Source organism: Oncorhynchus gorbuscha, linkage group LG25 (genome assembly GCF_021184085.1).
Source record: "Oncorhynchus gorbuscha isolate QuinsamMale2020 ecotype Even-year linkage group LG25, OgorEven_v1.0, whole genome shotgun sequence".
In the NCBI taxonomy this organism is placed as follows: domain Eukaryota; kingdom Metazoa; phylum Chordata; class Actinopteri; order Salmoniformes; family Salmonidae; genus Oncorhynchus; species Oncorhynchus gorbuscha.
Window position 1 is genome coordinate 19,671,710 of NC_060197.1, and position 60,948 is coordinate 19,732,657.

Sequence of the window (60,948 nt, forward strand, 5' to 3'; positions counted from 1 at the left end):
CTAAATGGCATATATTATGTCAGGTCTTGGGGTGGTGGTTGCGGAGGAAGGAAACACAAGTTGCCGGCCAATTTCAGCTAGCATTTTCCAGTCGCGGGCCAAGCGCAGCTGGTCTCGCTCTAATGGTGTAGAGCCGCTCTTCGGTGGTTTAGCCCCTTCGCGGACAAAGGTCGTCCGTAAGGGGTGTGATGCTGCTGGGCGTGGTAGGGAGTTGGTGGCAGCTCGCTTGTCCAGGGTGGACGCAAGGTTTTTAAGGACTTGGTTGTGAGGCCAAGTGTAGCTTCCTTGGGTGAGGCTCGTTTTACACCCGGTGAGAATGTGCCTGAGATTGGCTGGCATGGAACAGAGGGCAAAGTCCGGATCTTCACCATACCATTGGTGAAGATTAACTGGTGTTGGAAGGACGTCATATGTTGCTCTGATAGAAAAGCTCAACCGCCTCGCGTCCATGGCCCACAGATCCTTCCAGCTGATCTTCCTCTTCTCCACACTGTCCCATCGAGTCCACTGTCCCTGTTTGGCAAGAGAGACTGCCTTGGCCCACCTTGCAGCCTCCTCCTGATGGCGTACTTCCTGCACTATCATCTTCTGCCGCTCTGGTGCCAGTGGCCTTACTCCAAGTAGCATGGCTAGTTAGCACAAGGCCTCCTCTCCCTTGCTGAACATGACCCACAATGTCACCATGTCTGAGGGCTGCTGTTGCCTCCTGGACTGTTTTTCCTGGCCTCCATTTGCGCCCAGTTGCTCAAAACTGGGTCTCGAGATTCATTCAGTGTCATCTGGAGCCTGGTTTTTGCACACTTGAATTCCTCTGTTAGACTGGTGAGGGGCAGCTTGAGGACACCATCTCCAGGACGCCTATGGTGGTAAGGCATCGTGGAACTCCGAGCCACTTCTTTAAGTAGCCTGTGACTCCTCTTTCCATCTTCTCCACTGTTGAGATTGGAACCTCATACACTGCTAGGGGCCACAACACCCGGGGTCGGAGACCAAACTGCAGACACCAGGCCTTTAACTTTCCAGGTAGCTGGGTGTTGTCGATGGACTGTAGGCTACTACTGATGTCTTTGCGCAGCTGTTGCACCTGGTCTTTGTCCTTCAGGCTTGCATCATACCACCTTCCAAGGCTTTTTACTGGCTGCTCAGACACTGTTGGGATTTGGTCATCTCCGATGAAGAATTTCAGGTCAGACAGTACTCCCTTCACAATCGAGAGTCTGCGTGACTTGGATGGTTTAATTTTAATACGAGCCCAGCTGATATTCTCCTTGAGTTTTCTGAGCAGTCTCCTGGTGCATGGGACAGTGGTGGTCAATGTTGTAATGACCAGAGTCGACTCGCTTTCCACCAGCAAACCATTTTGAGGATCCGATGATAACCTCCATTGCCATTATGAATGCCAACGGAGAAATGGTACATCCCACCATTATACCTACATTCAGGCACAGCCATGAGGTGGCGAAGCAGAACTGCAGATCCTGAAAGTACGACTTCACCAGGGTTGTGATGGTGTCTGTTATGTGGAAAAATCTGAAGGCAGACCACAGGAGTTCATGGGACACAGAGCCAAATGAATTGGCGAGGTCGAGGAAGACTACATGGAGGTCCCTTTTCTCCACTTTGGCCATTTGGATCTGGTGCCAGATCATGCTGGACTGTTCCAAACAGCCAGAGAACCCTGATATTTCTGCCTTCTGTACAGATTTTTCGACGTACGCATTCCTTTGCAGGTACTCGGCCATCCTCTGGGCAATGACACTAAAGAAGATTTTACCCTCGACATTCAGCAAGGAGATTGGGCGGAATTGGCTGATGTTCACTGCATCCTTCTCCTTAGGGATCAGGACTCCGCCTGCAATACGCCACACTTTGGGTATTATCTTCTTTTGCCAAGCTGTTCTCATAAACCTCCATAGGAACCTCAGGACATCTGGTGCATTCTTATACACTTTGTACGGGACTCCATTTGGCCCCAGGGCTGATGCTGTTCTTGCCCGTCAAACTGTGTTTTCCACCTCTTTCCATGTCAGAGGGCTGGTCTCAATATGATGTTCCGGGGGTTCAATGGGTGGGATATCTGATGGGATGGCCAGATGTTCATGTCGATTTGAGTCAAAGTTTGTTGTTCTCAGGTGCTCCTCTAGGTCTTTCTTTGTTGTTTTTATAGCTCCACTTTTTTCCATCGTGAAGAGACTTTTAAGGAACTTGAAGGGATCTTTATAGAATCGAGTTCTAGTTTGTTCTTTCTTCCTTCTGCGTTTCCGTAGGTTCTCTGCTCTACGGAGGGATGCCAACCGGGTTTTGATGTCAGCCTGAAGTGCCTCTATGCCCTCCTTTTCCACTTCCGAGGCCTTCTTCCACTGTTTCTTAAGCTGTCTCCTTTCTTGAACGAGGCGCTTGATTTCTTGTTGCCTCCTGGAAACTGGTGGGGTTCCAAAACCTTTCTCCCGCCTTTTGCCTCTTACACTTCAAAGCTTTCTGCCCCGTACTCATAGGTGATGTCCCCCATCCTCTCCAACTTCTTCTCCACTGTGCCTCAAAGTTTCTCGAGGATCAAGGTAAGGTCAGTATTCACTGTTTCCCACAACTTCTTGTCACTGGCGCCAGGCCACTTCACGGTCTGTGCCATGGTAGTCTCCTCTCGACTGCAGGTCTGGGAGGCTGGGTGAGTTCCACTCCTGTTGTTGGTTCCACCTCAGTTGTTACTTCGGTGCTTGAGTTTACGTCCTCCATGACAGTGGTACTGCTGCACTGCAAACTATGGTTTGCGTCCAGTTGCTGTGCTTCATTCGACTGATTTGATCGCTTTTGCAGAAAGTAATCAATGCGAGGCCTCTGTCTCTCTTTACCCAAACACCCCTTCTTCCCCTGGTGGATCCTCAACCCATGGTGTGATGTAACTTTCCTCCAACCACAGACACATACCTGCATCTGTTTGTGGCCCGCTGTTGCAGCGGAACTTGTGACAGTTGCTATGCTGTTCTCTTGTGCTGTGCTCTCATTACTCGTAGTCGTTTCCGGTCCAGTCGTTACCATGTTGTCAGCCGATGAGTCATCTTCCGCCCCCGCTCTCGCAGACTCTAGGGGTATTCTCGTATGTTGACATTCTGTAGCTATTGACTTTCTGTAGACATTGTGGAGCCAAGAGATAATTGGTTCCCCCACAGTCATCCCTTCACATGGTTTAAAATATATGTTTACACATGACACATTCACAGATAAGACTAACCAGACCTCTCCCCTCTCTGGGCCCAAGTAACTTTCCCACATAAGCATGCTATAAAATTAATAAAACATCTTATTTATAAATGTTACCTAAAGAATTCTGATTCTGCCACAACAGGCCTGAATGGTGGAGTGCTGCAGAGATGGATGTCCTTCTGGAATGTTCTCCTATCTCCATCAAGGAACTCTAGAGCTCTGTTAGTGACCATTGGGTTCTTGGTCACCTCCGTGACCAAGGCCCTTCTCCCCCGATTGCTCAGTTTGGACCAGAGCGGCCAGCTCTTGGAAAAGTCTTGGTGGTTCCAAAGGTCTTCCATTTAAGAATGATGGAGACCACTGTCGTCTTGGGGGCCTTCAATGCTGCAGAAATGTTTTGATGTAATAAAGTTCTATTACGAATTGGCCTTCCACAAGCATTGTGAAAGCCCTACTCCTCCAGACACCACACCAGGAGAGACAAACCCCTATTGCATAAGCAGAATCAGAGAAAAGTGTAACCCTTTCCCTTCTCCCATTTTACAGGCAGTGGTTAGTTCCAAATCTTCATTCAGTCGAGCTGAGAAAGTCTCTGGTAATGGTTGATGTATTGTGAGTGGTTCTATCAATTGTCACAATTACCAAACCCTGCATGTTTCTTCCCTGTAGTTTGATCTATATATGCAGAACTGTCAACAAAAGGCTCCAATTCAGCATCAGTCAGGGCAGTGTCAGAGAGGTCAGGCCTAGCCTTAGAGTCTGTTTTTCACATTCATGTGGTATACCCACTGCCCGTTCTGCCAGGAGGGAAGCAGGATTAACAGTGGAACACCTCTCAATAGCATTATTGGGTTGTGTCAGTAGGGTCTCATAGCCACAAAGCCTTGCAGCAGTAAGGCAGGAATTACACACTGTGAGACACATAACAGAGGGTGGCTTTATGCATTAACACGAGAGTAGAAATCTTTTCAAATCGCATATGCTTTTGCAGCAAGACTTCTATTACATGGATGCATAACCTACATTATCCAATCTGGTAGAGTAGTAAGCACAGGGTTTATACTGTCCACTTGATTTCTGTGTAACAACAACTGAGGCAAACTCCACTTTTTCAGCTACAAATATGATTTTTTTTGTTATAGTCAGGCAACCCAAGGGCTGGAGCACTTTCTTCAAATCTTCAAATGCCTTTATTTGATCCGTGTTCCAGGTCAGGAATTCAGACGGCCGTCCACTGCACATCTCTCTCAGTGGTCTTGCAATCAATGAGTAGCCGCAGATCCAGTTTCTACAATAACCACAGCATCCCAGGAATGACATCAATCCTTTGATGTTTTTAGGCCTTGGGATGGTGAGTAGTGTTTCAATCCTTTCTTTAGATAGACCCTTCTGGTGTTGAGAGATCTGAAGTACAATGAACAGGACAGTTTCTTTCCATAGTCTTTTGAGACCTTGTGGCCCTTCAGAGCAAGAACATACCATATCAGTCTGACAGGTTTCCAACGAGGGGGAGCATACCAGCAGATCATCCACATACTATACCAGAGTGCTGCTTCCAGGAAAAGCCAGATCCTTAGGTCTTCCACAAAATCCCTGGGGGAGAAGATTGTAAGAAAATTGTCTCCCCATATAGGAAAAGTAGAATAAGTTCTTACAGTCATCATGGAGGGGCACTGGGAAAAATGCTCCACAGAGATGCACAACAGAGAACACAGTCGCTTCAGGTGGAACGTTAGAGAGAATCCCTGAGGGGTCTGGCCACAAGCGGGTGTTCAGACTCCACTACCTGGTTGAGTTGTCCGAAGTCTTGCACCATATGGTACTTCCTAGAATGTTTCTTCACTGGTAAGATTGGTGTGTTAAATGGACTGAAAGTAGGGAAAATTACAGTTCTATACTCCAATTCAGAGATTATTTCTCCATTTCCTTCTTCTCCCTCAGGTGACATTGGATACTGTTTCTGTCTTGGACCGTCACAGCCAGGTTTAAGTTTCACCTTTACCAGGCTTGCTGATTTGATCAGACCAAATTGTCCAGACCCCCAGCATTGCATAGGTGGCATTCTGAATGATGGTGGGCCCAATAGTTGTGGGTTCCAATAGATCTGAGAGGGAAATTGTACAAAAGGCACTATGGGCTGTGGTTGCGGCACATGTCCACTTGGGGGCGCTGTAGGCGCAGGAGTGTTCATCATCACCATGTCAGGCTCACCTCCTTTATTACTCTTCTCCAATTGGGCCTTTTTTACTGCACCGTCAAGCCCCTGTTTTCTTGATTTCTCTGCTTTTTTATCACGAAGCCATTTCTGGAAGTGGTGTCTCATATAATCCTTGTTCCCCACCCGCCTTTCTATCCCAGCCATCGACATCTCTCAGTTGTGTCTCTATTTTGTCTGGGAGGTTGCGGCAGGCTCTGTCATTAAACATGTCCTTCTGTAGCTCAGTTGGTAGAGCATGGCGCTTGTAACGCCAGGGTAGTGGGTTCGATCCCCGGGACCACCCATACGTAGAATGTATGCACACATGACTGTAAGTCGCTTTGGATAAAAGCGTCTGCTAAATGGCATATATTATTATTATTATTATTATTATTATTATGTTCTTAGTGGTTTCAGAATGGTCATGGCGCTCTCTTAATTCCTCAATCAATTTCTGTTTCAGGTTATCTATTCAATCTCCAAAATCTACTCATGTTTCGCATGGTAGGGAACATATCTCTCAAGCAGTCCCATAAGTGTTGTCTGCACTGGTTTACCTCCAGCTCAGTGGGTTGAGCCATTAACCCACAATGTATCATTACATTAGTGAACTGTCCATGTGTGAGTGCACGGGATAAAATTGACTTCATATATCCAAGGCTTAGGGTCTGGTGGCCGTACCTTGTTTCAAATTCTCTTATCCAGACTTCGGCTCCTTTTGACATTATTGGGAGGGATTAAGCAGCAATTGCAATATCTTCAAAACTCCAGGGCTTGTATTCAGCATACATTTGCCCACCCGGGCCTTGTTTGTACACTAGAGGGAACACGCACTTTGGGTCATCATCCAAACTTCTTGCTTTAGTCCAGGTCTGAGAGGACTAAAGCAAAACCAATGCCTTCCCTCAGTAAGGACACCATGTGCATATAACACTTTCAATCACTTGTCACCCAGTACCTCAGTACTGACTTGGTTCAGTACTTTTTTCCATAATTGAGCTTTGCAAGCATACAATGGTCATCACATATATACAGTAATCATTGCATTGCTGTAGCCCCACCCGACCCCCAGGGTAACCCCCAACACAACCTATTTTTAAAAGAGCACAGCATGCAAAAAACTGTAATTAGTCTAAAAAAATAAATAAACCTAGAGTAGTTACTAGTTTATGCCGCGACCCTTTGTGGTAGAGATGGAGGCATTCTGTCATTGCACCACACTATCACATGGGGGAGTTCGAACGCTGATGTATTGGTAGTCTAAACTGTGGCAATTAATGGAGACGTTTTTAGTCAGAGTTTCTCCTCTGGCACTGTAGTCCTGCATCAGGCAACAACAACAAAAACTGTTGGTGGTCCTGGAGTTAAGAGAGAACTTGGGTAAATACAATGGGGGAATTTCACTTGACATGTGGACTGACAATTTTTTTTTTTTAAATAGGCACGGTGGGCTTTTGGTTTCTCTCCCTCTAAAAACAGAAATAAATATTTCTAAATAACAAACTGGCTTTATTTACAAATTAGTAAGAATGCCTCAACCCCACATTCAAGAATGGCCTTTTCCCCTTTATTCAGATTACAATTGCTCACTTTCAGTTATTTGAAACGACAATCTCCAAAATATTGTTAGTATTATTATTATTAACCCTGCATTATAATTAGATAAAAGCCCCTTAGATATTCTCACAGATCAGATTTTCCCTAAAAAAATTCCCCTTAATTTAGAATCCTCCAATCCTATAAATGTAATTATTGGTGGAGAGTCACATCACTGGAGGAGAGTCAGGCGGCATTGGCGGAGTTTAAGAGGGCGAGGGACGAGATGGAGTCACAATCCATGGCAGGCAAACATGCAGATGATTATTTCAACTACATTTTAGATGCAACAAGTTCGATCGGTTTTAAATCAGGAGACCTACAGTGCCATGAAAAAGTATTCATCCCCCGTCGCATTATTCTTATTTTGTTGCATTACAACCTGTAATTTAAATAGATTTTCATTTAGTTTTCATGTAAGGGACATACACAAAATAGTTAAAATTGGTGTAGTTATATATATATATAAAAAAACTTGTTTTAAACAATTATAAAAAGTATATTAAAAAATGAAAAAGTGGTGAGTGCATACATACAGTTGAAGTCAGAAGTTTACATACACCTTAGCCAAATACATTTAAACTCAGTTTTTCACAATTCTTGACATTTAATCCTTGTAAAATTTCCCTGTCTTAGGTCAGTTAGGATCACCACTTTATTTTAAGAATGTGAAATGTCAGAATAATAGTAGAGAGGATTTATTTTAGCTTTTATTTCTTTCATCACATTCCCAGAAGTCAGAAGTTTACATACAATCAATTAGTCTTTGGTAGCATTGCCTTTTAATTATTTAACTTGGGTCAAAAGTTTCAGGTAGCCTTCCACACGCTTCTTACAATAAGTTGGGTGAATTTTGGCCCATTCCTCCTGACAGAGCTGGTGTAAATGAGTCAGGTTTGTAGGCCTCCTTGCTCGGGGCTTTGTGATGGCCACTCCAATAACTTGACTTTGTTGTTCTTAAGTCATTGTGCCGCAACTTTGGAAGTATGCTTGGGATCACTGTTCATTTGGAAGACCCATTTGCGACCATGCTTAAACTTCCTGACTGATATCTTGAGATGTTGCTTCAATATATCCACGTAATTTTCCCCCCTCATGATGCCATCTATTTTGTGAAGTGCACTAGTCCCTCCTGCAGCAAAGCACCCCCACAACATGATGCTGCCACCCTCGTGCTTCACGGTTGGGATGGTGTTCTTTGGCTTGCAAGCCTCCCCCTTTTTCCTCAAAACATAAAGATGGTCCTTATGGCCAAACAGCTCTATTTTTGTTTCATCAGACCAGAGGATCATAACATAATGTATTAAGGCACCTGGCAACCTTGGTTACACTGCACCCGGCCCGCCACAGGAGTTGCTTGTTTAACTCTTCAAGGTTCACCTTCCAGCAGGACATTGACCCTGAGCATACTGCTAAAGCAACACCCGAGTGGTTTAAGGGGAAACATTTAAATGTCTTGGAATGGCCTAGTCAAAGCCCAGATCTCAATCCAATTGAGAATCTGTGGTATGATTTCAAATCGAATCAAATTTTATTTGTCACATACACATGGTTAGCAGATGTTAGTGCGAGTGTAGCGAAATGCTTGTGCTTCTAGTTCCGACAATGCAGTAATAACCAACAAGTAATCTAGCTAACAATTCCAAAACTACTACCTTATAGACACAAGTGTAAGGGGATAAAGAATATGTACATAAAGATATATGAATGAGTGATGGTACAGAGCGGCATAGGCAAGATACAGTAGATGGTATTGAGTGCAGTATATACATATGAGATGAGTATGTAAATAAAGTGGCATAGTTAAAGTGGCTAGTGATATATGTATTACATACGGATGCAGTAGATGATATAGAGTACAGTATATACGTATACATATGAGATGAATAATGTATGGTATGTAAACATTATATTAGGTAGCATTGTTTAAAGTGGCTAGTGATATATTTTACATCATTTCCCATCAATTCCCATTATTAAAGTGGCTGGAGTTGAGTCAGTGTGTTGGCAGCAGCCACTCAATGTTAGTGGTGGCTGTTTAACAGTCTGATGGCCTTGAGATAGAAGCTGTTTTTCAGTCTCTCGGTCCCAGCTTTGATGCACCTGTACTGACCTCGCCTTCTGGATGATAGCGGGGTGAACAGGCAGTGGCTCGGGTGGTTGTTGTCCTTGATGATCTTTATGGCCTTCCTGTGACATTGGGTGGTGTAGGTGTCCTGGAGGGCAGGTAGTTTGCCCCCGGTGATGCGTTGTGCAGACCTCACTACCCTCTGGAGAGCCTTACGGTTGTGGGCGGAGCAGCTGCCGTACCAGGCGGTGATACAGCCCGACAGGATGCTCTCGATTGTGCATCTGTAGAAGTTTGAGTGCTTTTGGTGACAAGCCAAATTTCTTCAGCCTCCTAAGGTTGAAGAGGCGCTGCTGCGCCTTCTTCACGATGCTGTCTGTGTGGTGGACCAATTCAGTTTGTCTGTGATGTGTATGCCGAGGAACTTAAAACTTACTACCCTCTCCACTACTGTTCAATCGATGTGGATAGGGGGGTGTTCCCTCTGCTGTTTCCTGAAGTCCACAATCATCTCCTTAGTTTTGTTGACGTTGAGTGTGAGGTTATTTTCCTGACACCACACTCCGAGGGCCCTCATCTCCTCCCTGTAGGCAGTCTCGTCGTTGTTGGTAATCAAGCCTACCACTGTTGTGTCGTCCACAAACTTGATGATTGAGTTGGAGGCGTGCGTGGCCACGCAGCCGTGGGTGAACAGGGAGTATAGGAGAGGGCTCAGAACGCACCCTTGTGGGGCCCCAGTGTTGAGGATCAGCGGGGTGGAGATGTTGTTGCCTACCCTCACCACCTGGGGGCGGCCCATCAGGAAGTCCAGTACCCAGTTGCACGGGGCGGGGTCGAGACCCAGGGTCTCGATCTTGATGACGAGCTTGGAGGGCACTATGGTGTTAAATGCCGAGCTGTAGTCGATGAACAGCATTCTCACATAGGTATTCCTCTTGTCCAGATGGGTTAGGGCAGTGTGCAGTGTGGTTGAGATTGCATCGTCTGTGGACCTATTTGGGCGGTAAGCAAATTGGAGTGGGTCTAGGGTGTCAGGTAGGGTGGAGGTGATATGGTCCTTGACTAGTCTCTCAAAGCACTTCATCATGATGACGGAAGTGAGTGCTACGGGGCGGTAGTCGTTTAGCTCAGTTACCTTAGCTTTCTTGGGAACAGGCACAATGGTGGCCCTCTTGAAGCATGTGGGAACAACAGACTGGGATAGGGATTGATTGAATATGTCCGTAAACACACCAGCAAGCTGGTCTGCGCATGCTCTGAGGGCGCGGCTGGGGATGCCGTCTGGGCCTGCAGCCTTGCGAGGGTTGACACGTTTAAACGTTTTCCTCACGTCGGCTGCAGTGAAGGAGAGTCCGCATGTTTTAGTTGCGGGCCATGTCAGTGGCACTGTATTGTCCTCAAAGCGGGCAAAAAAAGTGATTTAGTCTGCCTGGGAGCAAGACATCCTGGTCCGTGACGGGGCTGGTTTTCTTTTTGTAATCCGTGATTGACTGTAGACCCTGCCACATACCTCTTGTGTCTGAGCCGTTGAATTGAGATTCTACTTTATCTCTATACTGACGCTTAGCTTGTTTGATTGCCTTGCGGAGGGAATAGTTACACTGTTTGTATTCGGTCATGTTTCCAGTCACCTTGCCCTGATTAAAAGCAGTGGTTCGCGCTTTCAGTTTCACGCGAATGCTGCCATCAATCCACGGTTTCTGGTTTGGGAATATTTTAATCGTTGCTATGGGAACGACATCTTCAATGCACGTTCTAATGAACTCGCTCACCGAATCAGCGTATTCGTCAATGTTGTTGTCTGATGCAATACGGAACATATCTCAGTCCACGTGATGGAAGCAGTCTTGGAGTGTGCAATCAGATTGGTCGGACCAGCGTTGAACAGACCTCAGCACGGGAGCTTCTTGTTTTAGTTTCTGTCTGTAGGCAGGGATCAACAAAATGGAGTCGTGGTCAGCTTTTCCGAAAGGAGAGCGGGGCAGGGCCTTATATGCGTCGTGGAAGTTGGAATAGCAATGATCCAAGGTTTTTCCAGCCCTGGTTGCGCAATCGATATGCTGATAAAATTTAGGGAGTCTTGTTTTCAGATTAGCCTTGTTAAAATCCCCAGCTACAATGAATGCAGCCTCCGGATATATGGATTCCAGTTTGCAAAGAGTCAAATAAAGTTTGTTCAGAGCCATCAACGTGTCTGCTTGGGGGGGAATATATACGGTTGGGTGAAAGGCAGAACACAGGATCCGCTTCGCGAAAGTATTATTCTTGGTCGTACTGATGGGGAGTTGACGCTGCTCTTATATTCAGTAGTTCTTCTCGACTGTATGTAATGAGACCTAAGATGACCTGGGGTACCAATGTAAGAAATAACACATTAAAAAAACAAAAACTGCATAGTTTCCTAGGAACGCGAAGCGAGGTGGCCATCTCTGTCAGCACCGGAAGTATTGTCAAAGATTGCTGTATACCAGCGGAACCGATCCAACTTGAAGGAGCTGGAGAAGTTTTGCCTTAAAGAATGGGCAAAAATCCCAGTGGCTAGATTTGCCAAGCTTATAGAGACATACCCAAAGAGACTTGCAGCTGAAATTGCTGCAAAAAGGTGGCTCTACAAAGTATTGACCTTGGGGGGTGAATAGTTATGCACGCTCAAGTTCTGTTTTTCTTCTCTTATTTCTTGTTTGTTTCACAATAAAAAATATTTTGCATCTTTAAAGTGGTAGGCATGTTGTGTAAATTAAATGATACCAACCCCCCAAAAATCTATTTTCATTCCAGGTTGTAAGGCAACAAAATAGAATGCCAAGGGGGTGAATACCTTCGAAAGCCACTGTACATGTAGAGATTTAAAAAATATTTGTAGATTTACTGTAGGCCTACCATAGGCGACATGAGTCTCACTAGTGTTGAGTAATGTGCTGTTAAGTGTTGGTTTTATTTAACATTTATTTTACTACATAAAGGTCTACTAACTCTGCTTGTCCCAGTTTATACCCTCATTTGCAATGCAAACCATAACAACTTACAATGGGAATAAATGGATGAGGCAAGTGGGCATGCCCACATGTTCAAGCACTGTTACCAGACTGGTAATAAGAGTTGCCGATATAAGTTACTAATTTTTAATGGGGTAGAAACTTAATTTTAATTTATTAGGGATCCCAATTAGCTGCTGTTGAATTGAAAGTAAGGCCCTTAAATCACACAAACAAAAGATAAAACAGTAATCACATAACATTTTTACATCCCTACATATCTACAATAGAAAATGTATTATACCACCATACAACAATGACGTGCACCAAGAAACCTGAAAGAAAGCATAGTGAAACATTAAACAAAGTGAAACAGGTTCAGTCAGATGTAGCTGTGATGGGATCAGCACCTTTTGACAATTCTGCTGAGGTCAATGCTGACTGGTCATATTGGGTGTTGCCTCTTTCTCGCCCTTATTTGGTCAAACATATACTGAATATCGACTCCTGACAGTACAAACATTATTTACTTAACTATTTGGAGGTTTCTATGAAGCATCACAGTCAAAGGTCATTTGCGATTTGCGAAGTTACCAGTTAGGTGACACTGATTATCCTTGTACAAAATACATCATACACCTCTGCCAAGAGTTAATTGGGAATGAGGTTAAACCTGAGTGAGATCGCACATTGGATGTGAGTTGTTCATGCTTAAGTACTTGCGCTCAAAATACAGACCTTTTCGATGGGCATATCATCAAAGAGGCGGAGAACATCTTTGTGTGTTGTTTACATATTTACATTTACATTTAAGTCATTTAGCAGACGTATTTTCTTCTGTGATAAGAAAAGAAAGTGGTAAATGTAACTCCAACTGACGTTTTTTATTACTACACATTGCGTTTGTTCACAGAATTGACTGGCTGACAAAATTTTGGGTAGGGTAAACCGTTTCTATTAGTGACAACTTCTAAACAGATCTGTTGCTGGTCCTGTGCGCTGCTCTCAATTTGAGCGGTGAGAGGGAAAGAGCACTACTTTTTGGACATCCAGCCAAAGTTAATCTTCTCTATATACTTACTTCAACATTCACTGCTACCCTGTGATCCAAACATAATTCAGGCTGTTTCACTAGGATGAATTCAGTTTGAATTTAATACTACCACAAATTGTATCATCTTTGGTAATAATTTATAAAATAATCAAATAACCATCTGTTGCATTGATGTGAATGGTTGCATTATGGATGTTTTTAAACCTCTGAACAGAAAGATGCTGATACAAATTAAGATGCATTTTACCACAATGCTGGATGCTCATTTCTGCAAAAGAAAAACAATAACAAATGCACCTGGGGGCAGTCAGTGTCGCCGTTATGCCAATTGCAGATCTTAGCTTTAAATGATTGCTATTGATATCATTGCCAAAATATCAATTTTGGCCTATTTATGTGAGCTGTAGTTTGTCTGTCTTTCTATATGCCACTTAATCTGTACACTAGAGGGCACATCACGGAGCTGTGTGTTGAGTTATTTTGAGGGGACAGCTAATTTACACTGTTATACAAGCTGTACACTCACTACTTTACATTGTAGCAAAGTGTCATTTCTTCAGTGTTGTCACATGAAAAGATATACTCATATTTACAAAAATGTGAGGGGTGTACTCACTTGTGATATACTGTAAATAAAAGGAAAAATAAAAATTGGCTTCATCAATAAGTGCATCGATGACATCGTCCCCACAGTGACCGTACGTACATACCCCAACCAGAAGCCATGGATTACAGGCCACAACCTCACTGAGCTAAAGGCTAGAGCTGCTGCTTTCAATAGCTATGCTATTGGTCTATTAACTCAGTGTTTCCCAAACTCTGTCCCGGGTGCACGTTTTGGTTTTTGCCCTAGCACTAATCAGCTGATGCAAATGACTTCCTGATCATCAAACTTTGATTATTTGAATCAGCTGTGCAGTGCGAAAGCAAAACACTAAATGTGTACCTGGGGGGGCCCCAAGACCGAGTTTGGGAAAGCTTGTATTATCATACCGCCTGGTAATGTCACCAGGCAGGCAAAAACTCAATCCCACCAATTATCATTTTCACATTATATTTATTTATTATTAAAACCTCGGGAAATATATAAAACACAGGAAATCTCATTTTTGACAGCACTGGCCTTTAATACATCACTCAAACATGGTAAAAGACGTATTGCTCGGGAAGGATGTTACTGTCAATTCTAAATTTGCAATTTAAATTTGTGTTGAATGTTTAGGCTGGCTTAAATCAATTGAAGCATTATTACATAATCAGTGATTGTGCAAATTATACATGTCTTTGCACTTCTTTCTTCATCTTTGGAATATGTTGTGTCCATCTTTAACCCATTAGGTACCCACTGCAGGGAAATATAAAAGGAAAGGTAGAGACAGATTAGAGTAGGCTTTCAACACGTGCGGTCAAAATGAACAAACAGAAGGATCCTCAATGACAAAACTTTAAATATTTGGCAGCAGTTCAGGTAAATAACTGATTGATATACACACTATATATACAAAAGTATGTTGACACCCCTTCAGCCATACCTGTTGCTGACAGGTGTATAAAATTGAGCACACAGCCAAGCAATCTTCAGACAAACTTTGGTAAGAGAATGGCCTTACTGAAGAGCTCAGTGACTTAACGTGGTACCGTCATAGTCAGTTCTTCAGATTTCTGCCTTGATAGAGCTTTAAGTGCTGTTATTGTGAAGTGGCTGAGCAGCAGCACACAAGCCTAAGATCACCATTGAGTGATGAATCGTGGAGGGCGCTTAATCAACGTGGAAGTGGCGGGCGCTTAACCAACGTGAGTTGAAAAGGGGAAATGCTCACTCACCATTAAACACAAATTTTATTTGAACAACGAGTAAAAGCTTAATGTTTCAGCATTTATCAATGGCCTTAATAAGAACATTGATTAAGCTGGCCAAATTCACAGGTCATAAGGGGTTTGAACCAGATGAAAAACACCTCCTGGGTTTGAGCCAGGTGTCCAGTTCAAAGCTGAAAGCGAAGTCGGCTCAAAACAAAGTGATGCATGTCAAGCATGTGGAGTAATGACTTAGGATTCCCAGTTCACATGCAAAAGTGTTTGATCTTATTATAAAACGCATATGTGCTTTATCTGCCTTCAAGGACATTTCTTTTGGAACAAATACTTCATGGAAAATATGTGTTCCTGAACAATGCAATGATTTTACATCTTCACTATCTTTTGCAGTTGTAATTTGATTGCATAGCATTTTCCATTGCATTATTGTTTTCTAGTCTGTATTTTGCTTTTGACCACAGTACCTCTTACCCTGCGGACCTACTTGAATTGACTGCCACACCTCTCATTGGCACTGCCAGCTGAATAGAGTTCTCCCTAATTGTCTCCCCCCCATCCCTACATGTACTTGTCTATTCCCTCTGTCATTGTTCTGATGAAGGCTGAAATGTCAAGCTTTTAATAGTTGTTTAAATAAAATAATGAGTTTGATGGTGAGCGAGAATTGTGCCTTTTCCATTCCAATTATATCACATAATTTGAAATATGAGCATCACATTCTGCTAATGCAACAGCTCTAATTTTGATGACAACACTACTGTGCCTTGACAAGGGATGTTCCACTCAAAATACAGGTTTTTAGATATCCCACTGGGCACACACAAAATTACGTTGAACCAACGTGGAATGGATGTTGACTTGACGTCGGTGCCCAATGGGATAGGCCTATATTTAGTTTCCTTCGATATTTGATAGTCTTAGGTTTTGTACACCCTATTGGGGCGTAAGGTTTCCTAGTGGTTAGAGCGTTGGGCCAGTAACCGAAAGGTTGCTAGATCAAATCCCTGAGCTGACAAGGTAAAAATCTGTCGTTCCGCCCCTGAACAAGGCAGTTAACCCAGTGTTCCTAGGCCGTCATTGTAAATAAGAATTTGTTCTTAACGGACTTGCCTAGTTATATAAAGGATAAATTAAAACATTTAAAAAACATCCATATATAGTGCACTAGTTTTACCAGGAAAGTATGGGCCCCGGTTAATAGTAGTGTACTATATAGGGAACAGGGTGCCATTTGGAGATACATCCATAGTGTTTTGCCAACATTATCATAGAGTCAAAAACAGTGGGTGTTACTCTATATGCATACTACTGTGCTCCACACTCATGCGCCGAGTGCATTCCCCGAAGACGTTCTAGCGAGGACGAGTGTTGAGAACGCATACAACATTACATTTGAGAATCACTTGCACTCCCCCTACTGTATTCTTACTCTGCACCTCCCAATTCACTAAATCTTCTTCCAGCCAAGACAATGGCAATAGAGAAAAAACAAGAAGTAAAATTATTGCTTTGTGTATAACTATCAGTCCGTTTGTCACATTTTGTTACAGCCTTATTCTAAACTGGATTAAATTGTTTAAAAAAATATATATAAAAAAATATACCTACCGTAATTGCTGGACTATTAAGCGTACCTGAATATAAACCGCACCCACTGAATTATTAAAAAAAAGATGTATTTTGTACATAAATAAGCCGCACATGTCTATAAGCCGCAGGTGCCTACCGGTACATTGAAACAAATGAACTTTACACAGCCTTTAAACGAAACACGGCTTGTAACAAAAATTAAACAGTGGCCTACCAAGAAAGTCATTGGTCACTTATCTTCCTCCTCCTGTGCACTGAAACCATCTCCTTCTGTGTCGGAGTTGAATAGCCTCAGAATTGCTTCATCCGATGTTGGATCGTTTTCATTGTCGTTCTCGTCACTTTCATCCGGAGGCAAATACCCCGCTGAGCTCATGCTGCCCCTTCAACACGCAGCAGTCCAGCCTTTCGAAACCATTTGATGATAGTGGATTTTTCGACAATGCTCCACGCTGTCAGGACCCACTGGCAGACCTGACCATAAGTTGCTCTTCGCATGCGGCCCGTTTTAGTGAAGGATTTCTCCCCACTTGTCATCCATGTCTCCCATTGAACAAGGAGCACCACCTTAAATGCACGACTTCCACTGATGTCGAGTGGCTGCAAATACTTTGGGCCATCTGCTTTTCTTCCCTCTGAAAGCGGTTGTCTTTTTTCACTGAGTCAGTTCCTCACGCTGCTTTCCAACGTCTTATCATCGACTCATTAAGGCCAAGCTCCCGTGCAGCAGCTCTATTTCCTTTTCCAACAGCCAGATCGATCGCCTTCAACTTGAAAGCTGCATCATATGCATTTCTCCGTGTCTTTGCTATGATGAGGGTGACAAAATTACTACCGTAATCAGAATGATGGGAAGTTTGACCATGTGATGGTGCACAGCTTTTTGGCGGCATGAATCCTGTGAAAGCGGGAAAAATCCATAAATTAGCCGCGTCATTGTATAAACTGCGAGGTTCAAAGCGTGGGAATAAAGTAGCGGCTTATAGTCCGGAAATTACGGTATACACAATACCCCAAACAGAAATGCCTTATTTACGTAAGTATTCAGACCCTTTGCAATAAGACTCCAAATTTAGCTCAGGTTCATCTCGTTTCAACTGATCATCCTTGTTTCTACAACTTCATTAGAGTCCACCTTTGGTAAATTCAATTGATTAGACATGATTTGGAAAGGCACACACCTATCAATATAAGGTCCCACAGTTTTTAGTGCATGTCAGAGCAAAAACCAAGCAATGAGGTCGAAGGAATTGTCCGTAGAGCTCCGAGACAGGAACGTGTCGAGGCACAGATCTGGGGAAGGTTACCAAAACATTTCCTCAGCATTGAAGGTCCTCAAGAACACAGTGGCCTCCATTCTTAAATCAAAGAAGTTTGGAACCACCGAGACTCTTCCTAGAGCTGACCGCCCAGCCAAACTAAGCAATTCGGGGAGAAGGGCCTTGGTCAGGGAGGTGACCAAACGAAGCGGTCTTCTGGTCAGGCTCCGGAGACGGGCACCACTCCCTAGCATACTACCCGCCAATGTCCAGTCTCTTGACAACAAGGTTGATGAAAGCCGAGCAAGGGTAGCACTCCAGAGAGACATCAGAGACTAACGTTCTTTGCTTCACGCAAACATGGCTCACTCGAGAGACGCTATCGGAGTCGGTGCAGCCAGCTGGTTTCTTCACGCATCGCGCCGACAGAAACAAGCATCTTTCTGGTAAGAAGAAGGGCGGGGGGGGGGGGGTATGCCTTGTGATTAACGAGACGTGATGTGATCATAACAACATACAGGAACTCAAGTCCTTCTGTTCACCTGACTTAGAATTACTCATAATCAAATGTTGACCACATTATCCACCAAGGGAATTCTCTCCGATTATAATCACAGCCGTATATATTCCCCCCCAAGCAGACACAGATGGCCCTGAACTAACTTTGACTCTATGTAAACTGGAAACCACATATCCTGAGGCTGCATTCATTGTAGCTGGGGATTTTAACCAAGCTAATCTGTAAACAAGACTCCCTAAATTCTATCAGCATATCGATTGTGCAACCAGGGCTGGTAAAACCCTGGATCATTGCTATTCTAACTTCCGCGGTGCATATAAGGCCCTCCCCCGCCCTCCTTTCGGAAAAGCTGACCACGACTCAATTTTGTTGCTTCCAGCCTACAGACAGAAACTAAAACAAGAAGCTCCCGGGCTCAGGCCTGTTCAACGTTGGTCCGACCAATCTGATTCCAAGACTGCTTCTATCACGTGGACTGGGATATGTTCCGCATTGCGTCCAGTAATAACATTGACGAATACGCTGATTCCGTGAGCGAGTTCATTAGGAAGTGCATCGGTGATGTCGTACCCACAGCAACTATTAAAACATTCCCAAACCAGAAACCGTGGATTGATGGCAGCATTCGCGCAAAACTGAAAGCGCGAACCACTGCTTTTAACCAGGGCAAGGTGACCGGAAACATGACCGAATACAGTGTAGCTATTCCCTCCGCAAGGCAATCAAACAAGCTAAGAGTCAGTATGGCTCTCACAGACCTGTAACTTCTTCTTTTAAGAGGCTCCTCTGTCCTCCACCCGTTACCTGCATTAATGGCACCCGTTTGAACTTGTTATCAGTATAAAAGAAGCCAGTCCACAAACTCAAACAGTCACACTCCAAACTCCACTATGGCCAAGACCAAAGAGCTGTCAAAGGACACCAGAAACAAAATTGTAGACCTGCACCAGGCTGGGAAGACTGAATCTGCAATAGGTAAGCAGCTTGGTTTGAAGAAATCAACTGTGGGAGCAATTATTAGGAAATGGAAGACATACAAGACCACTGATAATCTCCCTCGATCTGGGGCTCCATGCAAGATCTCACCCCGTGGGGTCAAAATGATGACAAGAACGGTGAGCAAAAATCCCAGAACCACACGGGGGACCTAGTGAATGACCTGCAGAGAGCTGGGACCAAAGTAACAAAGCCTAGCATCAGTCACATAAATCCTGCAGTGCCAGACGTGTCCCCCTGCTTAAGCCAGTACATGTCCAGGCCCGTCTGAAGTTTGCTAGAGAGCATTTGGATGATCCAGAAGAAGATTGGGAGAATGTCATATGGTCAGATGAAACCAAAACATAACTTTTTGGTAAAAACTCAACTTGTCGTGTTTGGAGGACAAAGAATGCTTGTTGCATCCAAAGAACACCATACCTACTGTGAAGCATGGGGGTGGAAACATCATGCTTTGGGGCTGTTTTTCTGCAAAGGGACCAGGACGACTGATCCGTGTAAAGGAAAGAATGAATGGGGCCATGTATTGTGAGATTTTGAGTGAAAACCTCCTTCCATCAGCAAGGGCATTGAAGTGGCTGGGTCTTTCAGCATGACAATGATCCCAAACACACCGCCCGGGAAACGAAGGAGTGGATTCGTAAGAAGCATTTCAAGGTCCTGGAGTGGCCTAGCCAGTCTCCAGATCTCAACCCCATAGAAAATCTTTGGAGGGAGTTGAAAGTCCGTGTTGCCCAACAACAGCCCCAAAACATCACTGCTCTAGAGGAGATCTGCATGGAGGAATGGCCAAAATACCAGCAAGTGTGTGTGAAAACCTTGTGAAGACTTACAGAAAACGTTTGACCTCTGTCATTGCCAACAAAGGGTATATAACAAAAGTATTGAGATAAACTTTTGTTATTGACCAAATACTTATTTTCCACCATAATTTCATTTTGTCTTTCATAGTTGAAGTGTACCTATGATGAAAATTACAGGCCTCTCTCATCTTAAGTGGGAGAACTTGCACAATTGGTGGCTGACTAAATACTTTTTTGCCCCACTGTACATCTTTTGAGCGGTTGTGCAACACCCAAACATCCATCTCAACCATCCTATCAAGAGTGTTGCTTGCGTTGTGACGATTAGGTCATCTTCAAACTAGACAAACAAATGTTTAGAAAACGCAGCAACTTAATGGTTTTCAATGGGAGCAGTGTGTTGGGGAAGAGCCTTGGTTTGTGTTGTGCTGTCCATCAGAAAATAGCTAATTTCTCCTCACCCCACAGACATTAGTTGCATGTGTTTTGGTTTGGAGGTATCCTAATAAATCTTCACAAGACATTACTTACGGCAGTTTCATTCTCATGAACACCCTGGCCATGAAGAAGCTGAGCAGGACGCTTACAAAACCAATGAAGAGCAGGAGGAAGCGGTTGAGTTTAGGGATGTTTGGGGCATTGGAGCGATCCAGGATTATGAAGCCCAAGCCTCCCATAGTGAAGAGGAAACTGGAGGCCAACCCTTCCATGATGTACTGGCCATTCACTCTTCATGTGAAAGAGAACAAATAAAGTGTTCATGACTACCCCCTTTACATATTTGGCAATACAATGCAGATAATTATGATAAATGGGGTAAATGATGGCCCCAAGCATTGACAATGCAGGAACAGCATACACTGGCAAAGGGGCAGCGTACTTACCTGTATGCCAAAAACGCAACAGGCCGCTGGTGCCCATGTTCATCAGTCATTGAACCCACACTAGGTGGTTCCACAATGACATCGTAGATGATGCCTGCAGATGGGAGAGAGACACGATGAAAGCCCTTTGAAATATTTAGCTAAAGTAACTAGATAGAAAATCAATAGTTAGCTATGCATTGGCATGGTAAACGTGATGTGCGAGGGCAAAAGAAGGTGCAATGCTAGCCCAGACCATCTGAGCTGGCTTTCTTCAAGTAGCCTATACAAATAGCCTAATAAATGACTCAATTAGCCACAGTGTGGGGGAAGCTACTCTTAGAATATAGTTTAACATTACCTAGTGTAATTAATCAGGCTGTAATACACAATTGGTATATACAGCCTGAAATGAATTCTTGCAAAATCTTGTAAAATGTTAATTACAAGCCAGTATGTTGAATAAAATTACATTTGAAGTTAACTCCTTCAGCTGCTCAAAATGACACAAATTATCCACAGTATTGTTTACCTGACTTTTTAAGAGTGCCTGTAGTTATATAGTTAGGTATAGAGGTCAACCGGTTAATTAATCGGAATAGACGATTTAAAGTTTTCATAACAAATCGGAAATCGGTATTTCTGGACACCGATTTTACACCTTTATTTAACTAGGCAAGTCAGTTAAGAACATTCTTATTTTCAATGATGGCCTAGGAACGGTGGGTTAATTGCCTTGTTCAGGGGCAAAATGACAGATTTTTACCTTGTCAGCCCGGGGATTCAATCTTGCAACCTTACAGTTAGCTAGTCAAACTCTCTAACCACCTGATTACATTGCACTCCACGAGGAGCCTGCCTGTTACGCAAATGCAGTATGGCAAGGTAAGTTGCTAGCTAGCATTAAACTTATCTTATAAAAAACAATCATTCAATCATAATCACTAGTTAACTACACATGGTTGATGATATTACTAGTTTATCTAGCGTGTCCTGTGTTGCATATAATCGATGCGGTGCGTATTCGTGAAAAAGGACTGTCATTGCTCCAATGTGTACCTAACCATAAACATCAATGCCTTTCTTAAAATCAATACACAGAAGTATATATTTTTAAACCTGCATATTTAGCTAAATCAATCAAGAGCATCCCAAACATGTTCAATGGGCTATGGAAGAACTAGGACATTTTCTGCTTCCAGGAATTGTGTTCAGATCCTTGCGACATGGGGCCGTGCATTATCATGCTGAAACATGAGGTGATGGAGGACAAATGGCGCGAAAGTGGGCCTCGAAATCCCGTCACAGTATCTCTGTGCATTCAAATTGCCATCACTAAAATGCAATTGTGTTCGTTGTGTGTTGCTTATAACTGACCATACCATAACCCCACCGCCACCATTGGGCACTCTGTTCACAATGTTGCCATCAGCAAACCGCTCGCCCACACAACGCCATACATGTGGTCTGCGGTTGTGAGGACGATTGGACGTACTGCCAAATTCTCTAATACAGCTTTGGAGGCGGCTTATGGTAAAGAAATTAACATTAAATTCTCTGGCAACAGCTCTGGTGGACATTCCTACAGTTCGCATGCCATTTGCACACTCCCTCAACTTGAGACATCTGTAGCATTGTGTTGTGTGACTAAACTGCACATTTTAGAGTGGCCTTTTGTCCCCAGCACAAGGTGCACCTGTGTAATAATCATGCTGTTTAACTTCTTTGGGATAGGGGCCAGCATTTTCACTTTTGGATGAATAGCGTGCCCAGAGTGAACTGCCTCCTACTCAGTCCCAGATGCCAATATATGCATATTATTAGTAGTATTGGATAGAAAACACTCCAAAGTTTCTAAAACTGTTTGAATGATGTCTGAGTATAACAGAACTCATATGGCAGGCAAAAACATGAGAAAAAAATCCAAACAGGAAGTGGGAAGTCTGAGGTTTGTAGTATTTTAACTCCCCCCTATTGAATAGGCAGTGGGATATTGGTTATGTCGCACTTCCTAAGGCTTCCACTAGATGTCCGCCGTCTTTAGAACATTGTTTCAGGCTTCTCATGTGAAAGGGGGGTTCGGATGGGAGATGTTTGACTAAGGGGTCTGCCTACAGCCTCGTTCTAAGTCACGCGCTTTCACTTGAGAGTTCTCTCTCGTTCCATTTCTTTTCTACAGACAATGGAATTCTCTGGTTGGAACATTATAGAACATTTATGATAAAAACATCCTAAATATTGATTCTATACTTAGTTTGACAATTTTCTTCGACCTGTAATATAACTTTTTGAACCATTCGTCCGAATGGACCAGATCGCGCATTTGGATTTGTTTACCAAACGCCCTAAGAAAAGAAGTGTATCTATATTTCCATGTCTAACAATTATATTTTCAGCGACATTTATAATGAGTATTTCTGTGAATTCATGTGCCTCTCTGCAATATCACTGCATGTTTTGGAACTACTGAACGTAACACGCCAATGTAAAATAAGATTTTTGGATTTAAATATGAACCTTATCGAACAAAACATACATGTATTGTGTAACATGAAGTCCTATGAGTGTCATCTGATGAAGAATATCAAAGGTTAGTGATTAATTTTATCTCCATTGGTGCTTTTTGTGACTCCTCTCTTTGGCTGGAAAAATGGCTGGGTTTTTCTGTGAGTTGGTGGTGACCTACCATAATCATTTGTGGAGCTTTCGCTGTAAAGAATTTTTGAAATCAGACACTGTGGCTGGATTAACGAGATTTGTATCTTTAAAATGGTGCTTAATGCTTGTATGTTTGAGAAATTCGATTTTTGAGATTTCTGTTGATTTGTAATTGGCGCCCTGCAATTTCATTGGCTGTTGACGAGGGGTTCCTCCTAGACAGGTTAATCAGCTTCTTGATAAGCCACACCTGTCAGTTGGATGGATTGTCTTGGCAAAGGAGAAATGCTCACTAACAGGGATGCATGCAAATTTGTCCCAAATAAGTCAAGAAAATTAAGCTTTTTGTGCATATGGAAAATTTCTGGGATGTTTTATTTCGGCTCATGAAACATGGGATTAACACTGTATATGTTGCGTTTATATGTTTGCTCAGTGTAGCTATTGAACCAAGCATGCCATGGCTTTGAACATAGTATATTCTGAACGAGGGAGAACAATCCACACGTTGAGTGATTTCTTAATTTATACAACAACAAAAAACATAGCTAGGTGTGGATTGTTGTCCCTCATCTGATTCAGAATATACAATGTTCATTGTTATGGCAAAATTGAGGAGAACTGAATATCCAATATAAAACGTATTTTAACTCTGTGCTGAACCAAATCATGTACAGTGCATTCGGAAAGTAATCAGACCCCTCGATACCCGACAATGACAAAGCGAAAACATAATTTTTTATTTTATTTTTTTACCTTATGTAAATAAGTATTCAGACCCTTTACTATGAGACTCGAAATTGAGCTCAGGTGCATCCGGTTTTCAATGATCATCCTTGAGAGGTTTCTACAACTTGGAGTCCACGTGTGGTAAATTCAATTGATTGGACTTAACCTGTTACTCCTACCCCCTACTTTTTCGAACATTCTGTTCAAAAAAATCGCGCAACATTTCAGCGCCCTGCTACTCATGCCAGGAATATAGTAAAAAAAATATATATATATATAGTATATGCATATGATTAGTATGTGTGGATAGAAAACACTCAGACGTTTATAAAACTGGTTAAATAACGGCTGTGACTATAACAGAACTTGCGTTTCATCTAAAAGTGCAGGAAAATCTGATCACTGAAAATGGGAAAATATATCCATGCGCCACTTCAACCCATTGTTAAACGTGAACCACATTAAATGGGGCCGAGGTGGCAATACCTACAGCTTCCACACGATGTCAACAGTCTTGTCATTTGCCTACGATTTGTTTCTTGGTCAAACAGACACGAGGCAGCGCAGTTCTTCCGGTCTCCGACCGGATATTTTGGTTGAGATTTACCCGGACATTATTTCCAGACGTACAGCTATAGAATATACGTTGCCTCGTGATCAATTTGATCGCTTATTAACGTTTACTAATACCTAAAGTTGCATTACAAAAGTATTTCAAAGTGTTTTGTGAAAGTTTATCGTCGACTTTTTTAATTTAAAAAAATGACGTTACGTTATAAAACACTATTTTTTTGTTGATCACACAGTCTTCATAGATCGATATCTAGGCTATATATGGACCGATTTAATCGAAAAAAAGACCCAGTGCCAACAAAGAAGATGGTCAAAGGTAATTAATGTTTTATATTTTATTTGTGCGGTTTGTGTAGCGCCGACTATGCTAATTATTTTGTTTACGTCCCCTGCGGGTCTTTTGGGGTGTTACATGCTATCAGATAATAGCTTCTCATGCTTTTGCCGAAAAGCATTTTAAAAATCTGACTTGTTGCCTCGATTCACAATGATTGTAGCTTTAATTCAGTACCCTGCATGTGTATTTTAATGAACGTTTTGAGTTTTAACGAGTGCTATTAGCATTTAGCGTAGCGCATTTGCATTTCCAGATGTCTAGATGGGACGCCTGCGTGTCGGGTAGGAGCAAGAGGTTAATTTGGAAAGGCCTTTCTATACAAGGTCCCACAGTTGACAGTGCATGTCAGAGCAAAAACCGAGCCATGGGGTCGAAGGAATTGTCCGTAGAGCTCCGAGACAGTATTTTGTTGAGGCATACATGTGGGAAAGGGTACCAAAACATTTCTGCAGCATTGAAGGTCCCCAAGAACATAGTGGCATCCATCATTCTTAAAATGGAAGAAGTTTGGAACCACCAAGAGGTGGCCGCCCAGCCGAAATGAGCAATCGGGGAGAAGGGCCTTGGTCAGGGACGTGACCAAGAACCTGATGGTCACTAGCAGTTGCTCCAGAGTTTCTCTGTGGAGATTCGACAACCTTCCAGAAGGACAACCATCTCTGCAGCACTCCAGCAATCAGGCCTTTATGGTAGTGACCAGACAAATGCCACTCCAGAGTAAAAGGCACATGACCGCCGGCATGGAGTTTGCCAAAAGGTACCTAAAGAGTCTCAAACAATGAGAAACAAGATTATATGGTCTGATAAAACCCTGATTGAACTCTTTGGCCTGAATGCCAAGCGTCACATCTGGAGGAAACCTGCCACCATCCCTACGGTGAAGCACGGTGGTGGCAGCATCATGCTGTGGGGATGTTTTTCAGCGGCAGAGACTAGTCAAGATCGAGGGAAAGATGAACGGAGCAAAGTACAGAGATCCTTGATGAAAGCCTGCTCCATAGCGGTCAGGACCTTAGACTGGGGCGAAGGTTCACCATCCAACAGGACAACGAACCGAAGCACACAGCCAGGACAACGCAGGAATGCCTTCAGGACAATTCTATGAATGTCCTTGAGTGGCCCAGCCAAAGCCCAGACCTGAACCTGATCGAACATCTCTGGATAGACCTGAAAATTGCTATACAGTGACGCTCCCCATCCAACCTGAGAGCTTGAGAGGGTCTGCAGAGATAAATGGGAGAAACTCCCCAAATAAAGGTGACAAGCTTGTAGCATCATACCCAAGAGAACTCGAAGATGTAATCGCTTCCAAAAGGTGCTTCAACAAAGTACTGAGTAAAGGGCCTGAATACTTATGTATGTACGTACGTACGTACGTACAGTGGGGGAAAAAAGTACTTAGTCAGCCACCAATTGTGCAAGTTCTCCCACTTAAAAAGATGAGGCCTGTAATTTTCATCATAGGCACACTTCAACTATGACAGACAAAATTAGAAAAATCAAGAAAATCACATTGTAAGATGTTTAATGAATTTATTTGCAAATTATGGTGGAAAATAAGTATTTGGTCACCTACAAACAAGCAAGATTTCTGGCTCTCACAGACCTGTAATTTCTTCTTTAAGAGGCTCCTCTGTCCTCCACTCGTTACCTGTATTAATGGCACCTGTTTGAACTTGTTATCAGTAAAAAAGACACCTGTCCACATCCTCAAACAGTCACACTCCAAACTCCACTATGGCCAAGACCAAAGAGCTGTCAAATGACACCAGAAACAAAATTGTAGACCTGCACCAGGCTGGGAAGGCTGAATCTGCAATAGGTAAGCAACTTGGTTTGAAGAAATCAACTGTGGGAGCAATTATTAGGAAATGGAAGACATACAAGACCACTGATAATCTCCCTCGATCTGGGGCTCCATGCAAGATCTCACCCCGTGGGGTCAAAATGATCACAAGAACAGTGAGCAAAAATCCCAGAACCACACGGTGGGACCTAGTGAATGACCTGCAGAGAGCTAGGACCAAAGTAACAAAGCCTACCATCAGTAACACACTACGCCGCCAGGGACTCAAATCATGCAGTGCCAGACGTGTCCCCCTGCTTAAGCCAGTACATGTCCAGGCACGTCTGAAGTTTTGCTAGAGAGCATTTGGATGATCCAGAAGAAGATTGGGAGAATGTCATATGGTCAGATGAAACCAAAATATAACTTCTTGGTAAAAACTCAACTCGTCGTGTTTGGAGGACAAAGAACGCTGAGTTGCATCCAAAGAACACCATACCTACTGTGAAGCATGGGGGTGGAAACATCATACTTTGGGGCTGTTTTTCTGCAAAGGGACCAGGACGACTGATCCGTGTAAAGGAAAGAATGAATGGGGCCATGTAGTGAGATTTTGAGTGAAAACCTCCTTCCATCAGCAAGGGCATTGAAGATGAAACGTGGCTGGGTCTTTCAGCATGACAATGATCCCAAAAACACCGCCCGGGGAAACGAAGGAGTGGAAGCATTTCAAGGTCCTGGAGTGGCCTAGCCAGTCTCCAGATCTCAACCCCATAGAAAATCTTTGCAGGGAGTTGAAAGTCCGTGTTGCCCAGCAACAACCCCAAAACATCACTGCTCTAGAGGAGATCTGCATGGAGGAATGGGCCAAAATACCAGCAACAGTGTGTGAAAACCTTGTGAAGACTTACAGAAAACGTTTGACCTCTGTCATTGCCAACAAAGGGTATATAACAAATTATTGAGATAAGTATTTGGTCAATAACAAAAGTTTATTTTCCACCATAATTTGCAAATAATTAATAAAAAATCCATACATATACATATATATATACACACACACACATATACATACATATACACAAATACACACATAAATAAAAGGAAATATTACATTTACATTGGTTACAATTATTATTTTATGTAATGTTTGCTTTGTCTTTATGGCGTATTGTGTGTAGATTGAGGGGGGGGGGGGGAATTTAATCCATTTTAGAATAGGGCTGCAACGTAACCAAAATGTGGAAAATGTCAAAGGGTCTGAATACTTTTCGAATGCACTGTACTTATCGGCTCGCAAAAAGTTGAGTAAACAATACTTCCTTGTAGATATTGTCTCATTTCTAGCAGCTGAAGGACGAACCGCACAAATAAACAGGTATAGTATGTTAAAATGTAATTGCATTTAACATTCTAGCTTGTAAGGAACATTTACATGATTTTGCAGGTATTGGTTTTATTGTTTATACCAATTAAGTGTGTATTACTGCCTGATTAATAAGACTCGAAATTACCAAGCTACCAATTACTTAATAGACACACAGTAAAGCTACCCTTTGTTTAACTAAAGTTACTTAAAAAAAACTAGTTCGCTAGCTACATCAAAAAAAAGTTCAACATTATTGCACAAACATCGGTGTGCTTGGAAAAAGCAGATTTGGTTGATGGTTGGCACAAAACTGGTTTGTAAATGTTAATTATGTGTTCTTATGAAATCCCTTCATTTTTGCAACACCGAGTAGCCGATTGTATTGGTCTGACTGCATGTACTGGTTTTTCCTCAATGTGTATGTTAACTAAATAATTTTGCATAAATTACAAATCCTGGAGTTAAGTAGTTAAACTCAACTCCACGATTTAAGATAGAGTTTAGCAATGATTGATGTGGGCACACTGGAGCTGACATCACACATAACATATACTGGATTTCAGCACCCTAAGAATATCCCACAATTACACACATTTATACATATAAAACAACGAAATTTTGTGTGACGGGGTGCCAGTCCAGCCACACTAGTCACCACTCAACTCCATCGTAAATCGTTGAGTCGACTAAGACTAGTTGAGTATCCCAGCTATCGCTAACTGCATACAATACTTGTGATTGTTGAATATCGTTTTTAACACATAGCTAGTTAGATGGACGTAACTTGGTTTATAACGTTACAGCCAAAGCAAAGCATGTTTGGGGCTGTATTAACCATGATCTGTTACAGCTAGCAGCAGTGTTCGATAACTTACCTCCAGTAATGAGAAAGTACGATACAATAACGATCGCATAGACTGTCATAGCAGAGGGCATGTGCAACCATGACGGCTTTTTGAGTTTTATATTTGGACATTCCAACACTGCGAAAGGTATACCGTATAACCTCTCCATAATTCAAAACGAATGTACTCTTTCGGTAAACAGATCTCTGGTTTCTGTCCGTAACGTCGACGTGTCCAGGAAGTACCGAAAATCGAGTGCGTTGATAAACACTTAATAAGCCAGTGCCATTATTTGAATTAGAAAATGGATTTCATGAATCGAAAAATGTCATATCCAAAATCACTGTACCCGAATACTGACAAAGGGTGACTAAAGATCTATTTTACTTTGAAATGGGTCATTTATCTGGTAAGACCTTCGCGGTGACGTAGATGTTGTGCGACAATCAACGGTTATAGCGCAAACCCTTTTGTTCTATCTACCCCCATCAGTGTTTCCAGGTTGCAACCTCGCAGTTTACTTTCAGAACGATGTTGCGATTGAAAATATATTGGTTGCGGTTTTTTGGCCTCTCTGGGGAGCAGGTTTTTATCAATGATCTCTCTGTATTTAGCTCCGTTCATCTTTCCTTCGGCCCTGACTAGTCTCCCAGTCCCTGTGCTATTTCCAAGTTGCACCACGGCCACCATTGTATTTATCTTAAAATATATACATATATATTTTTCCCCAACCTTTTTTATTTTTTATATTTTTTAATTAACAACAAATCAATACACAAAGCACACGAGGGAACACAAGCATACATAGATGACAAAACAATGGACAATCGAGCTAGGGGGTACAATATCACATTACAATTACACAAGGACCTTAAGGGACATGCATATACTTACAATTCTAACAGCTTTTTTGTTAGTAGAGCATTTAACCGTCTTAAAATACAGTTCAATTGCAATTTGTAGGGTACGAAAATGTGGTTTTCTGTTTGTAAATTTACATTTGTGTATATGAAATTTGGCCAAAAGAATAATGAAATTAATTACGTAAAAATGTTTCAGCTTATTTCTGTTGTACATAAAGAATCCAAACAGTACATCTCTCCACAATAGTGTAAAATCTTCATAAATGTGTTCAATTATAAACCTACTGATGTCTTGCCACAGTTTTCTTACATGCATACAATGCCAAAAAAGATGCAACACTGTTTCTGGGTGGTCATTACAAAAGGAGCAATTTGAGTTGATGTTTTCCTTAAACTTCTTCATATAGTGGTTGGCAGGATAATATTTATGAATAATTTTAAAGGAAACTTCCTTAATTTTGTTCACAAGTAGGTATGTGTGTGGCAACATCCAAACTATTTTCCAACAGATATTATCAATAAATCCATTCCAATAAGGCATGACATAAGGTATAGATACAACATCCTGCTGAAACAAGGATCGTATCGCTCTGTTGTTGAATGGACCAAAAGAGAAACAAATCTCAATAGAAGGTAAGCTCTGAGGGTCAGGTCTTGACACGTCCCTGAAAAACATAGCAACACCTGAGGGAATGGCATCTAAAACAATTGCAAAATCTTTAGGTGTTACAGGGACCTTGTAAAGTGATAAGAATTCTTTATAACTGAGTAAAAGACCCTCTGCATTTACCAGTTGGCTCACCAATAGGATATTATTTCGGAACCAATATTCTAAAAACGAAGATGTATTTTTATACAATACATCCCGATTATTCCATATATAATATCTGTGTGGAGAAAACTTGTGTTTATAAATTAAGGAACATGACAAGAAAACCTGCCGAAGAAAAGCAGAAAGTTTCACTGGAACTTTGTCAATATTATAATTGCAAAACAACATAATAATAATAATAATATATGCCATTTAGCAGACGCTTTTATCCAAAGTGCATACATTCTACGTATGGGTGGTCCCGGGGATCGAACCCACTACCCTGGCGTTACAAGCGCCATGCTCTACCAACTGAGCTACAGAAGGACCACACATGAAGTTAAGGCCACCAAAAGTAAAGAAGACATGATGAGGAACAACATTCCAGATAGAAATGGGTCTTCTTAGGAATTGTTTTATCCAATTGATCTTAAAAGTATTATTTAAAGTAGTAAAGTCCACAAAATTCAGTCCACCAATCTCATAAGTGTTCATTACAACAGTTTTCCTAATGTAATGGGTACGGTTTCTCCAAAGAAAGTTGAAAATCATCTGGTCTATCTCCTTGCTTATTTTACTGTCAAGATATAATGATAGAGCACCATATGTTAGTCTAGAGATACCTTCAGCCTTGGTTATTAGGACTCTACCTTTTAAAGATAAGTCCCTCTGTAGCATTGATTTAGTTTCTTCTGTTTTTTTAATAAGAGGGTTAAAATTTAGTAAGCCTCTAGACTTCTGATCCTTTGTAATGGTTATGCCTAAATATGTAAGTTCTTCTTTTACTGGAATACCATAATATGAAGGTGTCACACAATATTTGACAGCTATGAGTTCACATTTATTAATGTTAAGATATAGACCAGATGCTTTGGAAAAGGATTGTATCACATTGATCGATATGGGAATTTGGTTAGCGTCTTTCAGAAAAAGAGTAGTGTCGTCAGCCAGCTGGCTTATAATAATTTCTTTACCAGCTATGGAAATAACTTGTACAGGACTATTATTTAAATAATTTGCAAGAAGTTGGGTGATTAATAAAAACAGGTACGGAGAGACATGACAACCTTGCCGAATTCCTCTCTTTAACTCAAATCTAGGTGAGGTGCCATATTTCAATTTGATAGAGCTGTTACCATTTGCATAGAGAGTCTTGATAGCCTTACAGAAAAAATCCCCAAAGCCAAGTCTCTCAAGGGAGTGGTAGAGAAACCAATGCTCTACTGTGTCAAATGCTTTATAAAAATCTAAAAATAATATGAAGCTATCCTCAGTTATTAGGTCTGAGTAGTCAAGTATGTCTAATACTAGTCTGACATTGTTAGAAATATGTCTGTTCCTCATGAAGCCAGACTGTGTTTCATCAATGATTGCATCCAGGACTTCTTTAATTCTTTTTGCAAGTAGTAAGGCTAATATCTTATAGTTATTATTAAGAAGACAAATTGGACGGCAGTTATCGATGAGCAGCACTTCTTTTTTAGGCTTAGGTATCAGTGTTATTAACCCGTGACTCATTGTAGGAGGGAGAACATTGTTTTTAATACTCTTTAAAAATACTTCAATTAGGAAGGGAGCTACTTGTTCAGAAAATAATTTGTAAAGTTCTGATGTAATTCCATCAACACCTGGTGATTTATTGTTCTTTAGATGTTTGATACACTCTATAATCTCTTCAACTTTGATGGGTTCATCACACTGTTTAGATTCTATATCACTGATAGAGTGAACATTATTCAGTGAGTTAAAAAACATATCTGTGGATTCCTGACAGTACGTAGAGCTATACAATTTTCTGTAAAAATTTCTACAGTATTTAGCGATACATTTTTGGTCATCTGTAATAACACCATCAATGTTTAACTTATAGATAGTGTTATTTTTAGAGTGAAATTTCTCAAGTCTAAAGAAATAGGATGAATTCTGTTCTCCCTCCTCAATCCATTTTTTCCTAGATCTAATAAAGGCTCCTTCTGCTTTTAATTTATATACACTGCTCAAAAAAAATTAAGGGAACACTAAAATAACACATCCTAGATCTGAATGAGTGGAATATTCTTATTAAGTACTTTTTTCTTTACATAGTTGAATGTGCTGACAACAAAATCACACAAAAATTATCAATGGAAATCAAATTTATCAACCCATGGAGGTCTGGATTTGCAGTCACACTCAAAATTAAAGTGGAAAACCACACTACAGGCTGATCCAACTTTGATGTAATGTCCTTAAAACAAGTCAAAATGAGGCTCAGTCGTGTGTGTGGCCTCCACGTGCCTGTATGACCTCCCTACAACACCTGGGCATGCTCCTGATGAGGTGGCGGATGGTCTCCTGAGGAATCTCCTCCCAGACCTGGACTAAAGCATCCGCCAACTCCTGGACAGTCTGTGGTGCAACATGGCGTTGGTGGATGGAGCGAGACATGATGTCCCAGATGTGCTCAATTGGATTCAGGTCTGGGGAACGGGCGGGCCAGTCCATAGCATCAATGCCTTCCTCTTGCAGGAACTGCTGACACACTCCAGCCACATGAGGTCTAGCATTGTCTTGCATTAGGAGGAACCCAGGGCCAACCGCACCAGCATATGGTCTCACAAGGGGTCTGAGGATCTCATCTCAGTACCTAATGGCAGTCAGGCTACCTCTGGCGAGCACATGGAGGAATGCCCCCCAAAGAAATGCCACCCCACACCATGACTGACCCACCGCCAAACCGGTCATGCTGGAGGATGTTGCAGGCAGCAGAACATTCTCAACGGCGTCTCCAGACTCTGTCATATCTGTCACGTGCTCAGTGTGAACCTGCTTTCATCTGTGAAGAGCACAGGGCGCCAGTGGCATATTTGCCAATCTTGGTGTTCTCTGGCAAATGCCAAATATCCTGCACGGTGTTGGGCTGTATGCACAACCCCCACCTGTGGACATCAGGCCCTCATATCACCCTCATGGAGTCTGTTTCTGACCGTTTGAGCAGACACATGCACATTTGTGGCCTGCTGGAGGTCATTTTGCAGGGCTCTGGCAGTGCTCTTCCTTGCACAAAGTCGGAGGTAGCGGTCCTGCTGCTGGGTTGTTGCCCTCCTACGGCCTCCTCCACGCCTCCTGATGTACTGGCCTGTCTCCTGGTAGCACCTCCATGCTCTGGACACTACGCTGACAGACACAGCAAACCTTCTTGCCACAGCTCGCATTGATGTGCCATCCTGGATGAGCTGCACTACCTGAGCCACTTGTGTGGGTTGTAGACTCCGTCTCATGCTACCACTAGAGTGAAAGCACCGCCAGCATTCAAAAGTGACCAAAACATCAGCCAGGAAGCATAGGAACTGAGAAGTGGTCTGTGGTCCCCACCTGCAGAACCACTCCTTTATTGGGGGTGTCTTGCTAATTGTCTATAATTTCCACCTGTTGTCTATTCCATTTGCACAACAGCATGTTAAATTTATTGTCAATCAGTGTTGCTACCTAAGTGGACAGTTTGATTTCACAGAGGTGTGATTGACTTGGGAGTTACATTGTGTTGTTTAACTGTTCCCTTTATTTTTTTGAGCAGTGTATATTATCCAGTTTATTTTGTAACTCAATTAGTTCCATCTTCTCCTCCCCCAAGAGGTCGGCTGGGGACCTCTGAGAATAGGAAGTTATCTTAATGATCACCTTTTCCTCCTCAGCTCTTCTGGTCTTAGCAAAATTACTACCATATTTTCTAAGGTATTTGGACACCTCAAATTTAAAGAGCTCCCAGTTCTTGCAATAAGATTTTTCTTCACAAGCCATTTCCCAAAAGTGTGAGAGCAGATCTTTAACCTCAAATTTAACTATATCATTATTTAATAATGAGCTATTTAGCTTCCAGTAGGATGCTCTACCAAGGTTTCGTATCAGGGGTACATATTTTGATATCAATGTAAATAGCTCTATGGTCTGTGAGGGGAGTAGTACAAATATTTGTAGTAACACACTCACCATCAATACATTTGGATATAAGCCAAAAATCTATTCTGGATTGTCTGGAACCTGTTTTGTTACTCCAAGTGAATGATCTTTCAGCCGGAAACCTCTCTCTCCATATATCAGTAAGATCAAACTTTTCCATAAAAAGTATTAAACCCAAATTCTGATTGGTTGGCCTACCTGGGGGCCATCTATCAGTTGAATTATCTATTGTAATGTTAAAGTCCCCTCCTATCAATAATAATGAATTGGGAAATTTAGATAACCAATAAATATATGTTTCTCTATAGATTCAAGCAACTCATCATTCTCATGTCTGGTGTTGTACCCGTAGAAGTTTACAAGTAACTGATCACAAGACAAATAAAGTGACCAATGGAACCACATGGGGTCACATTCCGAGTGTAGAATATTACCACCAAAGGTATTTTTCAATGTAGTGACACGGGCGGAGCGTTCAGATCCATGGGAAAGCCAAATATCGTTGCCCCACTGTGACCTCCAGAAGTTGGCATCAGCCAAAATTGAGTGAGACTCTTGAAAAAAGCAAAAAATCTATTCGAAATTGTTTAGCAAATAAAAATAAGGCCTTGCGCTTCACATTGTTTCGTAACCCCCAAGCATTAAGATATACTATAGACAAAGACAAAACAACAAAGATTATATAAAAGTATAAACTGTAGTAGGATGAGTCAAAGACATAGGAGCAATGAACGTAAACGATAAGGAACCGAGATCTGCACCATTTAAGTCAATTTAAAGTGAAAATAGCTTATTCCATAACCTTTGAGCTAGACGTTATCTGGCTTTGAAATTCAACTCAACTGGAAATTATGTTCAAGACCAAACCAAGGGTTCTTGTAGTAAGAGAGACTAAAAACCCTCTTTAGTGTAATCAGGAACTATTCTGAGAAATAAAACAACAAATAATAATTTAAATAAAAGTGTACCTACTATTTTAAGTACATATGAAAACTGATCATAAAATAATTGAATAAAAAATGTTTTACATATAAATGTTCCTAAGACCTTTTTTGGAAATTAGTGTTAATAACTAAATAGAGCAATAACCGTGTAAAGTCAGAGCAGACCTCTATGCCCTTTAAAACAGTATCTTAGTTACTGTATACATAAAAAATAAATACAGCTTTCAATCTTCTTTGTAAGTGTGTAAACCAAATAGGTCTTCTGGTCATACAAGAACAAACTAATAAATTGAAATACCTGAGTATTCCTGAAAAATAGTCACCTGATGCCTGTTAGGTAAACAACATAAGGAAAATGAGAATACCATGGCTGAAACCATCAACCTGTTCCTTCTGGTGAGATTTTAGGGAGGAATATGGATTTCTGAACCATTGATGAAGCCTCGTCCTCCGACGAAGTAAGCAGCCTTCCCCTCATTTCGTGCTATCTTGATCGTTGGCCACAACTTGTTCCTTCTTTCTATGTCTTCCGGGCTGAGATGCTCGGCGAAACGCATACCATGGCTCTGAAGGAAGGCGTTCTTCCTAGCAGCTTTCCAGACAGCATCCCTGTAGAATCTGGTAGTGAATAGGATGATGATACCTCTAGGTCTTGAATCGTTTTGCTGTTGCTTCTTGCTGAGGCGATGCACAACGTCGATGGTATCACCAGCTTTGTTCTTCTCTGCAGGCAAAACTTCTTGGCAGATACGGATAGCCTCTCCTCGCACATCTTCATTCTCCACCTCTATCAAGCCGTAGAGTCTCAGGTTCCATTTTCTTGTGTATTGTTCCAGATCAGTGAGACGTCTATGGTAGACATTGTTATTATTTCCCACCCTGTCCACATTGTTTTCAACTTTTGCCACTCTCGTTTTCACATCCTTAATTTCACCACATGCAAACTCCAGTCTTTTTCAAGCCTTCGATAACCATGGTGTTCGCGCCTACCATTTTCTCAATGGGGTCACACCTGGAGTTGATGAGTAAGGAGAGGGTAGCCACGATGTCAGAGTTGGGTTTTTTGGAGGGTGGAGGTTTGCACGGAACTGGTAAAGAGGGGAATTCATCATCGTCATCTTCAACAGCATTCGAAAGCATGATATTATCCATAGGCCAAGTGTAGTTATGGCAGTTGTCTATAAGCACGTTTCTCTCTTGTTGATTAGCAATAGACCGGCTAACTTCTTCCTTTTTTTTCCCCAAGAGTTTGCCTGGACATGCCGTAATAAATGATCCAATTATCATTCCAGTCACAGGAAAGGTCTTATATCTTGAACAAAGAAAAATAGTAATGACTGTAAACTTGTTTTTTTTTTTTTTTCACAATCTTTCTGAAGTTTGATACGGAGCTCGGTAAAAAAGCGTCTGTTCAAGCCACCATCTTGGCACCTCCCAAAATATCTATAATTCATTGTGACCTGCTGCTGAATGTGAGGCAGGCTGTTGAGCGAGAGTGACGGAGTGGTGTGTGTTGAGAGAGCCCAACAACTATTGCCTGAGTCACGTAGTAGGTTTGCAATTTAGATTGTGGTTATAGAGAAACCCATCTCCAACCTTTTCCCCCATAAAACAGATTCATATGCTACAATTTATGCATATCAAGAAATAATGGATACAAATCACTGGAAAATGACATTGGGCGCACTAGAGCGCATTACATACACCCCATCGGGGTGGTTTAAACTGCATTCGAATGTTGACTTAGCATAAAGAAAACTAAAAAGCGAAGTGCTTTATGCATGCTTAGCTCATGGGTCTCGGGCTGCCGAGTGGAAATTTGAAATGGAAGTTATGGACCTCATGTGGTTCTTTTTATAGGGAAACGTCCTCAATGAAACTGACATCAAATGTAGAGAATTATACATTTGCCACTCTGTTGGCCATCAAGTAGCCTATTAATGTATATGCCATTGTTGGACACCATTTGATACAATACATATGTTGAAATGACGATATCACTGGAGTCATTGCAAATCAATTTGTGTCACATGTGTAACCTACATGAAGCTGGCAAACCAATATCAATAATAAGCCTATAACTTCAGTTTGTTGTAGCCTTGGGTTATTATGCAATTATTAGAGAACATGCTTTGTTAATTCAATTGGAAGTTATAAAAGCTATATCGCAATTGCCAATCAGTTAGAACGCATTTGATTTGACGTAACAGTAGTCAAATTCTTCGAAAGCCAAGTGAACCACAACAGATCACTGACCATTTCGAATCTCAATGTACTTTCTCACACTCAACGACAAAAGACAGTACTGTGCAGCCGTCTTCATCTGTCTTCATCGACCTGGCCAATGACTGCCTCACCTGGTTCACTAACTACTTCTCAGATTTCAGTGTGTCAAATCGGAGAGCCTGTTGTCTGGACCTCTGGCAGTCTTCATGGGGGTGCCACAGGGTTCAGTTCTCTGGCAGACTATTTTCTCTGTATATATCAATGATGTCGCTCTTGCTGCAGGTGATTCTTTGATCCACCTCTACGCAGACGACACAATTCTGTATACATCTGGCCTCTCTTTGGACACTGTGTTAACAAACCTCCAAACGAGCTTCAACGCCATACAATACTCCTTCCGTGGTCTCCAACTGCTCTTAAATGCTAGTAAAATGAAATGCATGCTCTTCAACCGATCGCTGCCCGCACCCGCCCACTTGACTAGCATCACTACTCTGGACAGTTCTGACTTAGAATATGTGGATAACTATAAATACATTGGTGTCTGGCTAGACTGTAAACTCAACTTCCAGACTCACATTAAGCATCTCCAATACAAAATTAAATCTAGAATCTGCTTCCTATTTCGCAAACAAAGCCTCCTTCACTCATGCTGCCAAACAGACCCTCGTAAAACGGACTATCCTACCAATCCTAGACTTCGGCGATGTTATTTACAAAACAGCCTCCTACACTCTACTCAGGAAATTGGATGCAGTCTATCACAGTGCCATCCGTTTTGTCACCAAGCCCCATATACTACCCACCACTGCGACCTGTATGCTCTTGTTGGCTGGTCCCCAATACATATTCGTCGCCAAACCCACTGGCTACAGGTCACCTATAAGTCTTCGCTAGGTAAAGCCCTGCATTATCTCAGCTCACTGGTCACCATAGCCACACTCACCCATAGCTTGCGCTCCAGCAGCAACAACATCGCCTATGGGCACAAACCCACCGTCGCTGGACCAGACAGGACTGGCAAAAAGTGCTCTTCACTGACGAGTCACGGTTTTGTCTAACCAGGGGTGATGGTTGGATTCACGTTTATCGTCGAAGGAATGAGAGTTACACCGAGGCCTGTACTCTGCAGCGGGATTGATTTGGAGGTGGCGGGTCCATCATGGTCTGGGGCGGTGTCACACCATCATCAGACTGAGCTTGTTGTCATTGCAGGCTATCTCAACGCTGTGCGTTACAGAGAGGACATCCTCATCCTTCATATGGTACCCTTCCTGCAGGCTCATCCTGACATGACCCTCCAGCATGACAATGCCACCAGCCATACTGCTCGTTCGGTGCGTGATTTCCTGCAAGACAGGAATGTCAGTGTTCTGTCATGGCCAGGGAAGAGCCCGGATCTCAATCCCATTGAGCACGTCTGGGACCTGTTGGATCAGCGGGTGAGGGCTAGGGCCATTCCCACAGAAATGTCCGGAAACTTTCAGGTGCCCTGGTGGAAGAGTGGGGTAACATCTCACAGCAAGAACAGGCAAATATGGTGCAGTCCATGCACTGCAGTACTTAATGCAGCTTGTGGCCACACCAGATACTGACTGTTACTTTAGATTTTGACCCTCCCCCCTTTGTTCAGGGACACAATATTACATTTCTGTTAGTCACATGTCTGTGGAACTTGTTCAGTTTGTCTCAGTTGTTGAATCTTGTTATGGTCATACAAATATTTACACATGTTAAGTTTGCTGAAAATAAACAGTTGACAGTTTATATTTTTGCTGTTTATATGCGCAAAGGGGATTTATTTACATCTATAAAACCTGGTTCGAGCCCTGAATGCTGATTGGCTGAAACTCAGCGTTCCGTCGTGCTTAACAGCCCTTAGCCATGGTATATTAGTCATATACCACAACCCCTCGGGCCTTTTGCTTAATCATAGCAGTCAAACAAGTTAAATCCATTTATGGGAAATGATCTGCCGATTTTAATAAGGGCAAATTATATTTTATCTTGCCACATATTCATATCAGTGGAGGCTAATGAGGGGAGAACGACTCATAATAATGGATGGAACGGACCCAATGGAATGGCATCACACATGGATACCATTCCACTGATTCCGCTCCAGCCATTACCACAAGCCCGTTCTCCCCATTTAAAGTGCCACCAACATTCTGTGATTCAAATTCCTTAAATACGTCATAGCTCGCAGTAATTGAGGAAATCCTGATTTAACTTCTAACCTCGTTACAAGTTCCTACGATATTTCTTGTCTCGATAACAGTTAAACGTGTTATTGTATAAATATGGCAACTCCTCTCTTGCTGTGATAAAAACAATTGGGCTAGTTTTCAGGCCTTTTGGGCAGCTTGAATGGCCATTGGGCAAGAAATGTTACCTCGACCTGGCAACCCTGCCCCCCCATTGAAGTTTAAAATGGGTAAGGGTTATAGATTCAGTAAAGAGGTAAAACCGAACTGACCAGATCTCAAGTTGCCTCATTATCCCCCAGCAAAATTGAGATTTAGATTTTTTGTATTTCACAACATAATGTAAAAATCATATGCTTGTATGGATGTCAACCCCAACACATGTTCTTGTCGTTTCCATTCAACTGTATTAGTCGTTCAACTACCCCCACAGATTGCTGTATGCTAACCAGCTTATATAAACAGGAGTTACTATTTAGCAGTTACTTCTAAACCTGAAAAGTAACCACAGTGGGCCTGTTACAATACATAAATTAGAGATTTGACAAATATCCACTTTGTTATATCAGAATTATTGAATGTGCACCAATCTGGTCAATGTGACAGATGCCGAGCAGTTGCATCGCTCCAGTCAACCGTCATTGACTGTTCTCTGCTACGACAAGGCAAGCAGTAACGGAGCACCAAGTCTAGGACCAAAAGGCTCCTTAACAGCTTCACCCCCAAGCCATAAGACTGCTGAACAAATAATCAAATGGCCACCAAACTACATACATTGAAGTCTTGTTGATGGACCTAGCCTTGAGTGCGATGGCTACCTTGTGTGTTCATACGGTATAGTGAACTTTGTTAAACTGGAACCTTGTCGGTGTCATTTCGAGTCAACACCTGTACCCCCTGCAATATAGCCTCATTTTGCATTTATATATAATTTTTTACTTTAGTATGTTTGGGCTTGTAAGAAAGCTTTTCATGTTAAGGTCTACACTTGTATTCAGAGCATGTGAAATAAAGTTTGATTAGACTTCTTTATGGTTAGGGTAGGGATGTCCCAAGGATCTGAGATAGCACTGACTACAAAAGGGTTAATAAAAAAAAATGTACACAGGTAGCTAATGAGATTAACCAGTCTGTTTGGTAATAGTTTTACTTGTTAGTATTTATATAACTTATCACCCACCTGCTATATTGGATGAAATCCAGAGTATTCCCAAAAATGTAAAGCCTATAGAACTCTTGGCCAGCTTGATAGCAGCAACAGCCACTGAACATTAGTAAATATTTAGTCAGATGGATGACTATGATCTCTTTACAAAAATGGCTTATTTGTAGTAAAGCAACTTGTTTACCTTGTATAAGCCATCAAATAATTTCAGTTTAAAGGCCTGCTCACCTTCATAAATGCAAGCACATGCAGCACCATCTTAATATTTAATAAAATACACAATTCCTGGATGTAATGTCAGTGTCAACACTTTAAGTGAATAGAACAATGTTCAGTAGTCCACTCAGTTTTCAAACATCAGTCTCAATCAAAACTACAAAATGGTAGTTAACATTGAGAAACACTGGACTCAAACTTCAAATTGAGGAATACTATGGACAGTTACACCATTTGAGTCAGGACACTAAACATATTTCAATTATTTTAATGTTGCAGTACAAATACACATTTACTTAGATTTTTGACTCTGTGCCTGTGCTTTAAGGACCTTGACAACGATCTTCTGCTCCTCAATCAGGAAAGCACGCTTGATCCTGTGGTAGACAGAAGGGTGAAGGTTAGTGGATCAGTTAACTGAGATGTTCAGGACATGCCTTTAATGGTTACTTTACAAATACTGACCAAATGTCAACACTAAGAAAAATCTAATGAATGCATGTTGCAAAGACATTGCAGAAACATCCATCTTTATTTGTTGCACATAGGAAGTGTCACTGCTTTTAACAGCACACCCCAGGACAAATCTCCCAATGTGATACTAGTTGACAAAACCAGCTAAAACCACCATCTACTTAAATCATAATTGAACAGTTAGGGAGAGATGTGATCAGGATCAGACTTGACTAAAGAATGTAGTTTTAATCCTAACACATGGAACTCACAAGACCAGAGGCTGCTGAAGCAAACAAACTGCACTTAAATTGCTATGGATAGAAATTCAACTACAGCTGGCTGGCGTCTTCAATAGAACATCTCTCTGGCATAGTTAGTCCAATATGCAAGTAAACATGATCAACCAGAACCACCCCATGGGGCAGGATTAGGGCTGTTACAGTAATTGAATATCCATGTCACTGAGTTATGGATGAAGACAGTCATTTCAGGATTTATTTTTATAAACGTAATTTTCATGCTGATAAACTACCCAATAGTGAGAGTTCACTAATGATAAGCAATTGTTTTGCTAAATTAATCTGTCTTTCCAACTGATGATACGCAGGGGTGTAGAGCGCTATAGGCTATTGCACTTCAGTGAACAAAGTTTGGACTTTATTTCTTTGCGTGCTCGTAAATAGATCTTTCAAAAACAGTGTCAGATTGAATAATTAATCAACAAGGTTGTCCTGTCTCCAAGGCCTATAAAGCGCTAATATGTCAATTGGAACCGCTGTCATTTGGTAAAAAAAAAAAATCATGATTGTATTACAAAATGTACAGGTCTCGTTCTCTGAGTGAAAACGTTATTTGCAGAGTTAACCACCTGCCACACTTCTGAGAAACAAGTTTTGGTTTATTTCATACCATAATTTACATGCACCATGTGAGCATGTGTCTGGTTTCTGTCCTGTTAAGTCAGTTTATTGTTATATATAGACACAGCAAAATAATAGATCCTCACAGTATTTTAAAAATCCTTCACTCACACTTGAAAATCAGCGTCGTCGCTGATAAAAAGGCAACTGACATGTTGCGTGTATTTGTTATTTTAAGGATTGTCAATTTCATCGGCATACTATAACACAGCGCTCTCCTTCACACTTTCCTTGTCAATTGATTATCTTGGTGCCTACTTTTGGAAAGCCTAAGGTTTGGCTAGTTTCAAAATATATGTTTTAAAGATAAAATATTTGCTCTAGAGGATTTTATTGGCGGGTGTTTTTACCAGGGTGTGCCAATTCTCGATGGGCGTATATAATTCCATTTAGTAAGTAGCCTGTCTGGACACCATGTAATCCTGACTAGCCTCCCAGTCCCTGAGGCTGAAAAACAGCCCCACAGCATGATGCTGCCTCCATGTTTCCGCCAGATGTGACAACAGGCATTCAGGGACAAAGAGTTCAATCTTGGTTTTATCAGACCAGAGAATCTTGTGTCGCATAGTCAGAGTCTTAGGTGCCCTTTTGCAAACTCCAAGCAGGCTGTCAAGTGTCTTTACTGAGGAGTGGCTTCCATCTGGCCACTACCATAAAAGGCCTGATTGGTGGAGTGCTGCAGAGATGGTTGTCCTTCTGGAAGGTTCTCCCATCACAACAGAGGAACTCTATAGCTCTGTCAGAGCGACCATCGGGTTCTTGGTCATCTCCCTGACCAAGGCCCTTCATCGATTGCTCAGTTTGGCCAGCGGTCAGCTCCAGGAAGCCTCTTGGTGGTTCTAAACTTATTAAAATTTAAGAATGACAGATGCCAGTGTTCTAGGGGACCTTCCATGCTGTAGACATTTTTTGGTACCCTTCCCAAGATATGTGCGTGCCGACACAATCCCGTCTCTGAGCTCTACGGACAATTCCTTTGACCTCACGGCTTTCTATTGCTGAAATTCACTGTCAACTGACGGACCTTAAATAGACAGGTGTGTGCCTTTCCAAATCATGCCCAATCAATTGTATTAACCACAGATGGACTCCAATCAAGGATGATCAATGGAAACCAGATGCACCTGAGCTCAATTTCAAGTCTCATAGCATAGGGTGTGAATACTTATGTAAAGAAGTTGTCTTATATAATACAAAAATGTCTAAATCTGTTTTCACTTTGTCATTATGGGGTAGCTTGTGTAGATTGAGGAAAAATATGCATTTAATCAATTTTAGAATAAGGCAGTAATGTAATAAAAGGTGGAGAGAAAAAAAAACTTTCCAAATGCACTGTATATTGAAATAGGACTAAGTAAGTTACACTACTGAGACTAAACAGAACACGCTCTTAGGCTTACTGCTTGAAGGTGGTTATACAAGGCTACTACTATACAAAGCATAATGACATTACTTATTATGGTCATAATTGTAGCATTAAGGAGAAGGTATAGGAGCAAGAGCTGTGTGCATATTTTGTGACAAATAGGTGCTGTTAGGTTACAACATTCTGCCCGCCTGGAACAGTGTAAACAAATTATAGTTACCAGTCTGTTCCAACGACTTTAAAAGCCTTTACAGCATAGCAAACACTAAAAACAGACAAATGTGAAATTGCTTTATCTGAAATTTTGCGGTTGAGTGAGGCGTGGCGCTCACGGAATCAGTATAAACATTCATTCAAACAGGCAACAGAAGCAGGATCTCTTATTTCTGTAGCTGTACATGGAATATTTAATAAAGCCAAGCACATTTATGGTAGGCTATTGATTATAGACCTTAAATTGAGGAAACCAACTTCCGTAAACAATCAAGGCAAAGGCTGTTCAATCGCCTCACTCCATTGCTGCCTCTGTCGCATCGTTCTCAACACCAATATGCTGGACAACTTTTCTATTTTGCACATAGCATTTATCAAATATATACACAGCTTCAAAATAGTGGATTCGGCTATTTCAGCCACACCCGTTGCTGACAGGTGCAAAGATTTGAGCACAGCCACGCAATCTCCATAGACAAATTTACAGTAGAATGGCCTTGCTGTAACTTTCACCTCGGCACCATCATAGGACTCCACCTTTCCAACAAGTCTGTTTGTAAAATTTCTGCCCTGCTAGAGCTACCCCCGTCAACTGCAAAAGCTATTATTGTGAAGTGGAAACATCTAGGCACAACAATGGCCCAGGCGCAAAGTGGGAGGCCACACAAGCTCACAGAACGGGACCACCAAGTGCTGTATCGCGTAAAAACTGTATGTTCTCTGTTGAAACTCACTAGAGTTCCAAATGGCATCTGGAAGCAACGTCAGCACAATAACTGTTCGTCGGGAGCTTCATGAAATGGGTTTCCGTGGTCAAGCAGCCGCATACAAGCCTAAGATTACCAAGAGCAATGCCAAGTGTTGCTGGAGCGGGGTAAATCTCTCAGCCTTTGGATTCTGGAGCAGTGGCAAGGCCTTCGAGTGATGAAACACACTTAACCATCTGGCAGTCCGAGAGATATCTGGGTTTGGCGGATTCCAGGAAAACACTACCTGACCCAATGCAGTGTACCAACTAGAGGTTGAGCGATTAAATCGGAATGGCCGATTAATTAGGGCCGATTTCAAGTTTTCATAACAATTGGAAATCTGTATGTTTGGATTTGCCGTTTTTTAAAACACCTTTATTTAACTAGGCAAGTCCGGTAACCTCTTGGGGCTAGGGGGCAGAATGTCAACTTCCTGCTACTCATGCCAAGAATATAAGATATGCATATTATACATAGATTTGCATAGAAAACACTGACGTTTCTAAAACTGTTTAAATCATGTCTGTGAGTATAACATAACTTATGTAGTAGGCAAAACCCAGAGGACTAATTGTCTCTGTTCCCTGAGTTGTCACTGCCAAGGGATAGGAACCAGACATACAACACTTGGTACAGATTCTTCAGAAGGCGGTGTTTTGGATATATTCTTACCTATCACGTACACACTTCGCACACATGGCACCGCCGTAGGCCCTGCTGACGTGCTTCTTTGTCTTTGAGAGCCTCATCAGGACCTGGGGTCTCACTGCCCGGATCTTTAAGACAAACAAATGCTTGTGAGCAGATGTAACAAAACCTGAACCCAGGTTAATGTTCAGGAGAAACATGGGAGAAACCATTTTGACCATTAACAATGCCACAGCCATTTTTAAAGGAGAAATTCACATTAACAAAATCTCAAATTACAGTATGTTAGAAGAGCCTAGACACTTTTTGCGATCTCACCTGTTTACAAAACACATTTTTGTATCGTTAACATTATATTACATTTTGTGCGATTCTGGCTGTCTCCTACCAGCTGTGGGGGCTACACAGAAACAGCACAGCTAGTTTGAGTTCGCTGGAGTCGCACAAAACGGAATACAACAAAGGATAAAGTTCTGAATGACAAATCAATGCGTACAAGAGTAAAGACCTACATCAGTATACTTAGAGCGTTGCAGTTTTAAAGTACGTATTTGGATGTTTTCGGAGCCTTTGCTTATGTTACACCCCTACAACCGCTGAATGAGCACGAGGAAGTATATCGCTGGAGTAGTAATATAAATATATATATGTGGTCCTTCTGTAGCTCAGTTGGTAGAGCATGGCGCTTGTAACGCCAGGGTAGTGGGTTCGATCCCCGGGACCACCCATACGTAGAATGTATGCACACGTGACTGTAAGTCGCTTTGGATAAAAGCGTCTGCTAATGGCATATATTAATATATGTGTGTTTGCGCACAGTGAGTGGACGCCTCTTCAAACTGGTGAATTTGTCTATTTCAGACAACGGGTGTATAAAATAGAGCAGAGACATGCAATCGCCAAAGGCAAACATTGGCAGTAGGTAGAATGGCCATACTGAAGAGCTCCATGACTTAATGTGGCCGTGTCATAGGAGACCACCTTTCCAACAAGTTTGTCAAATTTCTGCTCTCCTAGAGCTGCCCCGGTCAACTGCAAGTGCAGTTATTGTGAAGAGGAATCATCTAGGAGCAACAACGGCTCAGCCGCAAAGTGGTAGGCCGCACAAGCTCAGAACAGGACCGCTGAGAGCTGAAGCACATAAAAATAGCCTGTCCTCGGTTGCCACACTCACCACCGAGTTCCAAACTGTCTCTGGAAGCAACGTCAGCGCAATAATTGTTCGCCGAGATTCCATGGCCGAGCAGCCACGATCCTAAGATCACCATATGCGTATCCATACGCAAAGTCAAGCGTCCGCTAGACTGGTGTAAAGTTCTGGTGCATTGGAATTGCTTTCTCTATAATGATGTACCACGCTTCACCACCTGTCAGTCCGACGGACTAATCTGGGGTTGGCCGATGTCAGGAGAGCGCTACCTGCATGAATACAGCGCCAACTGTAAAGTTTGGTGGAAGAGGAATAATGGTTTGGTCTAGGCCCCTTAGTTCCAGTGAAGAGATTTTAACGCTGGAGCATGACATTTTAGACAATTCTAGATGCTTCCAACTTTGTGGCAACAGTTTGAGGAAGGCCCTTTCCTGTTTCAGCATGACAATGCCGCCATGCAGAAAGTGGGTCCATTTCCTGTAGTCCACAACCATCTCCTTTATCTCAAAGGGATCAAGACAAAAGAGATGATTGTGGACTTAAAAAAACACTTTTATTTAACTAGGCAAGTCAGTTAAGAACAACTTCTTATTTTCAATGACTGCCTAGGAACAGTGGGTTAACTCCCCTGTTCAGGGGAAGAACGACAGATTTTACCTCCGCAGCTCAGGGATTTGATCTCGCAACCATTCGGACTACAGGAAAAGGAGGACCAAGCACGCCCCCATTCTCATTAACGGTGCTGTAGTGGAGCAGGTTGAGAGCTTTAAGTTCCTTGGTGCCCATATCAAAAAACTAACATGGTCCAAGCACACAGACAGTCATGAAGAGGGCATGACAAAACCTATTCGCCCTCATGAGACTGAAAAGATTTGGCATGGGTCCTCAGATCCTCAAAAGGTTCTACAGCTACACCATCCTGACTTGTTGCATCACTGCAGAGTATGGCAACTGCTCGGCCTCCACTGCAAGGCACTACAGAGAGTAGTACGTACAGCCCAGTACATCACCCGGGCCAAGCTTCCTGCCACCCAGGACCTCTATACCAGGTGGTGTCAGAGGTAGCTGGAGTGCAAAGTCAAGGTTCAAGGGGCTTCTAAGCGGCTTTGATCCCCAAGCCATAAGACTCCTGACAATATAATAAAATGGCTACCCAGACTATTTGGATTGCCCATACCACTGATACTGGTATTATCTATGCATAGTCACTAATAACTCTAGCTCAGAGGTGGGCAAACTTTTTGACTCGCGGGCCACAATGGGTTCTAAAATTCGACAGAGTGGCCGGGCCAGGAGCATTTGGAGGGAGTGTTTGGGCCGGATATACTAAAGCATTAAATGTAGTGTGTGCAAACCTCATAGCACAGTAAGAACACTACAACCCAATTTATTAACTGTCTTTCAAATGTGAAAAATAGCCCTTATCAGTTAATAAATTTGTCTCAAGGAATATGCAAGATATGGCATTTACATACTATTTCGCAGATACTGGGAGGAGGAAATGTAAATAGATTAAAATAACATACGCACTGTTATTTATCAAGATTGCGTCTGTTTTTAATACGTTTCAATCGAAGGTGCAAAGTTAAAGAAATCAACATTTATTGAAAAATGGAATCACTTTCAACATTCAAAACATATTATTACACAACGAAATACTCAAGCTCAATAATATCTACTTGTGTTAAACTCCGCAAAATCATGGATGGATTGTCCTGACCGCGCGCTCTTCAAACTCGCCACGGACGCCCTCGCCTTCACGCGCAAACAGTACACGTGTATCGTTGCCAAGCACACAGACATAGGCTGTATTAAATATCCTACCTGCAGCTGAAAATTTAAATTAAGAGCGATGTGCGGCGTGTTAATTAAGCTACTGTACCGCTGCTGTGCGTAAATGCGCATTGCTCTTAAAAGACGCACTTCCAAACTTTCCATATGCATTTTTTCATAACACAGCAGAAAAACTCACCATTTCAGTGGGAACAGTGTTGTTGGTCTCCCTTTTTTGCCAGTGCATCAAAGTCTGGAGTTAGTTTTGTTGTGGCAATTCTCAGGACAGATCTGAGGTGTTGGTCAGTTAACCTCTGAGCAGTAGCCGCCCGTTCTTGTGTTGACTGCTTGCTAGCATAGTTTGCATGCTTCGTGGCAAAGTGATGGCTGATATTGTACTCTTTGAAAACCACAACAGCTTCTTGGCATATCAGACATACAGCCGTTGATCGGACTTCAGTGAAGAAGTATTTTGTTGTCCACTCCTTATTAAACACTCTGCATTCGCTGTCCACTTTCCTTCTCTTTGGTCCGCTCATTTTCACAGAAGGGCTTAATGGTGACGTGAAACGAAGTGAAAATTAAAGTGAAATAAAGAGAAATACGCGCCACTCCAACAACGGTCAATGTGTTTTGAGTGCGCCATCTATTGGGGAAACGTGGGCATTGCAGGGAAAGGGAAAAAAAAGGTTTTTACTATAATTTGGACAAGTTCGGCGGGCCGGATTAAAAAGCCTAACGGGCCGTAGTTTGCCCATGTCTGCTCTAGCTACATATTACCTCGACTAACCGGTAGCCCCTGTATATAGTCTCGCTATTGTTACTTTACCGCTGCTCTTTAATTACTTGCTCCTTTTACTTCTAAATCCTATTTTTTAAACTGCATTGTTGGTTAGGGGCATGTAAGTAAGCATTTCACTGTAAGTTATACACCTGTTGTAGTCGGCGCATATGACTAATATAATTAGATCAAACACATTTGGGATGAATTGTAATGCCAAATGCTGGCCCAAAATCAGTGCACAACCTCACTTATGCTCTTGTGGCTCAATGGAAGGAAGTCCCGCAGCAATGTTCCAACATTTAGTGGAGAAAGCCTTCCCGGGCGAGTGGAGGCTGTTATAGCAGCAAAGGGTGGACCAACTCCATATTAATGCCCATGATTTTGGAATGAGATAGTCAAGCAGTAGTCCACATACTTTTTTATTTAGTGTTTTCACTACAACAGTAACAGACCTGAAAAAAACATTTGTATATTATGCAGTGGGATAGGATGTACATAGGACAATACTTACTCCACGCAGTCTACCAGGGCATATTCCGCATGCAGACTTGGGTGCCTTGCCCACCTTCTTGGTGTACAGGTACACAATGCGGTTACCAGGAGTCCGGGACCTGTAAGTGAGGAATTACACATTGCAATGTTGGTAACAATATTTTGAGGGGTGGAAACATGCTCACAAGACTACTTTTTATTTAAAATCCAGAGCTAGCTAGATACAACCACGTGAAAGCCAGTACTAACGTTACTAACCGTGTAGGTCACAAAGAAACATGCACTGTAGTAACTAAGAATGGCACAGAAGCCACGGGAATAGCAACAAGCCAATGGAATTAGCTACCTATAGCTACATGCTAGTTACTTACAGCCTAGTTTTGTTGGAGGCGGTGTTGTAGGACAATCTACGACGGTAAGTTAGGCGCTGGACCATGTTGATACCTGGTAAATACATGATTAGTAGTATAACGTGTAACACCGATTGATTACATTATTACCTTTCTAGATAATTTACTAGATAGTTAGTTCATTAAAAAAATGGTATCGGGGACTGCCGATGGCGTCATCACTGCGCAAGACTGTGTAACCAAGTAAACTAAGTAGTATATATGCTACCTAACAAACGTATCAAGATTAAAACGTTTGAAGAACACACCCTAGTTTGTCAATTTAAGGCAGCAAAACTGCAAATGGCATTATTCTTGTAGTTACCAAAATTGAGACATTTTTGCTTTGGGCTAATGTTACTGAAGATATACTACTTAATTAAGAGGGCCATGACAAAGTACTAGGATAACATGAAATATCATCATCAACGTGTTAACGGCTTCTAACACTGGAAATATAATCTTTGAAATACGATTTGTCGTAGTATATAAACACAGATTACAGCAGATTATTTAAACTAAATATAAGCGAGAAAATTTAGGCCGCCATACCTTCTATTAATGTAACCGGAAAAGGAAGGACTAAAGTCGCTACCTTGGAATTTGAAGTTTTTCTTCTTCCCTGTGAGTTTCCAGCAGACTAGACGTTGTATTGCGTATTGTTGCCTTTCGCAGGTCGGCGTGAGAATTGCACGTTTATATATCTAATAGCTTCACACCCGTAGGTACAGGCCGGTGCATTGGCCTCATTTATAAACCTTAGGAACATATAGGGCAAAATGTACGTGCGTCATGCAGAAATGGCCATTTATTGACATAAATTACTTGACGTGAGAATGTGCACACCTCCCCACACACTTTAGACCATGCTTACACACATCTGCTAGTGGTTGAGATATTGTAGTGCAAGCTGGCAAGTATTTTGTGCAAATGGAGATATGCTGAAAAGCTTATTCATAAAAACAGGAAAACATATTAACAAGAATGCAACAATTTGCCATTAGCGAGAAGAGAGAAAATCGATGTAATTTTAAAAAAATATATAAAATAAATAGAGCTAGGAATCTTATAATTAGACATAGGAATCTTTTTCCCCCTTTATTTTCACAACCATTGCACAATATATTCTTCACATGTTCTGGCCCTGATGGGTTCATTATCCCGAAGGAGCCATACAACAAATGACCATGCACATCTCTTGTTTAATTTGGCTCCAGAGTGTTGCAGTGCTGGAGGCATCACTACAGACCCTGGTTTGATTCCAGGCTGTATCACAACCGGCTGTGATTGCGAGTCCCATAGGGAGGTGCACAATTGTCCCAGCTTTGTTAGGGTTTGGCTGGTGTAGGCCGTCATTGTAAATAAGAATTATTATTATTATTATAAGAATTTGTTCTTAAATCAAATCAAATTGTATTTGTCACATGCGCCGAATACAATGCTTTCTTACAAGCCCTTAACCAACAATGCTTTAAGAAGTTAAGTTAAAAAATAGATACGTTAAAAAAATAAAGAAAATAAAAGTAACTAATAATTAAATAGCAGCAGTAAAATAACTAACCATAGCAATAGCGAGGCTATATACAGGGGGTACAGAGTCAATGTGCGGTGGCACCGGTTAGTCGTAATTGAGGTAATATGTAGGTAGAGTTAAAGTGACCATGCATAGATAATAAACAAAGAGTAGCAGCAGCGTAAAAGAGGGGTCTGGGTAGCCCTTTGATTAGCTGTTCAGGAGTCTTATTGCTTGGGGGTAGAAGCTGTTAAGAAGCCCTTTGGACCTAGACTTGGCGCTCTGGTAACGCTTGCCGTGGGGTAGCAGAGAGAACAGTCTATGACTAGGGTGGCTGGAGTCATTGACCATTTTTAGGGCCTTCCTCTTTTTATTTATTTTTTATTCACCTTTTTTAAACCAGGTTGGCTAGTTCTCATTTACAACTGCCACCTGGCCAAGATAAAGCAAAGCAGTGCAACACAAAAAACAACACAGAGTTATACATGGAATAAACAAACATACAGTCAATAACACAATAGAAAAAAAGTTAATAAGTGCATGTACAGTGTGTGCAAATGAGGTAAGATAAGGGAGGTAAGGTAATAAAATAATTACAATTTAGCATTTTAAACACTGGAGTGATAGATGTGCAGAAGATGAATGTGCAAACAGAGATACTGGGGTGCAAAGGAGCAACAAACAAAAAAATAACAGTATGGGGATGAGGTAGTTGGATGGGCTATTTGCAGATGGGCTAAGTACAGGTGCAGTGATCTGTGAGCTGCTCTGACAGATGGTGCTTAAAGTTAGTGAGGGAGATATGAGTCTCCAGCTTCAGTGATTTTTGCAATTAGTTCCAGTCATTGGCAGCAGAGAACTGTAAGGAAATGCGGCCAAAGGAAGAATTGGCTTTGGGGGTGACCAGTGAAATATACCTGCTGGACGGTGTGCTACGGGTGGGTGCTGCTATGGTGACCAGTGAGCTGAGATAAGGTGGGGCTTTACCTAGCAAAGACTTACAGATTACCTGTAACCAGTGGGTTTGGCGATGAATATGAAGCGAGGGCTAGCCAACGAGAGCATACAGGTCGCAGTGGTGGGTAGTATATGGGGCTTTGGTGACAAAACGGATTGCACTGTGGTAGACTGCATCCAATTTGCTGAGTAGAGTGTTGGAGGCTATTTTGTATATGACATCGCCGAAGTCAAGGATCGGCAGGATAGTATGTTTTAGGAGGGTCTGTTTGGCAACATGAGTGAAGGAGGCTTTGTTGCGAAATAGGAAGCCGATTCTAGATTTAATTTTGTATTGGAGATGCTTAATGTGAGTCTGGAAGGAGAGTTTGCAGTCTAACCAGACACCTAGAACATGTGGACAACTCCAAATACCTAAGTCAGAACCGTCCAGAGTAGTGATGCTAGTCGGCCGGGCGAGTGAAGGGCAGCGATCGTTTGAAGAGCATGCATTTAGTTTTACTAGCATTTAAGAGCATTTGGAGGCCACGGAAGGAGTGTTGTATGGCATTGAAGCTTGTTTGGAGGTTAGTTAACACAGTGTCCAAAGAAGGGCCAGAAGTATACAGTGTCGTGTACATAGTGTCGTCTGCGTAGAGGTGGATCAGAGAATCACCTGCAGCAAGAGAGACATCATTGATGTATACAGAGAAAAGAGTTGGCCCGAGAATTGAACCCTGTGGCACCCCCATAGAGACTGCCAGAGGTCCGGACAACAGGCTCTACGATTTCACACACTGAACTCTGTCTGAGAAGTAGTTGGTGAACCAGGCGAAGCAGTCATTTGAGAAACTAAGGTTGTTTAGTCTGCCGATAAGAATGTGGTGATTGACAGAGTCGAAAGCCTTGGCCGGGTCGAGGAATGCAGCTGCACAGTAATTGTCTCTTATCAACGGCGATTATGAAATTGTTTAGGACCTGGAGCGTGGCTGAGGTGCACCCATGACCAGCTCGGAAATCAGATTGCAAAGTGGAGCAGGTACAGTGGAGCATTTTAGAAAGAGAGGGTCCAGATCTGCTGATTTGTAGGGGTCCAGATTTTGCAGCTCTTTCAGAACATCAGCTATCTGGATTTGGGTGAAGGAGAAATTTTTATTTTTTATTTTACCTTTATTTAACTAGGCAAGTAAGTTAAGATCAAATTCTTATTTTCAATGACGGCCTAGGAAGAGTGGGTTACCTGCCTGTTCGGGGGCAGAACAACAGATTTGTACCTTGTCAGCTCGGGGGTTTGAACTTGCAACCTTTCGGTTACTAGTCCAACGCTCTAACCACTAGGCTACCCTGCCACCCTAAATGGGGAGGCTTGGGCAAGTAGCTGCGGGGGGTGCAGGGATGTTGACCGGGGTAGGGGTGGCCAGGTGGAAAGCATGGCCAGCTGTAGAAGAATGCTTATTGAACTTCTCAAATATTGTTTATCAGTGGTGACAGTGTTTCCTAGCCTCAGTGCAGTGGGCAGCTGGGAGGAGGTGCTCTTATTCTCCATGGACATTACAGTGTCCCAGAATGTTTTGGAGTTTGTTCTGCAGGATGCAAATTTCTATTTGAAAAAGCTATCATTTGCTTTCCTAACTGCCTGTGTATATTGGTTCCTAACTTCCCTGAAAAGTTGTATATTGGTTCCTAACTTCCCTGAAAAGTTGCATATTGCGGGGACTATTCAATGCTAATGACGTACGCCACCGGATGTCATTGTGCTGGTCAAGGGTAGTCAGGTCTGGAGTGAACCACGGGAAAGTCTGTTCCTGGTTCTACATTTTTTAAATTGGGCATGCTTTAAGATTGTGAGGAATGCACTTTTAATGAATAACCAGGTGTCTTCTACTCACGGAATGAATTCAATGTCCTTCCAAGATACCCGGGCCAGGTTGATTATAAAGGCCTGCTCCCTGAAGTGTTTTAGGGAGCGTTTGACAGTGATGAGGGGTGGTCGTTTGACCGCAGACCCATTACGGATGCAGGCAATGAGGCAGTGATCACTGAGATCCCGGTTGAAGACAGCAGAGGTGTATTTGGAGGGCAGGTTGGTTAGGATGATATCTATGAGGGTGCCTGTGTTTATGTATTTGGGGCTGTACCTGGTAGGTTCATTGATAATTTGTGTGAGATTGAGGGAATCAAGTTTAGATTTTTAGGATGGCCTGGGTCCCATTTTAGGTAACCTAACAGCACGAGCTCTGAAGATAGATGGGGGGCAATCAATTCAATTCTCTGAGAATGGGGCGTGCTCAGTCCTCCTTTTCCTGTAGTCCACAATCATCTAATTTGTCTCGTTGAGGGAGAGGTTGTTCTCCTGGCACCACACGGCCAGGTCTCGGACCTCATCCCTTATAGTCTCATCGTTGTTGGTGATCAGGCCTAACACTGTTGTGTCATCGGAAAACTTGCTGATGGTGTTGGAGTCCTGCCTGGCCATGCAGTCATGAGTGAATAGGGAGTACAGGAGGGAACTGAGCACGCACCCCTGAGGGGCCCCTGTGTTGAGGATCAGCGTGGCAGATGTGTTGTACCTACCCTTACCACCTATTGAACACCCATCAGGAATTCCATGATCCAGTTGCAGAGGGAGGTGTTTAGTCCTAGGGTCCTTAGCTTAGTGATGAGCTTTGAGGACACTATAGTGTTGAATGCTGAGGTGTAGTCAATGGATAGCATCCTCACATAGGTGTTCCTTTGGTCCAGATGGGAAGGGAAGTGTGGAGTGCAATAGAGATTGCATCATCTGTGGATCTGTTGGGGTGGTATGTAAAATGGAGTGGGTCTAGGGTCTAGGGTTTGCCAAGCAGTTGCCATACGAAGCAGTGATGCAGCCAGTCATCATGCTCTCAATGGTGCAGCTGTAGAACTTTTTGAGGATCTGAGGGCCCATTCCAAATATATTCAGCCTAACAGGCATAGGGAACAACACTCTGGTAAGCTTAACGAGACAAGATGAAGTTGCAACAGGCAGACAGAAAACACTGGCATAAATACACAGGGGATAATGGGAACAAATGGGAGACACCTGGTGGGGGGTGAAGACAAGCCCAAGACAGGTGAAACAGATCAGGGTGTGACACACAGAGGAACTTGAAGCTCTCGACCCGCTCCACTACAGCCCTGTTGAAATGAATGGGGGCGTATTCGGCCCTCCGTTTCCTGTAGTCTACGATAAGCTGCTTTGTCATGCCCACATTGAGAGAGAGGTTGTTTTCCTGGCACCACACTGCTAGGTCTCTGACCTCCTCCCTATAGGCTGTCTGATCATCGTCGGTGATCAGGCAGGTCTACCACCACTATTTTGTCTGCAAAAATGTGGTGTTGGAGTCGTGCTCACCCATGCAGTCATCGGTGAACACGGAGCACAGGAGGGGACTGAGCAAGAATCGTGGATGTGTTGTTGTCTACCCTCACCATCTGGGAGGGCGGTCCGTCAGGAGGTCCAGGAACCAGTTGCAGAGGAAGGTGTTCAGTCCTAGGGTCCTTAGCTTAGTGATGAGCTTGGAGGGCACTATGGTGCTGAACGCTGAGCTGTAGTCAAAGAACAGCATTCTCACGTTGGTGTTCCTTTTTGTCCAGGTGGGAAAGGGAAGTGTGCAGTGCAATAGAGATTGTGTCTTCTGTGGATCTGTTGGGGTGGGCCATGACCAGCCTTTCAAGGCCTTTTATGGCTACAGATGTGAGTGCTACGGGGCGGTAGTCATTTAGGCAGGTTACCTTGGCGTTCTTGAACACATGGACTATGGTGGTCTACTTGAAACATGTAGGTATTACAGACTGGATCAGAGAGAGGTTGAAAATGTCAGTGAAGACACTTGCCGGCTGGTCAGCGCATGTTCTGAGTACATGTCCTGGAAATCTGTCTGAGTGTTTAAAGGTCTTACTCACATCGGCTATGGAGAGCATGATCACTCAGTCATCCGGAATAGAGGGTGCTCTCATACATGGTTCGGTGTTGCTTGCCTCGAAGCGATCATAGAAGGCATTTAGCTCGTCTGGTAGGCTTTCGTCACTGGGCAGCTGGCGGCTGGTTTTTCCTTTGTAAATCCGTGATAGTTTGCAAGCCCTGCCACATACTGCCACCTGGAGTTTGTTTGAACAAGTATAAAGCCAAGGTTGGCAATTTACTATCACCTGCAGTTATGGAATGTTTGCTCACAAGTATAATTCATTGAATGACCCCCCCCCCCTCCCCGATGACCTGGATGGATTTATGTAGTCCCACCCAGCTGACTACTTCAAAATGGTGAAAGTCCACAATGGCACTGCCCATGCTAACACAGGCTTTTGGGCACTAGAGTCCTCTATCTATCTCTGGCCCCTATCCTGTGTATGTGGCAATTTTTTAAAAGTATACATTTTTTCAAGCACTATCAACAGCTTGATTAAGTCTGGATGTGCTCTAGACTTCCTTCCCTCTCTCAGCTCGACCAGGGCAGTGGTAGAGTCTGAACAGAAAATAAGCCTTTTAGGCCCCACTTCATTCACTCACCGCAATGCCCACACTAGTTCTAGTGTTAATATTTCAGCAGAGAAAAATGAGACTCCGTCAGACAGCCGCCTACACTGGTGTGGAATTAGAAGTTCTCTCAGCACGGAATATTTCTGCACCTTCTTATAATATGCTGCCAACTAGTGATGATTGTGTGACCTTCCATTGAGAGGACCACAGATAATTATTTTTGTCATGAAAAATAACCTAAACAATTATAATTAAAAGATTCACATAACCAGTTAACTTGAGCCCCACCATCCAACTATCATAAAGGGATAGTTCCCTCAAAATACAAATCAACATGATTTCCCTTTTTTTGGGAGAAGGTTAAAATCCCTTCGACCCATCCCTCAGCTGTATACCAAAACATTTGTAGGCTGTCATTTAGCTGAAAAACAAATCCCAGACTGGTGTTTTAATTATTGTTTTATTGTATTTTATCATTATTAGCCTGGTTCGTCACTATAAATTGGTATTGTACTGTTTGAAATTTGATACAATGATTTGATTAGATTAATTGTACATTTTGGGCATAATAGCCTGGGCCTGTTTCCAAAGAGGTTTCAAAACATCCTGCACACTTAGAAAAAAGGGTTCCAAAAGGGTTCTTTGGCTGTCCATATAAAGAACCCTTTTTGGTTCCAGGTAGAACTCTTTTGGGTTCCATGTAGAACCATATGGGGAAAGGGTTCTACATGGAACCCGAAAAGGTTCTATCAGGTACCAAAAGGGTTCTAGGCAATTGTCAAAAAAGGAGTTTTGTCCTTGTTTCACTTCTTCACCTGCATTTATTGGAAAAGACTTGACAAGTCAAAACATTATGGTGGAAGTTCATCATTTGACTGACTTTCAACTGGTCAGTTCTTTCAAATCAGAGACCAGTAAATTACAGGAAATTATAAGAAATGTGTCCATTTCCTACACCACATGGAATATTATTTATTGTCCAGTTGGTGGCAGCAGTATCATACCAAGTGTTTGAATATTCTCGATGTGAATGTGGAAGCCTCTCTCATTGCCCCCAACAATGAGACATTATTTCACTATCTTCTCTCCTGCCAACCATAATATTGCAAAACTCATATCCAAAACAAAAAATTTATGTTGTGGCAAATGGAAATGCAATTTCACACACACACACACACACACACACACACACACACACACACACACACACACACACACACACACACACACACACACACACACACACACACACACACACACACACACACACACACACACACACACACACACACACACACACACACACACACACACACCTCCAGTTGCTGTGAAAGCACTGTGCTTCAGACTTGCTATGGTTGCACACTTGGCAAGTGTATAGATCTCCAAATATGTAGCTTCCTTAACCACCTGCCCCCCTTACCCTCTGGGGCCTTGTCCCTGAGCTACAGCAAGCATGAGGGCCTCTGCTACTGGTTTCCCACAGAGATACCTCTCCTGGTTGATAGATTTCCACTGCTCTGTCCTAATAGAACCATACTAGGCTTTCTCTTTTTGAGTAAGGAAGGAAGGCATCTGCAAGTTCACCAGCCAGACAAAGCATGGTATAGGATGAATCCATTGGAATTTCAAAAAGTTACAAGGTCATCTTCAAATTAGTGCGTTTATGCCCCAAGTGCTGTACTGTAAAGTCATCCTCAGCTCCTTTTTCTAAAAAAGCTTTTAAGGTGTTTATTAATGTGACTTTTTTTGTTGATTGCAAAAAATTAAATCTCTTACTCTTGTGCCTTGCATAATTCAGGCCACTACGGTTGAGTCAAATTTGTAATGGGGTTGATAAAATATCTTATCAGAAATCTGCTGTCTATAGATATATATTACAGAATAATAGCTCAAAATGTTGTTCTTAGTCAACGTGAAATCGACCAAAAAATTCACCATGTCATTGGATTTAGGTTAAAAGTTGGGTATAAAAAGATATCTTAATAAGGAATTGGTCCCCCTTTGCAGGTATAAAAGCCTCAGCTCTTCTGGGAAGGCCTTCCACTAGATGTTGGAACATTGTTGCGGGGACATGCTTCCATTCAGCCACAAGAGCATTAGTGAGGTCAGGCACTGATGTTGGGCGGTTAGGCCTGGCTCGCAGTCTGCGTTTCAATTCATCCCAAAGGTGTTCGATGGGGTTGAGGTTAGGGCTCTATGCATGCCAGGCAAGTTCCTCCACACCGATCTCGACAAAATGTTTCTATATGGACCTCATCTTGTGCACGAGGGCATTGTCATAATGAAACAGGAAAGGTCCTTCCCCAAACTGTTGCCACAAAGTTGGAAGCACAGAATCGTCTAGAATGTCATTGTATGCTGTAGTGTTAAGATGTACCTTCACTGGAACTAAGGGGCATAGCCTGAACCATGAAAAACAGCCCCAGACCAATGACCTTAACCTGACCCAAATATTCTCCTCTCACTCCTGCATCTTTCGCAGATTCTGCCATTACTCTCCTGAAGTTGCAGGTAATAAGCTACACGAGTCGGCGGCAGTCGGCGGTAACCGTTCTCACGTGGAAAGTATGCAACAAACTTTAAACATTGTGTAAAATATTCTAGGCCCTTAGTTTCCCAGTCAGTGAGCTCGGGACAGACACAGCTGTAGGCAATTGGCACAAGGGATAAGAAGCAGCTTCACTTGGGCAGGAGCTCACCAGAGCTGAGTACCGGCACCTCAAATGTTCTACTGCGTGAGCTCCTGTTCCTCTTAAAGAATATTATCTCAAAAGTATTGTGGAGCTCCTGCACGTAAATATAAACAGTACCAGCACCCTAAATGAGTACCGGAACATATTTAATTCCAAGTCAAGCACTGATAAGTAATCAGTAATCAGGTAGGCCTATTTTATGAACTTTCCATTCTATCAGAGCATAACATTTTTCCTTTTCGGGAGAGAGCTGGAAAGATTTTTCAAATACATTGAGGAACTATTGTAATTCTCAATGGATGTAAAAGCAGACTTTGTTTGCTTACTGTTTGAGGTGAGAAAACATTACTTTGAGAAGCTCCACAGGTCATTAGTGGTGGTGCATTAAGTCAATCAGAAATACTATCAGAACCCCAAATGGACACATTTTTATGACCACATTTGCGCACAGGCCTATAGGCCTACTTCTATGCGCGCACGTCCTTGCTCAACATTGGCAGTACATGCTCCAAACAAAAGACAATTACTAAATTGACAAAACTTGTAAATGGAATGAAACAAAACCAAAACTTGTTTCTCACAACTGTAGCATAGGTTGTGCACTCTGCAAACAATATATTGACTCAGACAATGAGAATGGGAAGACTGGAATAATAATTTTGAATAATATTGAACAGAAATTACCGTAACAAAAGTAATAAACATTGTAAATTAGAAATTATAGGAATTAACGATAAATGTACTACTGGTGATA

At 42.3% G+C, this 60,948-nt stretch overlaps 2 protein-coding genes across 2 annotated transcripts; both read right to left on the reverse strand.

The window, feature by feature from the left end:
* Window positions 1–14,128: 14,128 nt before the first annotated feature.
* Window positions 14,129–29,647, reverse strand: LOC124014497 (oligosaccharyltransferase complex subunit ostc-like). Its single transcript, XM_046329572.1, has 4 exons — window positions 29,268–29,647; window positions 20,962–21,055; window positions 20,609–20,806; window positions 14,129–14,436 (listed from the first exon to the last, which is right to left on the reverse strand). The coding sequence occupies exons 1-4, from the start codon at window positions 29,404–29,406 to the stop codon at window positions 14,418–14,420; spliced, it is 450 nt and encodes a 149-aa protein (XP_046185528.1). The 5' UTR covers window positions 29,407–29,647; the 3' UTR covers window positions 14,129–14,417.
* Window positions 29,648–41,860: 12,213 nt separating this feature from the next.
* LOC124014033 (60S ribosomal protein L34) lies at window positions 41,861–51,187 on the reverse strand. Its single transcript, XM_046328691.1, has 5 exons — window positions 51,101–51,187; window positions 50,531–50,603; window positions 50,179–50,278; window positions 45,985–46,088; window positions 41,861–41,985 (listed from the first exon to the last, which is right to left on the reverse strand). Exons 2-5 carry the CDS (start codon window positions 50,593–50,595, stop codon window positions 41,901–41,903), a joined length of 354 nt encoding a protein of 117 aa, XP_046184647.1. The 5' UTR covers window positions 50,596–50,603; window positions 51,101–51,187; the 3' UTR covers window positions 41,861–41,900.
* Window positions 51,188–60,948: the final 9,761 nt, after the last annotated feature.

What these genes read in the sequence shown, in the direction of transcription:
- LOC124014497 (XM_046329572.1), bottom strand. Translation starts at nt 29,406, where the DNA reads ATGGAGAGGTTATACGGTATACCTTTCGCAGTGTTGGAATGTCCAAAT. An exon ending in GTACTTTCTCATTACTGGAG is followed by an intron (nt 21,056 to 29,267) that starts GTAAGTTATCGA and finishes TCCCATCTGCAG; the next exon opens with GCATCATCTACGATGTCATT. An exon ending in GTTGCGTTTTTGGCATACAG is followed by an intron (nt 20,807 to 20,961) that starts GTAAGTACGCTG and finishes TTTCACATGAAG; the next exon opens with AGTGAATGGCCAGTACATCA.
- LOC124014033 (XM_046328691.1), bottom strand. Translation starts at nt 50,595, where the DNA reads ATGGTCCAGCGCCTAACTTACCGTCGTAGATTGTCCTACAACACCGCC. An exon ending in GCCCTGGTAGACTGCGTGGA is followed by an intron (nt 46,089 to 50,178) that starts GTAAGTATTGTC and finishes TTTGTCTTAAAG; the next exon opens with ATCCGGGCAGTGAGACCCCA. An exon ending in GCGAAGTGTGTACGTGATAG is followed by an intron (nt 41,986 to 45,984) that starts GTAAGAATATAT and finishes TGTCTACCACAG; the next exon opens with GATCAAGCGTGCTTTCCTGA.